The sequence below is a fragment of the Hemiscyllium ocellatum genome, chromosome X (assembly GCF_020745735.1).
Source record: "Hemiscyllium ocellatum isolate sHemOce1 chromosome X, sHemOce1.pat.X.cur, whole genome shotgun sequence".
Taxonomy (NCBI): Eukaryota; Metazoa; Chordata; class Chondrichthyes; order Orectolobiformes; family Hemiscylliidae; genus Hemiscyllium; species Hemiscyllium ocellatum.
The window spans coordinates 20,781,235-20,853,323 of NC_083453.1; the positions used below are offsets into that span (position 1 = coordinate 20,781,235).

At 43.7% G+C, this 72,089-nt stretch overlaps 1 protein-coding gene across 1 annotated transcript; it reads left to right on the top strand.

Annotated features, from left to right (window-relative positions):
- The first annotated feature begins 31,036 nt into the window (after window positions 1-31,036).
- LOC132805756 (N6-adenosine-methyltransferase TMT1A-like) lies at window positions 31,037-57,114 on the top strand. The gene is made up of 2 exons (XM_060820987.1): window positions 31,037-31,579; window positions 52,262-57,114. Exons 1-2 carry the CDS (start codon window positions 31,037-31,039, stop codon window positions 52,493-52,495), a joined length of 777 nt encoding a protein of 258 aa, XP_060676970.1. The 3' UTR covers window positions 52,496-57,114.
- The last annotated feature ends 14,975 nt before the right edge of the window (window positions 57,115-72,089 follow it).

Consider the following 72,089-nt stretch of genomic DNA (forward strand, 5'->3'; position numbering starts at 1 on the left):
ACCACAAAGCCAAAAAAGCCTTCCAATCCGGCCTCAGTTAAAACTGCCGTCAGTATCTGATAATATTGTATTTAAGGGAGAACCCCACCAACTTCAAGGGTGTGCCTTTACCAGCTGCTGAGATAATTAAAATTAGAGATGGTCGGAATCGGGGGGGTGGGGGGGGGGGGGGGGTACACCAGTGGCAACATTTCTGACTGCTTTTAACTGCCTACCCACCTTGTTTACCACCAGGTGAAAACTGCTTCTGCAGTTTTTATATATCCTCATGGAAACACTGATGCGTTTAGGTATTTTAAAATAAATGTTCATATGTGCACTATGGAGAGGGCTATAAATATTGATAGAAAATATTAGGTATGAACAACTGCACATCTTCATGACCTACATAACTCTTCTCTTCAGTGTAAGAATAATGGAGCTTATTCCATTCTCCTCTTTTAAATGAATCTGAGAGGCAAGTATAAGCCTGCAGTTTAGATCAAAAAGATTTAATTTTCTCCAGTTACCTATTGGTTAACCTTTGTATAAAATTTATTTTATTTTGAAAGGTTAATCACCACAGTAAAAGTCCTTTTTTGCACTGTTAAATAACACACTAACAGAGGAAGCAGATCTATCTAAACATAAATGAAAAACATGGTGCCTTTTTTCCTCTGAAACTGGCAAACCATGACTAAAAACAAATTCTCAAATATCCTAAATTTCAGAATTTGCAGATTCCCAAAATTTCACAGACAGGTCATAAGAAGAAGATTAGACATCTGCCCATTTTTCATTGGAAGATCCTTTAATTAATTGTAGGGATGACAACACAACAGCGCAAAGCTCTTTTGTGTAAGTTCAGTTTTGGCTGAGCAATAATTCAATTCTAATGAAACATGGGTCTCAAAATATAAAATTACCTTGAGCTTTCAAATGCTGACTGGCCATTTTTATATACGATTTCAATGATCCAACTTCCTCTTTGTTTCATCGATTGGAAGCTTACCAAGTCCAGATTAAGATATTTTGACGATTTACTTTCTACAAAATAGCGAACTTGTGTGCATTTCTTTTTTCAAACTTTGTTTTCTGCTCCTGAGGAGTCCATCACATGCTTAGGTGCAGTTTAACAGCACCAACAGTTCTCCTCTCCTCTCCTCTGTTGCAGTGGCTATTCTTCATGTGGAAGTCTAGAAAGTGGATGTTGGAGATGTCATATATTAGCCTCTGAAACATTGCTATGCATAACATTTGATGTGGACAACTGAATTGGAATTAAATACGGTTTGACTTGATTCCCTGCTCTATCCTTGGGACGTAGAGATCAATTGTAATAACACGACAACCACCCCTGCATATCTTTATATTGTGATCTCTCGTTATTTTGAAATACAAGTGGATACGTGCATTGCTGGAATGAATTTGTTGCTGTTGACTGAATAGCATTTTCAGGCCATCCAGGACTTGGTTTTGCAACGTTGCGGCACTCCAGTGACCAGTTGCAAACCATGTGGCAAGTGTAGAACTTCATCAAACGTTTTGATAATGATGTGTTGAACCAAATCACATACCAAGATATGGGATGGTGGAGATGAACAGGGAAATTGTTATATAATAATTGAATTAATTGGCCCAAAAGCCTTTAACAACCTCACATTTAGACATTTGATATTCTCTATATTTTTAAGCGTTAGCGTTATTGTGCTTTGTCTTCTTGCATTATGCTGGACTGTACACTGGCAGTGCCGTTGTCTGGATGAAAAGTTAATGAAAATGCATACAAGTTGATCAAATCATGTCTGAGCTGTGCCAGAATATGAAGGTAAGTAAAGAATCTCTCTACATTTTCTCTTCCAAAGTGGAAGTCGCACAGTTCTTCGATCCCATCTAAAAACGCTTGTGAATTATTAATGACAGCATGTTTAAAGCGATGCCCAAGCATGAATTTTATATTATATATAACGCATACTAGAAGGCCTTCATTTGGAAGAAAAATACTCAAATGTTTCCCCAAAGCTTACTCATATTCGTTGTGAGATATATGCAAAACCACATATGTCATGACCATCCCCAAGAGACAACTGAACGATCTCCTATTAACATTCAACTACATTATCATTATGTGATCCCCCACTATCAATAACCTTGGTGTTGTCATTGGCCTGAAGCTGAACTGGACCAGCCATATAAAAAGAATCTATAAGAGCAGGTCAGAGCCTAGGAATTCTGAGATAAGTTACTCACCTCCCAACTCCTCACAGCCTGTCCACTCCCTACAAGGCATAAACCATAGTCTCCACTTGCCTGGATGGATGCACCTCCAACAACACTGAAGAAGCTTGACACCATCCAGGACAAAGCAGCTTGTCTACCACCTTCAACATTCATTCCCTCCACCACTAATGCACATCGATAGCAGAGTGCATCTTTTGCAAGACGCACTGCAGCAACTCACCAAATCTCCTTAGACAGCATCTTGTGAACCCACAACCACTTCCATCTAAAAGGGCAAGGGCAATAGATACATGGGATCACCACCCCCTACAAGTTCCCCTTCAATCGTGACTTGGAAATATATCACCATTCCTTCAGTGTCACTGGGTCAAAATCTTGGAATTCCCTCCCTCAGAGTATTGTGGGTCTAACCATAGCACATGGTCTGCAGCAGTTCAAGAAGGCAGCTCATCACCATCTTAAGGCCAACAAAGGATTGACAAATGCTGGCTCAGCCAGTGATACCTACATTGCATGATCATAAAATAAGCAACAACAAGGAATGAATTTGAAACTTTCCTTATTTTCCAAAATTAACTATGGTATGTACAATAAGTGGCTGTTTTAAGTTGCCCAATTTTAAGTCTTTTCACTTTAATAGAGATCAGTTGTGTGTATCATTTTGAGTTACATTTTAAAGTCATTTTGCACCAGTTCTGACCATCAGTCCATGTGACCTGATTGACACCATATAAGAGCAGCCCCTGCAACCCCTTGAATCTCCCTCTTGCTGCCTACCCTCCAGCTCATGAAGACTCCCTGACTCTCCTGGTTTGCTGCCACCTCTTCATCTCACCATTTCTCCAGCTCACTGTTTACCTCCTACAAGAGAAGTTGTTCTTCCTACCTCTTGCTGCTCATCACCAAAACCCACATTTACAGCAACAGTTTCGGAGAGAGACGTGGTAAGCAGGAGGAGCAGCAAAGGCCACAAACTAGAGAGTTGGTGAGAAGAACAATCTACAAAACAATTGGGGGGGGGGGGGGGTGCAAAAAACAGGAGAAGCCATGAGCTGCAAAATTAACCAAGTCAAGGCTCAGGGAATGGGAGAGTCCACAAGCCAAAAGGTTGGCAGTGAGAGGGTCAGGAAGTATGGAAAGCTGGTAGTTTGGTGAGCAGGATTGGTGGTAAGCAGGATTGGCAGTTTGCAGGAGAGCCGGCAAGTGGGAGGGAGGTAGAAAGTTACCATACTTCGCTTTATTTTTTCAATTTATTTTGTAAGTTATTTCATTTATCATGATAGGAATTTAGCAATGTAAATTATTTCAATTTGCAGGATATATTCTTCTAACATTTTTTGTCTGATGAGATGTCATACTGAACTTAACTATAGCTTTTACACTGGATTTAACGACTCAGGCATGAGAGTGTTATCATTGAACAAAGGCTGATATTTTGCATAGGAGCATTATAAATATTTTTGTTAAATTTACATGTGTTAGAGACATTCACACCACATGCTGAGAAACATTAAATTAATCAAAGAGAATGCTACATTCAGGAAAACATCTGGTTGTTATGAATTGAATTTTACAGGGTTAAATACTGATATAAAAGGTGCAAGACACCAGGGACCACGATTATTCTGCCATTAGACCTGTTCTAACCTTGGAAGTGTGAACTGTGAACAACTGTCTAGGCTCAATAATATAAGCTATGATTTCAGATCAATCTCTGAGACGTTGTGCTCCATTACCTTCAGAAGTCAAGGGGATATTTTAGAGGTTCTCCTCATTGAAATTTTTCCCCTGTGCTTACTAATCCCCACAGAAGATTAATCAAATCAGGAAGAGGCCATAATAGTAAAATTTGGACCACAGACCAGAGTTTTCTCGATTTCTATTTTCTTGTATTTCACATCATTTCCAGAGAGAACATCAACATTTTCTGATACGTCTTAAGATCAGCAGGATTAAAGGCAATGATGTGTCTGCAAAAGGAGAACATCTGATAAATTAGACCAGTCTAGCCATCACAACTGGGCAGTTCTGATATTGCAAATTTTTAAGAAACAAAACTGTTAAAAGAACACTGCTCCTTTAAGATCTGTAACTTAAGTTTTAAAAGCCTGTTACCTTGAGTTTGTTTAGAACCCATTGAATTGAGTTATTCAATTATCACTCACAAAAGAATTATCTTAGAATTTGATTATGGAAATGGAATTCCATAATTTGGAAATGGATTTGAAAATGGAATTGTGTGGATTAGATGCGCTTCAGATTGGTCTCACAACATCAAGGGCTGAAGGGCCTGTACTGCGCTGCAATGTTCTATGTGTTATTATCCCTGTACGACAGAGTGGGAGTGTAGTGATTGGAACCAGGTAGATCTTGTTGACTATGAGGTCCTTGATTGGTGTTGCTAACCTAGGCCAATCAGGAAAGCCCTGCCTGACCAATAGTCACAGGGGATTTAGAATCTCCTCAGTTCAGGGGACTAACTCTGAGCTGGCTGGCCACAGAGCTAGTGTGTACTGTTGTTGGTTTGTTTTTTGGGGGGAACCTGAACTGGCATTCCTTTTTTTATTGAGGACTGATTTTTAAACTGGCTGATCTTCACAGTCAATGTGTTCCAGAGGTAATTCAGTTCATTCGGGAACTGCTGTTTCACTGGCTGGTTACAGCCTGTGTGTTACTGTTTTCTTCCACTTTGAGAAAAGGACTGTCCTGATTTTTTAGCAGGCCTTAGCCCTTGCACTCTGGTTTTCTTTCTTTTTTGCATGTGTTTTATTTTTTAGTTTGGACTGAGATAATGCACCTTTCCAGATGGACTGTTTCTGTGTGGGTAGGTCTGACCCTCTGAGTGGACTAGGCCTCTGTAAAGACTGAACACTGTGTGTGTGTGTTGGGAGGTGAGCATTTGCTGCCTGTTGGTGTGGACTCTCCCTGTTAGAGTGGATCATTCCCTGTAAGTTAACCGTATCTTTTATAATGAACTGTATTCTTGTGAGTGGGCCTAGTTGTCTGTGGATTGACCAGGCCTCTATGGAGACTGAACACTTGTGTGTGCGCTGTGTGGTGTGCATTTGCTGCTTTCAGGAGTGGACTCTGCTTTTACTTGTGGATTCTGTTTATGGTAATGGTCTCTGGTTCAGAAGGGACTCTGTTGGTAATTGACATTGTTTTGTCACTTGTTGGCTTTATCACCTGCAGTGTCTTGTGTCTCTGGGTCTGGCAGGCCTTACTGTGAGCTGGGAGGCTCATAGGTCGTCCTGAGAGCCGAGGATGGGTAGGCTGTTCTGAGTGCTGCTGTCCTGAGAAGGTGTAATTGGGATGGGCTGTTCTAGAGGTGGTCGGAAGGTGTGTCGGAGTGGCTGAGAGCCAGAAGGTGTGTAAATGTGGGCCAAGATCCAGAAAGCTTGTGGGCTGCTCTGAGCACTTTTCTCCCAGGGAGGGGACGGGCTGTTCTAGATGTGGCCTGGACATGTGTCAGGGCAGTCCACAAGCCAGATGGTGCATCAGGGTGGGTGAGAATCAGATAGTATGTAGGGGCAGATGGAGCTGGAAGGCGGGTAGGCCATCCTTAGCATTGTCACCCCGGGGAGGTACCAGGATGGGTTGTCTTAGAGGTGGCCGGAAGGTGAGTCAGGGTGGGGATTGAGAGCCGGAAGGGATGTGAGGTGGGCTGCCTTAGAGTGGTTGGAAGGTGGGTGGGACAGGTGGCTTGCTGGGTTGCAGAATGGGATTGGGTGGTCTGTATTCTATGCACTGTTTCTCATTTTATTGGATTGTCTTGTATGTATTTGTTACTTTTGTGGTGACTGAAAGTGGGATTTGAGGTTTGTCCTCATTCACCTGAAAACTGGTTGAACGGTGGGGTTTAGAGGTCTGTCTTTGCCACCCCTTTCCCCTCCAAATTGCTGTTTCTTGTATGTGGCTGTTCATGTTAACTGTTTGTTTGTAATTTGTACTAGTTAATAAAATATTCACAGGGGATTTAGAATCGCCTCAGTTCAGGGGACTGACTGAGCTGGCAAGCACACATGGCCAATGTACTGTGCACAAATAAATAAAGGTGATATGGAGATGGACTATTGGCCTCTGTGCAGTTATTTCAGGACCTACCAAAAGTGAGAGAATTCAAAGCTTGTGGGAGGGCAAGTTGTTTAATCATAGAGACAAAAAAAACTGCAGATACTGGAATCCAAAGTAGTCAGGCAGGAGGATGGGGGAACACAGCAAGGCAGGCATAATCAGGAGGGATAGGCAGGAGGCTGGGGGAACACAGCAAGGCAGGCAGCATCAGGAGGGACAGGCAGGAGGCTGGGGGAACACAGCAAGGCAGGCAGCATCAGGAGGGACAGGCAGGAGGCTGGGGGAACACAGCAAGGCAGGCAGCATCAGGAGGGACAGGCAGGAGGCTGGGGGAACACAGCAAGGCAGGCAGCATCAGGAGGGACAGGCAGGAGGCTGGGGGAACACAGCAAGGCAGGCAGCATCAGGAGGGACAGGCAGGAGGCTGGGGGAACACAGCAAGGCAGGCAGCATCAGGAGGGACAGGCAGGAGGCTGGGGGAACACAGCAAGGCAGGCAGCATCAGGAGGGACAGGCAGGAGGATGGGGGAACACAGCAAGGCAAGGCAGCATCAGGAGGGACAGGCAGGAGGATGGGGGAACACAGCAAGGCAAGGCAGGCAGCATCAGGAGGGACAGGCAGGAGGCTGGGGGAACACAGCAAGGCAGGCACCACAGGAGGGACAGGCAGGAGGCTGGGGGAACACAGCAAGGCAGGCAGCATCAGGAGGGACAGGCAGGAGGCTGGGGGAACACAGCACGCCAGACAGCATCAGGAGGGACAGGCAGGAGGCCTGGGGAACACAGCAAGGCAGGCAGCATCAGGAGGGACAGGCAGGAGGCTGGGGGAACACAGCAAGGCAGGCAGCATCAGGAGGGACAGGCAGGAGGCTGGGGGAACACAGCAAGGCAGGCAGCATCAGGAGGGACAGGCAGGAGGCTGGGGGAACACAGCAAGCTAGGCAGAATAGGAGGGACAGGCAGGAGGCTGGGGGAACACAGCAAGGCAGGCAGCATCAGGAGGGACAGGCAGGAGGCTGGGGGAACACAGCAAGGCAGGCAGCATCAGGAGGTGGAGAAGTTGATGTTTTGGCTGTAACCTTTCTTCAGGACTGGGGTTGGGTGTAGGGGGAGGCGTGGTGAAGTGGGGATAGGTGAAGACAGGCAGAGGGTATGAACTGGTTGGTCATTGGGAGTAATGAATCTGGTGGGTGGCAGGGAGGGGGAGGAGCTGGGAAATTGGAGACCTCAATATTGAGTCCTCTGGGCTGTAGGCTGCTCAGGCAGAAGATGAAGTAGTGTTCCTCCAATTTGTGGTTTGAGTTGAATTGAATTTATTGTCACGTGTACCGAGACAGTGAAAAGTTTTGTCTTGTGAGCAATCCAGGCAGGTCACAGAGTTAAGTAGCATCGATAAGTAAATAATAGGGAAACAGCGGCAAAAACAAAAACACAGGTACAGGTGAATGTTAAGAGTTTGTGAGTCCATTCAGTATTCTAACGACAGGAGGGTAGAAACTGTTTCGACTTCGGCTGGTGCATGTGTTCAGGCCTCTGTACCTTCTCCCCGATGGTAGAGGTTGTAGAAAAACATTGCCAGGGTGGGATGGATCTTTGAGAATGCTGGCGGCCTTTCCTTGACAGCGGGCCTGGTAGATGGATTCTATCGATGGGAGGTTGGCCTTTGTGATTGTCTGGGCCGAGTTCACCACTCTCTGTAACCGTCTCCGATCTTGAATGGTACAGTTGCCGTACCAGGGAGTGATACATCCAGACAGAACGCTCTCGATGGCACACCTATAAAAGTTGGCAAGGGTATTCACCATCATGCCAAATTTCCTCAGCTGCCTGAGGAAAGAGGGATGTTGTTGGGCCTTTGTAACCAGTGCGTCCACATGAGGAGTCCAAGAAAGCTTGTTGTGGATGACCACTCCCAGGAGCTTGACACTCCCCATTGGTTCCAACTCTGTGGTGTTAATGTGTAGGGGGGCATGAGTAACATCCTGCCGAACGTCAATAATGAGGTCCTGGGTTTTGCCGGCATTGAGAGCTGGGTTGTTCTTAGTGCACCATTTTTCCAGGTCTTCCACCTCCCGTCTGTCGTCTGTTTCATCGCCATCTGAGATTCGACCGACTATGGTGGTGTCATCAGCGAACTTGTAAATGGCATTAGTCTGGTCTTTGGTGATGCAGTCATAGGTAGACAGTGAGTACAGTAGGGGGCTGAGTACGCACCCCTGGGGGGCTCCAGTGTTGAGTGTTAGTGAGGATGAAATATTGTCCCCAATCTTCTCTGATTGTGGCCTGTGGGTCAGGAAACTGAGGATCCAGTTGCAGAGAGTGGAGCTGTTGTGGTTATGGAGGAGACCAAGGATGGTCATGTCGGAATGGGACTGGTAAGGGGAATTAAAATGGACGGTGGCTGGGAGGTCCAGTCGGCCCCTGTGGGCCCGGCTGAGATACTTGGTGAACCATTCCCTAAGTTTACGGTTCTTCTCCTCGATTGTAGAGAAAACCACATCGGGAGCACCTGATGCAGTAAACTAGGTTGGAAGAGAGACAGGTGAACCTTTATCTTCACCTGTCCCCACCTCACCACCCTGCCTCCACCACCCCCTTTATCTGCAGCTCCCCCTACACCCAACCCCAGTCCTGAAGAAGGGTTACACCTGAAACATCGATTTCTCCACCTCCTGATGCTGCCTGGTTTGCTGTGTTCTTTCAGCCTCTTGCCTGTCTACTTTGCTTGTGATAAAGACAGGCTGCAATTGTCATTCTGTGCAGTACGCCTAGGAAGAATTCAGACATCAAAGATGGTTCTTGGCCAGAAGGAGCAAAAGGAGGAAGGCATACAGAAATCACCTGCTCTTCTATAAAAGAGTTCAGTCAATTTGCAAGTGAAATATCTGCAGAGGTAGTGATGAGCAAGAAACCTCTCACCCTCAAATCCTGCTGATTGCTGAGTCCACTACTACAGGCAAACATTGGCTATTGAATTACATAATTCATCATAGATGCTGAATCTGACTTCAAGTTTCAACCACTTTGCTTTAGAAAAATAAACTAGAGGAACTAACAGGTCTGCAACGATCTTAAACTTATCAAACCTACTTTTTTAATCTTTGCACTTGTATTTTAACATACTTACCACTTTTACTTTAATAACTGCAGCAGTAATTTTGCACTTTTAATCTTATGTTAAAATTGATTGTATGCTTTCGTTTATTGGTCAGAGTATTGAGTACAGGAGTTGGGAGGTCATGTTGCGACTGTACAGGACATTGGTTAGGCCACTGTTGGAATATTGCATGCAATTCTGGTCTCCTTCCTATCGGAAAGATGTTGTGAAATTTGAAAGGGTTCAGAAAAGATTTACAAGAATGTTGCCAGGGTTGGAGGATTTGAGCTATAGGGAGAGGCTGAACAGGCTGGGGCTGTTTTCCCTGGAGCGTCGGAGGCTGAGGAGTGATCTTATAGAAGTTTACAAAATTATGAGGGGCATGGATAGGATAAATAGACAAAGTCTTTTCCCTGGGGTTAGGTAGTTCAGAACTAGAGGGCATAGATTTAGGGTGAGAGGGGAAAGATATAAAAGAGACCTAAGGGGCAACTTTTTCACGCAGAGGGTGGTATGTGTATGGAATGAGCTGCCAGAGGATGTAGTGGAGGCTGGTACAATTGCAACATTTAAGAGGCATTTGGATGGGTATATGAATAGAAAGGGTTTGGAGGGATATGGGCCGAGTGCTGGCAGGTGGGACTAGATTGGGTTGGGATATCTGGTCGGCATGGACGGGTTGGACTGAAGGGTTTGTTTCCATGTTGTACATCTCTATGACTCTATGACTGTAAAAGGTTCACTCTGAGGACACACCTGACATGGTAGTAAAACTAGCAAAGTTAGATAACTGGGCACACAGTTTGCTCTATAGTTTTACAAATATATATTCGAACCTCTCAAATAGAGCACACAATTATATTCTACAGATCAGATGGGCTTATGGGTTGAGAAGTGGCAGATGGTGTTTATTTTAGATAAATGCGAGGTGCTGCATTTTGGGAAAGCAAATCTTAGCAGGACTTATACACTTAATGGTAAGGTCCGAGGGAGTGTTGCTGAACAAAGAGACCTTGGAGTGCAGGTTCATAGCTCCTTGAAAGTGAAGTTGCAGGTAGATAGGATAGTGAAGAAGGCGTTTGGTGCACTTTCCTCTATTGGTCAGAGTATTGAGTACAGGCGTTGGGAGGTCATGTTGCGCTGTATAGGACATTGGTTAGGCCACTTTTGGAATATTGCTTGCAATTCTGGTCTGCTTCCTATTGGAAGGATGTTGTGAAACTTGAAAGGGTTCAAATATGATTTACAAAGATATTGCCAGGATTGGAGGGTTTGAGCTTTTGGGAGAGGTTGAATAGGCTGGGGCTATTTTCCCTGGAGCGTCGGAGGCTGAGGGTGTCCTTAGAACATAGAACATAGAACATAGAAGGATACAGCGCAGTACAGGCCCTTCGGCCCTCGATGTTGCGCCGACCGAATCCTACCTAACCTATACTAGCCCAATAACTTCCAAATGCCTATCCAATGCCCGCTTAAATGACCATAAAGAAGGAGAGTTCACCACTGATACGGGCAGGGCATTCCATGAACTCACAACCCGCTGTGTGAAGAATCTACCCCTAACATCTGTCCTATACCTACCACCCCTTAATTTAAAGCTATGTCCCCTAGTAACACCTGACTCCATTAGCGGTAAAAGGTTCTTAGTATCTACCCTATCTAAACCCCTAATCATCTTATACACTTCTATCAGATCTCCCCTAAACCTTCTCTTCTCCAATGAGAACAGCCCCAAGTGCCTCAGCCTTTCCTCATAAGATTTTCCTACCATTCCAGGCAACATCCTGGTAAACCTCCTCTGCACTCGTTCTAAAGCTTCCACATCCTTCCTATAGTATGGCGACCAAAACTGCACACAATACTCCAGATGAGGCCGCACCAGAGTCTTATACAACTGCAACATGACCTCAGGACTCCGGAACTCAATTCCTCTGCCAATAAAGCCCAGTACACCATATGCCTTCCTCACAGCACTATTTACCTGGGTGGCAACTTTCAGAGATCTGTGTACATGGACACCAAGATCCCTCTGCTCATCCACACTACCAAGTAGCCTACCATTAGCCCAGTAATCCATCATCTTGTTATTCCTACCAAAGTGAACGACTTCGCACTTAGCTACATTGAATTCCATTTGCCACATTTCCGCCCAGCTCTGCAACTTATCTATATCCCGCTGTAACCTACCACTTCCTTCCTCACTATCCACAACTCCACCGACTTTTGTGTCATCCGCAAACTTGCTTACCCAGCTTTCAAGTCCTTCCTCTAGATCATTTATAAAGATAACAAAAAGCAATGGTCCCAAAACAGATCCTTGTGGTACACCGCTAGTAACTGCGCTCCAAGATGAACATAATCCAACCACCACCACTTGACTTTCAATGACATTACCATCAGTGAATCCCCTACCATCAACATCCTTGGGTTCACTATTGATCAGAAACTCGACTGGACTCTCCACATAAAACACAGTGGCTACAAAAGCAGGTCAAAGGCTAGGAATACAGTGGTGGATAACTCATGTCCTGACTCCCCAAGGCCTGTTGTTGTGATTCTGCTCGCCGAGCTGGAAGTTTTTGCTGCAAACGTTTCGTTCCCTGGCTAGGGAACATCATCAGTGCTGTTGGAGCCTCGTGTGAAGCGCTGCTTTGATGTTTCTTCCGGTATTTATAGTGGTTTGTTCTTGCCGCTTCCGGGTGTCAGTTTCAGCTGCAGTGATTTGTATGTGGGGTCCAGGTCGATGTGTCTGTTGATGGATGTTCTTGCCGTTTCCGGGTGTCAGTTTCAGCTGTAGTGGTTTGTATATGGTGTCCAGGTCAATGTGTCTGTTGATGGAGTTTGGGGATGAATGCCATGCTTCTAGGAATTCTCTGGCTGTTCTCTGTCTGGCTTGTCCTATGATAGTGGTGTTTTCCCAGTCAAATTCATGTTGCTGGTTGTCTGAGTGTATGGCTACTAGAGATAGCTGGTCGTGTCGTTTTGTGGCTAGCTGATGTTCATGGATGCGGATTGTTAGCTGTCTTCCTGTTTGTCCTATATAGTGTTTTGTGCAGTCCTTGCATGGTATTTTGTAAACTACGTTAGTTTGGCTCATGCTGGGTATTGGGTCCTTTGTTCTAGTGAGTTGTTGTCTGAGCGTGGATGTTGGCTTGTGTGCTGTTATGAGTCCTAAGGGTCGCAGTAGTCTGGCTGTCAGTTCTGAGACGCTCCTGATGTATGGTAGAGTGGCTAGTCCTTTTGGTTGTGGCATGTCCTCGTTCCTCGGTCTATCTCTTAGGCATCTGGTGATAAAGTTGCGTGGGTATCCGTTTTTGGCGAATACCTTGTATAGATGTTCCTCTTCCTCTTTTTGCAGTTCTGGTGTACTGCAGTGTGTTGTGGCCCTTTTGAATAGTGTCCTGATGCAGCTTCGTTTGTGTGTGTTGGGGTGGTTACTTTCATAGTTTAAGACTTGGTCTGTGTGTGTTGGTTTCCTGTGTACCCTTGTGGTGAATTCTCCGTTGGGTGTTCTCTCTACTAACACGTCTCGGAATGGGAGTTGGCTATCCTTTTCCTCTTCTCGTGTGAATTGGATTCCTGTGAGTGTGGCGTTGATGATTCGGTGTGTTTTTTCTATATCTGTGTTTTTGATGATTAGAAAGGTGTCATCAACATATCTGATCCAGAGTTTGGGTTGGAACGACACGACCAGCTATCTCTAGTAGCCATACACTCAGACAACCAGCAACATGAATTTGACTGGGAAAACACCACTATCATAGGACAAGCCAGACAGAGAACAGCCAGAGAATTCCTAGAAGCATGGCATTCATCCCCAAACTCCATCAACAGACACATTGACCTGGACACCATATACAAACCACTACAGCTGAAACTGACACCCGGAAACGGCAAGAACATCCATCAACAGACACATCGACCTGGACCCCACATACAAATCACTGCAGCTGAAACTGACACCCGGAAGCGGCAAGAACAAACCACTATAAATACCGGAAGAAACATCAAAGCAGCGCTTCACACAAGGCTCCAACAGCACTGATGATGTTCCCTAGCCAGGGAACGAAACGTTTGCAGCAAAAACTTCCAGCTCGGCGAGCAGAACCACAACAACGGATACCCGAGCGACAAATCTTCAATCAGATTTTATCCCCAAAGCCTGTCCACCATTTACAAGGCACAAGTTAGGAGTGTGATGGAAGACTCTTCACTTGCCTGGATAGGTTCAGCTCCAACAACACTCAAAAAGCTTGACACCATTTAGGACAAAACAGCCTGTTTGACTCACACGCCCTCTACAACAGCCTTTTCACCTCTGTGATATATATCATACTTAGATTCATGGGATATGAATTAAGCCTAGCTGTTAGAATTTGAAGTGAAGTGTATTCAAAATGCAGTAATCTCACCCAGGAAGGCCATAGATGCCTGCTGACTGCAGTCGGGGGATCCCTGCTGAAATTTGAGCTGATGGATATTATTAGAGAGTGTAGAGGGAGAGATCCCATACCTTAATGTGAAACACATCATGAGTGCTTGATGCTGACACTTTGGATATCTGAAATGCAAAGTGTCCCATTCAGCAGCGATGTGCACAAAATACTTTATTGGAATACTAATGAAGTTAGTTTTCCTGAGTTGCTGTGATGCTTTGAGGTCCGTTAATAGAAAACAGTTGCTGCATTCAGTGAGATCATGGATGGCCATGTACCAGAGTTTCAAAAACTGTGAAATGAAGGACAGCATCATTGATTTAGGTTTGATGCATTCGTTTTTCTGTTACACTCCTTCCAGGAGTGGGCATTAGACTGGAGTGCGTGGTCAGTATTGGTTTAAGGCCAACAGCACCCCAAGAGTCAAGATGGCAACAGAATACAGCGCTTCAGGTGGAACTTGCCTACTCGTCCATTTCCTTTTTTCTCTTTCTTCACTTGTTTCTTTTTCTTCCTTCTTCTCTCTTCAGTGGCCCAGCGTGGTGATCTCTCAGTCCAGCTTAGCGGTCTTTCAACAGTACGTGTGGTCACTCAGCCCAGCGTGGCCTCAGTGTGGTCTTTTAGTCTCAAGGTGATTCCTGAAAGCATGGTCCAACCATGGCTAAGCACTTAAGAAAGATGTTTGAACTTTCAGATTTATTTGTTTATTTTCTACTTGAACCTAAAAGTCTACAACGTGTAACGTTGAACTTTTTTAATATTTTACATTCGACTATAATTACTGCAATGTTTAACTTTTAACTTTGTTCTTTCTTTCTACCTTGTTCTTAAGATTCTGTACCTAGGTACTTATAGGCAAAAGTGAGGACTGCACATGCTGGAAACCAGAGTTTAGATTACAATAATGCTGGAAAAGCGCAGCAGGTCAGGCAGATTCCAAGGAACAGGAAAACTCCTCGGATGCTGCCTGACCTGCTGTGCTTTTCCAGCACCACTCTGATCTAAACCTAGGTACTTATACGTAGGATGGTGCCATGTGTGGTGATATTATACACTTTTCACTGTAGTCCTTTACTTCTGTATTTGAGTACGTGACAATAAAATCAAAAATCAAATCAAATGAATTCAAATCAAAACATTGCAAATAAACTGGATAACAACTGCAGTCTGTAAAACAATATTGGCTTATCATTCAAAGTTCATTTGTCGGATCCATTTCAAAATTTGCACAATGTTACAAGTTGTTCCTCATTAAAGGAACAATTCAAACATCAACCCCTGTTGTTTAGGTACTTAGTTGTGCTGTGCTATTAGCTACATTTTAATCACAATCAGAAGGTGGTGGGGTCAAGCCACATTCTAAGACTTGAGTAAGCATTCTAAGCTGACGCATGAGTGGAGCAATTGCACTGCTTCATTGTAGCAAGTGCTGACCTACACTGAACTTTGGGGATGGTAAGGACCGTAGATGCTGGAATGTAGAGTTGATAAAATGTGGAGCTGGAAAAAGCACACCAGGGCAAGCAGCATCAGAGGAGCAGGAGAGTCGATGTTTTAGGCAGGACCCTTCATCACTATCTAGAGTGAACGTTAAATTCAGATTACCAAGCTGACCAAACATTAAATTACCAAACTGTAAAGAATAAATGATGTAATGACACCATAAACCATAAGAGTGAAATTCTAGTGGATGACAATGTTATTTTGAAATGGAGGATAGTGTTGCAGTTTTGTACTCTGAAAGCTGCCTTTTATGTTTTGGTGAGATTTCTGATGTTAATTGTTGTGAGTATTAGGAGGTGAAAAGGTTCTCAGTCATCCAGGTTCAATATCAAATACATTCAAATCAGGTATTGTGCTGTGACTGCCACTATTCAGCTGTAACGTTGTAGGGGGAGACGACAAGGACCCCCACAATAAATGAACAATAAGAGGAACATAGATGCAATTAAGACCAACAGAAAGCAGGGAGATCACTGGTGTGCATCACAGGAGCTGGGGTGCATCATCACCCTGGATAATGATATTTTAATTTGATTTTGATAAGTTTCATTCCAGTTCTCTAAGTTTCCAAAAAGAAAGATTAGCTTAAACAGTGAGTGCTGTTTGTTCTTTGGCCCCTGAAAAGGAAATAAACTTTAAAAACTATTCATGTTTCTTATTGAGGCCTTGATAAGGCTAGTGATCTTCTCTGGCAGACTATCTATTAAATATGCATTTTGAGACAGTTGTTACAATCACCTCATGGTTGGTAAAAGGCTACTGGAGATCTAGCACCCAACGTAATCGGGGATTGATGGCAGTGAGTGAATTGGGGATTGATTGAAGGATCCAATGCATTACTCAGATCTATGTTTTATGAGAAACATGCAATCTTGAGGTTTGGATGCATTTGCTGAAGTAGGATTAAGTAAGAGAAAGCCATTATGCTGGCACTCTATCATTGCCACTTAGCCCAAACAATTCACAACAATGTCAAACTGTGAGATAATGGCATTTGTCCTTGCAATATTTCCAGCTGTTACACTGATGACAATTTGATTGTAAAAGGATTTCATAGGTACGGAGTCTGGTGACTGAAATATTAAAAAAAACTTGGTGAGAGGAAGATATAAGGGGTAGTTTTATTTTACTTATGTTTACTTCAGTCCAATCCTAAAAAAGAACACAACAATTGAATTTTGACACCGCCTAATTATCTCAATCACCAAGTATTTTACTGCTAATATGTGTAAAACAAAGAAAATGAACAATTTGTATTAACATAGCATCTTTTATAACCTCCAAACATCCCAACATGCCTTAGTCAATTAATTATTTTCTAAATATAACCACTGTTCAGAATAATAGAAGTGTATAGCACAGAAGGTGACCATTTTGCCCATAATGTTTGTGCTAGTTTTACCCAGCCTAATCCCATTTTTCAGCTTTAACTCCACAGCAATGTGGAATATGGTACTTCAAGTATGGATCCAAGTACATAGCAAAGGTCATGAGGATTTTTGCCTCTGCCACTCTTTTCAGCATTAAGTCTCAGGTCCTCACTAAGTTCTGGGTGAAAACATATCTCCTCAAAACTTTCAATGTAATGTAGAAACATGATTTCAACTTTTACCATAGGAGAGGGAAGTGAAGAGGTATGTGTGTGAGAGAGAGAAAAACAGGGAACAACAGAGTAGATGACAGAAAGTTTATTTCTTCATTCTAATTTGGTTTTTGTCAAAGGTGAAAAAGAAACCTGTATAAAGTGAACTGGATACGAGCAGCATGTGAAAATGAGAAAGTAATACTAGCTAAAGAGAAAGTAAAAAAAAGGTTGAGCAAGATAGTGAGTGAGAGTTGAGGTCCAAGAGGGAAAAGGAAATAAAGCATTTGCATTTGTATATTGTCTTCCATGGCCTTAAAACTTCAAAAGTAATTATTATTTGACTATGAAATGCTTTGAAACTTTAATCAATATTGTAACATAGGCAAATACAGCAGCCAGTTAGCACAAAGCAAAATCCCCCAAAAGTAATATAATCCCAAAGATTAATTGGAGAAATTCCCATTGTTCCAGTAGCATTAACTGAGAAAAAAACTGAGCTAGAAGCTCCACATTCAAGTCCCACTCCCGAACTTGATGGTCAAGGAAGGTGTGTGTTTGTAATGTGATAGAACAGGTTGGTTATCAACCTGCAATTCCTTCCAACGCAGACCAATTGCAGACAGTAATGGTGGGAGAGACTCCTGGTCAGCCATGCTTCATGCAGAGTGGAGTCCCTCAAACTATAGCCTCATCTGACATGGTTATTGACATGTTCCAGGAAAAGCAAGCAATGGACACTGATGCAACCTTTGCCTGCCTCCTAAGCCACTAGGTGTGAGAATGGAATGAAGTTGTTGTTTTCATATGAGGTCAGAAACTGCATCTATGTAACATTGTAAACATTTAATATGCATTGGCAGATCATATTATTTCTGATTATTGCAGTCAAAGGAAATTTAATACACTGAAGATAATGAAATGAAATGTAATGCTGTTTCACCTATATTGGTCTAGTTGGTGCTCTACTGAAGTTTTCACTTTTTGTCTTTCTAAAGGCCAAACCCAACATTGGTATCACCTAATCATAACCATACCAGTTACTTTATTTTTGCTGGTGTCCTACAACATGAGCCCCGGCCTTTCAACTTAGTACTGAGTTCTCATCTTACATCTGTAACCTTAAACTTCAACAGGACTTTCCAAACCCATCCACTGCCTAAAAAGACAAGGAGAAAGGATACACAGAATTGTGCTCACCTCAAGTTTCCCTTCTCCATTGATACCAGCCTGACTTGGAAATATATTGCCATTCCTTCACTGTCACTGGGTCAAAACCCTGGAACACACAATTTGGTGCTGGGTCCCTTGCTGTTTGTTGTGTAGATTAATGATCGAGATATGAATGTAGGAGGTATGATCAGTACGTTTATAGGTGAATAAAAAATTGGTGGTGTGGTCATAAAGTGCTTCATATACAATGAAATACTGTTCTTGAAGTACAGTGACTTGCCAAGTAGGCAAACATGCACTTTTTGCATAACATCAATTCAAGAGGAAATGAGAGAAGCCAACAGTTCATTGTTTTGGTTGTTTTGGAAGTACAGAGGATCAGAGGGAAACAAACATAAAACAGAAATTGCTGAAGAAACTCAGCAGGTCTGGCAGCATCTGTGGAGAGAAAACAGAGTTAATATTTTGAGTCTATTGGCCCTTCTACAGAACTGTATCAGAGGGACCTTGGTGTCATGGTGTTACTAGTTTACATTTCCAGATTTATTCATTGAATTTAAGGTCCACAAGTTGCTGTGGTGGGATTTGATCTTAATCCCCAAAACATGAACCTGGGCTTCGAGATTGCTATTCTAGTTATGTTAATGCTGCACCACCAGCTCCCCCAAAGACTTAATAATCATGTACCAGTGAGTAATTATTAGGTTGCAACTGGGGTGAAAAATAATTCTCTGACCATTATCAGTTGGCTTATTTGATCCTACTTGAGTCAGTAATTTGTAGCTTATACTTTGTAGCTCCAGTCCATGATTTAAGTAGATACTGTAGGCTGACACTCCAGAGAGTTCTGAGAAAGGAACATTGGACCTGGAACAAGTCTGCAACAATAGTTACAATCACCGGGCTTATCACATCAATAGTTTGGCTGACAAAACAATATTATCCATTTGAGCATGATTTTCTATGAATTGCATCCCATCATTTTTGTAATATGCTTCAGCATCCCATATATTCATGTTAATTTTTTCTTAGCAATGACAATGGTCCTGGAGTGTTGGAGGCTGAGGGGTGACCTTATAGAGGTTTATAAAATCATGACGGGCATAAGGTGAATAGTCAAGGTCTTTTCCCCGGGGTGGGAGTGTCCAAAAATAAAGGGCATAGGTTTAAGGTGAGAGGATAAAGACTTAAAAAGGACCGGAGGGGTAAGTTTTTCACACAGAGGGGAGTGCATGTATGGAATGAGCTGCCAGTGGAAGTTGTGGAGGCGGGTACAATCACAACATTTAAAAGGCATCTGGATGGGTATATGCACAGGAAGGATTTAGACAGATATGGGCCAAGTGCTGGCAAAAGGGATTAGAGGATTCTGGGTAATCCAAGATGGAGGACAGGGAAAATTTCTGTCTGTAACAGGCTGCTCCTTTTTTGAAGTATTTTAGGTGTTGGAGGTGATTTCCTCAAATTCCAGGAGCAGTAATTACTGTTTGATATGCTGTTGCATTGTTTTGGAACTTTGGAGAAAAAAAAGTCGAAACAGCAGCAGTTTTAAAAGGGAGAGGAACAGACAAAGGAAGCACATGGTCAGGTCAGTGCAGGAGAGAGAGAAACAAACTGACACGGCAGTGAACCTGCACAGTTACTGCCTTTGCTATATGAATTCACATATCGCTGGATATCAGAGTGTGTCTGGGAAAATTAACAAACAGTGAAATTCACAACTGATCTTGGAGGAACCTGTTTGGAAGAGGTCACAGCACAGAAACAGAAGTGAATATTTACCTTACAGTAAATCTGCAGTCATGAATAGAGTGGGTTCTTTCTTGATTATATGTTTTATTGAGATATGTCTCTTGATTAAACTTAAAATATAAGCCATAGCTATTAATTTAACCTGGAGCAGTGTTTTGTAGAGGAATAAGACTGTGCCTTTTCTGGGTCTGTAGACTGAAAGAAGCAAAAAATGGTCTTTAGTAGAGTGATATGCTCTTCTTGTCGGATGTGGGAGTTTAGGGAGAGTTTACGGGTTACTGAGAATTATATCTGCAATAAATGCCTTTGGTTGTGAATCCTATCAGATCGAATGGGTCAGTTGGAGAGGCAGTTAGAGGCAATAAGGAATTTACAAGAGCAAGGGGATGTGACGGATGGCAGATATAGGAAGTCACAGATACAGTCACATGGATGGGTTAACTCCAACAAGGTTAAGAGAGGTAGGCAGGTAGTGCAGGAGTCTTCTGTGGCTCTCCCCATTTCAACCAAGTATGCTGTTTTGGAAAATGTAGGGGGTGATGGATTCTCCAGGGAAAATAGCATGAATAGCCAAGTTTCTGGTACTGAGACTGGCTCTAATGCAATGCATCGGGTTCCAAGAGATCAATTGTGTTTGGGGAGTCTCTAATCCGAGGTACAGACAGACGTTTCTGTGGCCAGCAGTGAAAAGTCAGAATGGTGTGTTGCTTCCCTGGTGCCAGGATCAAGGATGTCTCAGAGAGGGTGCAGAATATTCTCACGGGGAGAGGGGCCAGCAAAAGGTCATTGTCTACATTGGAACCAACGACAACAGGAAGGGAAAAAGTCGAGATTCTGAAGGGAGATTAGAGAGTTAGGCACGGATTTAAAAAGGAGGTCCTCGAGAGTAGTAATATCTGGATTACTCCTGGTGCTACGAGCTAGTGAGGGCAGGAATAGGAGGATAGAGCAGATGAATGCATGGCTGAGGAGCTGGTGTTTGGAAGAAGGATTCACATTTTTGGATCATTGGAATCTCTTTTGGGGTAGAAGTGACCTGAATAAGAGGAATAGATTGCACCTAAATTGGAAGGGGACTAATGTACTGGTAAGGAGATTTGCTAGAGCTGCTTGGGAGGATTTAAACTAGTATGGTCGGGGGTGGGACCCAGGGAGATAGTGGGGAAAGAGATCGATCTGAGACGGGTACAGCTGAGAACAGAAGCAAGTCAAACAATCAGGGCAGGCAGGGACAAGGTAGGACTAATAAATTAAATTGCATTTATTTCAATGCAAGGGGCCTAACAGGGAAGGCAGATGAACTCAGGGCATGGTTAGGAACATGGGACTGGGATACTATAGCAAGTACAGAAACGTGGCTTAGGGATGGGCAGGACTGGCAGCTTAATGTTCCAGGATACAAATGCTACAGGAAGGATAGAAAAGGAGGCAAGAGAGGAGGGGGAGTGGTGTTTTTGATAAGGGATAGCATTACAGCTGTGCTGAGGGAGGATATTCCCGGAAATACATCCAGGGACGTTATTTGGGTGGAACTGAGAAATAAGAAAGGGATGATCATCTTATTGAGATTGTATTATAGACCCCCCAATAGTCAGAGGGAAATTGAGAAACAAATTTGTCAGGTGATTTCCGTTATCTGTAAGAATAATAGGGTAGTTATGGTAGGGGATTTTAACTTTCCAAACATAGACTGGGACTGCCATAGTGTTAAAGGTTTAGATGGAGAGGAATTTAAGTGTGCACAAGAAAAGTTTCTGATTCATTACGTGGATGTACCTACCAGAGAAGGTGCAAAACTTGACCTACTCTTGGGAAATAAGGCAGGGCAGGTGACTGAGGTGTCAGTGGGGGAGCACTTTGGGGCCAGCGACCATAATTCTATTCGTTTTAAAATAGTGATGGAAAAGGATAGACCAGATCTAAAAGTTGAAGTTCGAAATTGGAGAAAGGCCAATTTTGATGGTATTAGGCAAGAACTTTCAAAAGCTGATTGGGGACAAATGTTCGCAGGTAAAGGGAGGGCTGGAAAAATGGGAAGCCTTCAGAAATGAGATAACAAGAATCCAGAGAAAGTATATTCCTGTTTAGGGTGAAAGGGAAGGCTGGTAGGTATAGGGAATGCTGGATGACTAAAGAAATTCAGGGTTTGGTTAAGAAAAAGAAGAAAGCGTATGTCAGGTATAGACAGGATAGATCGAGTGAATCCTTAGAAGAGTATAAAGAAAGTAAGAGTATATTTAAGAGGGAAATCAGGAGGGCAAAAAGGGGACATGACATAGCTTTGGCAAATACTATTAAGGAGAATCCAAAGGGGTTTTACAAATATATTAAGGACAAAAGGGTATCTAGGGAGAGAATAGGGCCCCTCAAAGATCATCAAGGCAGCCTTTGTGTGGAGCCACAGAAATGGGGGAGATGCTCAACGAGTATTTTGCATCAGTATTTACTGTGGAAAAGGATATGGAAGATATAGACTGTAGGAAAATAGATGGTGACATCTTGAAAAATGTCCATATTACAGAGGAGGAAGTGCTGGTTGTCTTGAAACACATAAAGGTGGATAAATCGCCAGGATCTGATCAGGTGTACCCTCGAACTCTGTGGGAAGCTAGAGAAGTGATTGCTGGGCCTCTTGCTGAGATATTTGTATCATCGATAGTCACAGGTGAGGTGCCGGAAGACTGGAGGTTGGCTAATGTGGTGCCACTGATTAAGAAGGGTGGTAAGGACAAGCCAGGGCACTATAGACCAGTGAGCCTGACCTCGGTGGTGGGCAAGTTGTTGGAGGGAATCCTGAGGGACAGGATGTACATGTATTTGGAAAGGCAAAGACTGATTAGGGATAGTGTGTGGGAAGTCATGTCTCACAAACTTGATTGAGTTTTTTGAAGAAGGAACAAAGAGGATTGATGAGGACAGAGCAGTGGATGTGATCTATATGGACTTCAGTAAGGCATTCGACAAGGGGTTCCCCATGGAAGACTGATTAGCAAGCTTAGATCTCATGGAATACAGGGAGAACTAGCCATTCGGATACAGAACTGGCTCAAAAGTAGAAGACAGAGGGTGGTGGTGGAGGGTTGTTTTTCAGACTCGAGGCCTGTGACCAGTGGAGTGCCACAAGGATCGGTGCTGGGCTCTCTACTTTTTGTCATTTACATAAATGATTTTGATGTGAGCATAAGAGGTATAGTTAGTAAGTTTGCAGATGACACCAAAATTGGAGGTGTAGTGGACCGTGAAGAAGGTTACCTTAGATTACAATGGGATCTTGATCAGATGGACCAATGGGCTGAGAAGTGGCAGATGGAGTTCAATTTAGATAAATGCGAGGTGCTGCATTTTGGGAAAGCAAATCTTAGCAGGACTTATACACTTAATGGTTAGGTCCTAGGGAGTGTTGCTGAACAAAGGGACCTTGGAGTGCAGGTTCATAGCTCCTTGAAAGTGGAGTCGCAGGTAGATAGGATAGTGAAGAAGGCGTTTGGAATGCTTTCCTTTATTTGTCAGAGTATTGAGTACAGGAGTTGGGAGGTCATATTGTGGCTGTTCAGGACATTGGTTGGGCCACTGTTGGAATATATGTGCAAATCTTATCTCCTTCCTATCGGAAAGATTTTCTGAAACTTGAAAGGGTTCAGAAAAGATTTACAAGGATGTTGCTATGGTTGGAGGATTTGAGCTACAGGGAGAGGTTGAATAGGCTAGAGCTGTTTTCCCTGGAACATCAGGGGCTGAGGGGTGACCTTATAGAGTCTTTTCAAATCATAAGGGGCATGGATAGGATAAATAGACAAAGTCTTTTCCCTGGCATGGGGGAGTCCAGAACTAGAGGGCATAGGTTTAGAATGAGACGGGAAAGATATGAAAGAGACCTAAGGGGCAACTTTTTCATGCAGAGGGTGGTACGTGTATGAAATGAGCTGTCAGAGGAAGTGGTAGAGGCTGGTACAATTGCAGCATTTAAAAGGCATTTGGATGGGTATATGAATAGGAAGGGTTTGGAGGGATATGGGTCGGGTCCTGGCAGGTGGGACTAGATTGGGTTGGGATATCTAGTTGGCATGGACGGGTTGTACCAAAGGGTCTGTTTCTGTGCTGTACATCTCTATGACTCTAACACCTGATCGGCATGGACGAGTTGGACTGAAGGGTCTGTTCCTATGCTGTACATCTTTCTGACTCAATGACTGAGGAAGTGCTGCATTGTTGGGGATGTCATTGTTGGGATGAAACTTTGGAAGAAGGAATAAATACACAGACAAACACACCAATGCAAACTGGTAGTTTCTCTCACTGCCTTTTGAATTGTTGTTTTGCAAAAGGGCAGCACAGTGGCTAGCACTGGAACCTGGGTTCAGTTGCAGCCTCAGGTGATTGCCTGTGTGGAGTTTGCACATTCTCCCAATGTCTGCATGGGTTTCTTCCGGGTGCTCCAATTTCCTCCCACAGTCCACAGATGCGCAGGCTAGATGGATTGGCCATGCTAGATTGCCTATAGTATACGGGATGTGCAGACTAGGTGGATTAGCCATGGGAAATGCAGGGATAGGGCAGAGGGGTGGATCTGGGTGAGATGCTCTTCGGATGGTAGGTTTGGACTCATGGGCCAAATGGCCTGCTTCCACACTATCGGGACTCTATGATTTCCTCAAGCTTATGTGATACATATTTGCCTATTTGACAACAGTCACTGTGCGTCACATTATTCATTGCACTTGAAGCAGCTTTATGACATTTCTGAAAGATGTGACAGGAGGCTTTACAAATGGTTTGCTTTACTTTGATTACATTTTTCAAAATGTTCACTCAATTGATAAAAATTGGTGTGTTTTTATCGCAAGAAATATATATGGTTCGTGCATGTGAACATATCTGTCACCATTTGGTGAAGATTGAAATGCACAGTGATATCATAAGTCAAAAAGGTGAAACTCAACTGGTTGACATTGTGATCTGAACTCAATCAAGTTTCTTCGATCAATATTCGCAAAAGTACATTATCTGCTCATTTATCTCTTTGCTATATGTGGATATTACCAGCAACATGGCTCCTACATCTACCTAAGAGTCCAAGACAAAACAGGGATGTCCTCAAAGTATTTCATGGCTTGTGACTGACCAAAATACAGAAAGCTATTCCAGAAATCATTGAAAACATTAAGTGATTTGGTCAGGAAGTCAAGGTGTTAGAAAGAATGCACAAAGTTTCATCGGGGTGCTCCAGCTACCTACTACAGTCCAAAGATGTGCTGATTAGGTGGATTGGCCAGGCTAAATTGCCCCTTATTGTCCAGGGATGAGGAGGTTGGGTGGATTAGACATGGAAATGCAGGGTTACTAGGGTAGGGTTGGGGTTGCAGGGGGGGGGGTTGCGGGGCGGGGTCTGCACAGTGTGAGTCTGGGTGGGATGCTCTTCGGAAAGTCAGTGTGGACCTGTTGGGCCGAATGGCCTGTTTTCACACTGTAGGGATTCTATGATTGAAGTCTGGTAAAATTCCCAACCATAATATTGGAGTTTTGCTTATTATCTTTTCAACATGGGAGATACACATCCCTTAACATGATGTTCTCAATTAAACAATGAATAGTACTGATTCAAAGATGATACACTGTACTTTTCAAGCAAGCTGATACATTTCACAGAATTTTGCAAGATTAAGCAAGAATGTTTGACTGCCAACTGACCAAATTCAATAAATGGAGGTTGCTGCCTACTAGTCTTTGGTAAACATAAAAACATCCCTTCCATATACTATAACTACAAGCCATTAGTGAAAAACCGGGATATTATGTATTTTTTACAGGTTTGAATTGCAATGTCATATTCACGATTCCTGATGAAGGCCTTATGCCCGAAACATCGATTCTCCTGCTCCTTGGATACTGCCTGACCTACTGTGCTTTTCCAGTACCACAATCTCTCATCTTATATTCATGTCATTTAATTTTGTTTATCAAAATCTATCCTGCAGTTAATTCATCAGAGAAAGCAGACTATTCTAAAGTTCCTAATCAAAAATACCTGAACTATGCAGAATCCAGGAGCAAGAGATGGCTTCATTTTGTGTCCTACATTGCTATAGCCTTTTGCACCATTGCAGTTGGCAATGATCACATGTTTGTGTATTCACTATTTGTGCTGATTTCAACTTTTAGGTTGTTACAACTGGTCTCAATAGAATCATAGAATCTCTACAGTGTGGTAGCAGGCCATTCGGCCATCAAGTCCACATCGACATCCCACCCAGACCTCCCCCAACCCTATCACTGTAACCGTACTTACCATGGCTAATCCTACACATTCCTGGAAATTTAGCATGGCCAGTCCATCTTTGGACTGTGGGAGGAAACCAGGGCACCTGGAGGAAACCCACACAGATGTGGGGAGAATGTGCAAACTCTATACAGTCACTCAAGGTGGAATCAAACCTGGTCCCTGGCACTATGCGGCAACAGCGCTAATCACTGAGCCACCATGCCCCTCCCCCTCCCCCCCACCCCCCGAACTGTGAAGGGCACTGCAAACATTGAAGATTTTCCTATGGTATGTCACAGTTGAAGAAAAGGAAATCTAGGGGTCTGATAGTACTGAAGGGAATTGGGATCTCCTCCAGCACTATGGGAAAGGATGACTCTTAAATGTACTAAATAAGGAGGTGTGGGAAAGAAAGAGGTCTTATAGGATAACAACACTGTGGAGCACCCTACTTTGAGAACACTAAGAAACTACCAAAGTGAAAGATTCCAACACCACCCCCCCCCCCCCCAATTTTTGAGAACTTCTGGAGATTTACGAAGTTGGAGATGTTCCAGCTATGATTGAATGGGTAAAGGGCAGTCACACACAACTGAATAACAGAGGCAAAGCATTAGAGGCATGATTCAATATGAAAGGCTGCAGAGAGATCAGTAATGGATTACACTTTGTAACTTTGATCGAGACTGTTTTAGTGCTCTGGAATTCCTTGTCTAATGCTCTGTGCCTCTGTCACTTCCTTTAAAACGCTTCTTAAATCTTACCTCCTTGACCAAGTTTACTGGTCATGTAGAATGATATAGCATCTGGAGGTGATTATTTGGCCCTTTATGTTTGGATTTGAATATTAATCTGGATCTTAGACCAAAATCCAGTCACCTTATCATTATTTCAACATTTGTTATTCAGATTTGGACTTCGGACATACTGGTACTGGAGCATGTCCAGCGGAGATTCACACGGATGATCCCTGGAATGGTAGATAAAAACAATGGCTGCAGATGCTGGAAACCAGATTCTGGATTAGTGGTGCTGGAAGGGCACAGCAGTTCTTGCAGCATCCAACAAGCAGCGAAATCGACGTTTCGGGCAAAAGCCCTTCATCAGGAATAAAGGCAGTGAGCTGGAAGCATGGAGAGATAAGCTAGAGGAGGGTGGGGTGGGGAGAGAGTAGCATAGAGTACAATGGGTGAGTGGGGGAGGAGAGGAAGGTGATAGGTCAGGAAGGAGAGGGTGGAGTGGAAAAGAAGATAGGCAGGTTGGACCAGACCGGACAAGTCATGGTGACAGTGCTGAGCTCGAAGTTTGAAACTAGGATGAGGTGGGGGAAGGGGAAATGAGGAAGCTGTTGAAGTCCACATGATGCTCTGGGATTGAAGTGTTCCGAGGTGGAAGATGAGGCGTTCTTTCTCCAGGCGTCTGGTGGTGAGGGAGCGGCGGTGAAGGAGGCCCAGGACATCCATGTCCTCGGCAGAGTGGGAGGGGGAGTTGAAATGTTGGGCCACGGGGCGGTGTGGTTGATTGGTGCGGGTATCTCGGAGATGTTCCCTAAAGCGCTCTGCTAGGAGGCGCCCAGTCTCCCCAATGTAGAGGAGCCCGCATCGAGAGCAACGGATACAATAAATGATATTGGTGGATGTGCAGGTAAAACTTTGATGGATGTGGAAGGCTCCTTTAGGGCCTTGGATAGAGGTGAGGGAGGAGGTATGGGCACAGGTTTTACAGTTCCTGCGATGGCAGGGGAAAGTGCCAGGGTGGGAGGGTGGGTCGTAGGGGGGCATGGACCTGATCAGATAGTCACGGAGGGAACGGTCTTTGCGGAAGGCGGAAAGGGGTGGGGAGGGAAATATATCCCTGGTGGTGGGGTCTTTTTGGAGGTGACGGAAATGTCGGCGGATGATTCGGTTTATGCGAAGGTTGGTAGGCTGGAAGGTGAGCACCAGGGGCGTTCTGTCCTTGTTACGGTTGGAGGGATGTGGTCTGAGGGCAGAGGTGCGGGATGTGGACGAGATGCGTTGGAGGGCATCTTTAACCACGTGGGAAGGGAAATTGCGGTCTCTAAAGAAGGAGGCCATCTGGTGTGTTCTGTGGTGGAACTGGTCCTCCTGGGAGCAGATACAGCGGAGGCGGAGGAATTGGGAATACCTGGTCAGGTCCATGCCCCCCTACAACCCACCCTCCCACCCTGGCACTTTCCCCTGCCACCGCAGGAACTGTAAAACCTGTGCCCATACCTCCTCCCTCACCTCTATCCAAGGCCCTAAAGGAGCCTTCCACATCCATCAAAGTTTTACCTACACATCCACTAATATCATTTATTGTATCCGTTGCTCCCGATGCGGTCTCCTCTACATTGGGGAGACTGGGCGCCTCCTAGCAGAGCGCTTTAGGGAACATCTCCGAGATACCCGCACCAATCAACCACACCGCCCCGTGGCCCAACATTTCAACTCCCCCTCCCACTCTGCCGAGGACATGGAGGTCCTGGGCCTCCTTCACCGCCGCTCCCTCACCACCAGACGCCTGGAGGAAGAACGCCTCATCTTCCGCCTCGGAACACTTCAACCCCAGGGCATCAATGTGGACTTCAACAGCTTCCTCATTTCCCCTTCCCCCACCTCATCCTAGTTTCAAACTTCCAGCTCAGCACTGTCCCCATGACTTGTTCTACCTGCCTATCTTCTTTTCCACTCTACCCTCTCCTCCCTGACCTATCACCTTCCTCTCCTCCCCCACTCACCCATTGTACTCTATGCTACTCTCTCCCCACCCCACCCCACCCCCCTCTAGCTTATCTCTCCACGCTTCCAGCTCACTGCCTTTATTCCTGATGAAGGGCTTTTGCCCGAAACGATTTCGCTGCTCGTTGGATGCTGCCTGAACTGCTGTGCTCTTCCAGCACCACTGACCCTGGAATGATAGGTCTAACATAGGAGGAACGGCTAAGGAAACTGGGATTGTATTCATTGCAGTTTAGAAGATTAAGGGGAGATTTAGATTAGATTAGATTTTTAGATTACTCACAGTGTGGAAACAGGCCCTTCGGCCCAACAAGTCCACACCGACCCGCCAAAGCGCAACCCACCCATACCCCTACATTTACCCCTTACCTAACACGACGGGCAATTTAGCATGGCCAATTCACCTGACCCGCACATCTTTGGACTGTGGGAGGAAACCGGAGCACCCGGAGGAAACCCACACAGACACGGGGAGAACGTGCAAACTCCACACAGTCAGTCGCCTGAGTCGGGAATTGAACCCAGGTCTCAGGAGCTGTGAGACAGCAGTGCTAACCACTGTGCCACCATGCCACCCATATAAGTTTAATAGAAACTTACAAGATAATACATGGCTTGGAAAGGGTGGACACTAAGAAATTGTTTCCGTTAGGCGAGGAGACTGGGACCTGTGGACACAGCCTTAGAATTAGAGGGGGTCAATTCAGAACAGAAATGCGGAGACATTTCTTCAGCCAGAGGGTGGTGGGCCTGTGGAATTCATTGCCACTGAGTGCAGTGGAGGCCGGGACGCTAAATGTCTTCAAGGCAGAGATTGATAAATTCTTGATGTCACAAGGAATTAAGGGCTACGGGGAGAATGTGGGTAAGTGGAGTTGAAATGCCCATCAGCCATGATTGAATGGCGGAGTGGACTTGATGAGCCGAATGGCCTTACATCCACTCCTATGTCTAATGGTCTTATGACTCTCCTTATCCAGCAAGTGAAATAAAGTAAGGAAGAGAATGCACAGTCGGAAAGACTATTGCCTAGGGTCTTCCTATCAAAGTCTAGTAAGGGTCTGTTCAATTGTCTTGGTACCCCAAATTGAACATCAACAGTCACCTGCACAAGTAGAAAATGAGTGGGTTTTTTTGCAACTGAAGAGAAGCTCTGAGACATGTCAAAATTCCAATATTTTGGTTTTTTTTCCTCTCTGCAAAGATTGCACAGAACTGATTTAGAATATTTGCATGTGCTTACAGACGATTTTTATTAATAAAGTATATTTTGGATATTAAAAATGTGCTTTAAAAATTGCACAAGCTGCAAAACGCTATGCACATTTTCCATGTTAAAGTTCAAGCATCTGGTTTCCTTTCTAGGCAAATGCAAGTGTTTTCTTCAGGATGCATTGCCTTTGCTTGCTCTTCAAGAAATTCATTCACAGGTAGAAACTATGCCGGGGTCACACAGGTGATTGTTCTTACATAGCAAATTTGCAAAGAAGCCACATATACTATGTCTATAATGTATTATACACATATAAATACTTTGTGATTCCAGCGAAATAGTAATAATTCATTAATATCCTTTAGGGAAGGAAAGTGCCATCCTTACCTGGTCTGGCCAACATGTGACTCCAAACTTATAACAATGTGGTTCTTAACTGCCCTTTGGGCAATTTGGGATAGGCAATAAATACTGGACCAGCCAGTGATGCCCTCATCGCATAGAATCCATATAGTGTAGAAACAAGCCATTCAGCCCAATAAGTCCACACCAACTTATCCTTCATAATCGTATATTTCCCATGGCTAATCCACCCTGACCTGCACATCTTTGGCCTGTGGGAGGAAACCGGAGCAAACCCACAGTGGGAGAATGTGCAAACTCCACACAGCCAGTCATCCAAGGCTGGAATCGAACCTGGGACCCTGGCGCTGTGAGGAAGCAGTGCTAACCACTGTGCCACTGTGACACCAAACAGTACAAAAACCAATGTAAAAACTAAACAGATTTATATTATCGGTCGTTTAGTTTGACTTTTTAAAAGTATTTATCAAGGATCCGTAATTTTTTTGAAAGACAAATTCAGCCCTTTCGGTGCAGGGCAATTATTAACCCCCGTTTGGCACGAGAGGGGTAAGCGGGGGGCAGTTCCCTCTAATCAATTCAAAGCACCTGGAAGGGCTGTACAGATTTGCTCTCCGCCCAGTATGACGTTGCATAGAGAGAAGCTTGTCGGCAATTCCGTTTCCTTAAAGATGCTGTTTGTTCGCTGTGTGCTGTGCTCCCTTGTGGAGATCATGGTTCTTCCAGTCACCATTTTACAATACATCGGCTTCTGGGACCCTCTGTACAAGAGGTTTTTCCCATACCTTATGTGCAGATTGGCCGCCGCTATCAACGACAAGATGGCTAAAGTGAAGAAAGAACTTTTCGGCCGGTTGCCGGACTTCGCCAGCTCCTCGGGGCTGACAGTCTTGGAAGTGGGCTGTGGCACTGGTGCCAACTTTCAGTATTACCCCTGGGGTTGCAAGGTCGTCTGCACGGACCCGAATCCGAATTTCGAACATATCCTGAAGAGCAGTGGCGCCAAGAGCGCGCACATCAAGCTCGAGCGGTTCGTGGTGGCGTGCGGCGAAAATTTGAGCCAAGTGCCGAGCGACTCAGTCGACGCCGTGGTCTGCACTTTCGTGCTCTGCACCGCCCAGAACGTGGACGCGGTGCTGAAAGAGATTAAACGAGTGTTGAGACCGGTAAAAGAAACGGGATAACTCCCCTTTTTTTTTCTTCTCTCCCCTTCTCCCACCCACCCTTTCCTTCAGAAATGTTTACAAATAATTGTTAAGACTTATTGACCTTAGGCCTTTTGTCTCAGTAAGTGTGAACAGTTTTGGTCCCTTTATCAAGGGAAGGATATACTGCTATCGAAGGCATACAAGAATCTTACAAGACTTTACAGAAGTTGGAGAGGTTGTTTCTCCTTGTCCAGGACCAGAGAGCATTATCTCAGACGAAGGGCTGCATATTTAAGGCAGAGATGTGGAGGAATTTCTTTTCTCAGAGTGGAGTGAATCTGTGGAAGTATTTATTCAGGGATGTTGGGGTTGGGTAACTAAATATATTCAAAGCTGAGACAGACAGATTTTTAACAGTAAGGTAATCAAGATAATGGGAAAATGGACTAAAGTGAATTTGAGGATCATCCAATCAGCTTTGATTTCATGGAATTGTGGAGTAGATTCGATGGGATGAATGGCCTACTTCAGCCCCCACATCTTCTGGTCAAAGTGGTGGGAGGGGCAGATAGTTAGGCAAGTTTCTGAGGAGAATATTCACCACATCTCGCCAACAATTAAGTTTTTCTCAAGTATCAAGAATTTTCACAACCCACCATTAACTAAAGTCATTAAGTGATCAACTTACAGCTACTTGAACCTCAATTCACCTTCAGGCAAATTACATGCCTTCTTGACAAGTAAAAGTAGCTGAACAGGTCTAGACAATGGGCCATGGGGGAGTCATCTGCCAACTGCCTGCCCCTATTCCGTGATTACATTCTAGAGCCAGGGTGTCATTGGAGAGAGAGAGCACGTAGTGTCCATCAATGCTTTTGACGTCTTTAGAGAAATGTGGGCACTGTAGGGAATACAGCGCTTTATTTCCCCTCCAACTCCATTTTGATTTGGCACTCTCCCCTTCACTTTTTGACATAAGCATTGCCCTTATTAGGTTTTGCTTTTTATTGTTTCACTAGAACATGCATGTTTTCCTGGTGATGGAGAATATAGAATACAGTCTTCACACAATCCTGTCTTTTTTACTGTGTTACTGTACATACACGTATAGCCACGGGTGATTTGGGGAAAATATAAGCACTACTGCTGGGTCCCGTTTGGGGGCAGTGGCAGTGTGGGGGCAAAAATAACAGAAGGGGAGAAACAAAGAAAAATGGCTGTTTTCCTTGATCTGGAAACAAGGGCAACCTGCTTGCTGGTCTGGGGGGGGGAAGGGGCTGCAGATGTGGGTGGTTTGGGAGGTGGGGAATGAAGGGTAAGGAGATGGCCATGCAAAGTCCTGTCCCAAATGACCTAACGAAAAGACCTACTTTCTCACTGTTGGATCCTGTGAAGAACAGGCCTCCAGTCATCATCTCCAGGACAAGAAAGGACCTCAAAGTCAGGGCCTGTGATTTACTGAGAGGTTCTTCAGTTCACTGTTAAGTAAGCAATTAAAGCAGAACTGAGGTCTTTCAAAGGGAGTACTGAGAGTTAGATAGGAAATTGAAAAGCAGGACTCTAGGGTTGTAATCTCAGGATTATTTGCTGTGCCACATGCCAGTGAGGTTCGGGATAGAAGATCGTATAGTTACATATGTAGCTAATGATCTGGCATAGGAGGGAGGGTTTCAGGAATGTGAATCATTAGAGTGTCTTCCAGGGGAGGTGGGACCTGTACAAGAAGATGGGTTGTACCTAAACTGGAGGGACATCAATGTCCTGGCAGGGAGGTTTGCTTGTGTCACTTGGCGGGGGGTGCTGGAAAAAAAAGCAGAGCTGTAGGTCAGTAAGTAAAATGACTGGGGAGAAGTCCGAGACTAAGACCAGTAAGACTAAGAGGAGGAATGGATGAGGAGAGGATGCTGAACACAGTAGGACAGGCAGTTTGAAGTGTGTTTGTTTTAATGGCAGGAGTATGACAGGTAAAGCAGATTAATTTAGAGCTTGGATTAGTACATATAACGATGATGGTGTAGCTAGAACAAAAGACTTGGTTGAGAGATGGATAACTTAACATTCCAGGATTTAGATGTTTCAGGTGAGATAGAGGGATGTAAAAGAGCTGGGGGAGTTGGGTTACTTCAAAGAGGAATATCACAACTGCACTGAGGGAGGACACCTTGGAGGGTTCATCCAGCAAGGCCATACGACGAAAGCTCAGGAATAGAAAAGGTGTAATCACTCTGATGGGATTGTACTACAGGCCTCCCAACAGCCAGCGGATGACAGAGAAACAGATATGTAGACAGAAACAGGGTGGTTGTGGTGGGTGTTTGGGTCGACATTTTGGGTCGGAACTTACCTGCTCCTCCAATGCTGCCTGACCTGCTGTGCCTTTCCATTCCACATTTTATCAACTCTGACTTCCAGTAACTGGGGAATGTAGATTGGGAGTGGCTGTTTGAGGGTAAATCCACATCTGGCATGTGGGAATCTTTTGAAGGTCAGTTGATTAAAGTTCAGAACCAGCATGTTCCTGTGAAAATGAGGGATAAGGATAGCAAGATGCAGGAACCTTGGATGACAAGAGAAATTAAAAGCTTAGTCAAAAAGAAAAAAGGAGGCATACATAAGATTTAGGAAATTGAAGACCAAGCCCTCAAAGAATATGAAAATAGCAGGAAAGAACTCAAACCCAGAATTAGGAGGGCTGAAAGGACCATGAAATGTCTTCGGCAAACAGGATTAAGGAAAATCCCAATGCATTTTATCCATATAAAAGGAGCAAGTGGATAGCTCAAGGACAAAGGAGGGAGTTTAGACATGGAACCAGAGGAAGTAGATGAGGACCTTAACAAATACTTTGCATCGATATTCACAAAGGAGAAGAACATGGTGGATGGTGAGTCTTGGGAGGGGTATGAGGGGCACGTCAAGATTAAAAAAGATGTTGGGTGATTTAAAAGGCAGGACATGTGGAATCTATCCCAGAATGCTGAGGTGAGGGAGGCAGGTGAGGAAATTGCTAGAGCCTTGCATGAGATCGTTATATCCTCTTTAGTCATAAGAAAGGTCCCAAAGGACTGGGCAACAGCCAACTTTGTTCCATTGTTTCAGAAGGATAACGGATAATCCAGGAAATTGCAGGCTGGTCAGCCTTACCTCCGTGGTAGGAAAATTATTGGAGATGGTTCTGAGTGATAAGATTTACTCATATCTGGAAAAATATGGACTTAGTGGCAATAGGCAGCATGGTTTTGTGTAGGGAAGGTTGTGTCTCACAAACTTGACTGAGTTTTTTGAGGAAGTGACAAAGATGATTGAGGGTAGAGCAGTTGATGTTGTCTTCAGCAAGGCTTTCTGACAAGGTCCCTCATGGCAGGCTGACACAAAAGGTGAAGTCACATGAGATCTGTGGTGAGCTGGTAAGATGGATTCAAAACTGGCTTATTCGAGAAGACAGTCAGTGGCAATGAAAAGTTTTTCTGACTGAGATCTGTGACCAGTGGTGTTCCGCAGGGATCAGTATGGGGAACCCTCTTGTGACATTGTATATGTGTGTGCGTATGTTTTGGTAGAGAACGTAGGTGGGCTGGTAAATAAGTTTGTGGATGACACAATGACTAGGGGAGCTGTGGATAGTGAGGAGGATTGCCAGAGGATACAGCGGGATACAAATAAGGTGGAATGGGTGAAGAAATGGCAGATGGAATTTAATCCAAACAAATGCGAGGTGATGCCTTTTGTAAGATCTAATGCAGAAGGGAAATATAAAATAAGTAACAGAATCTTTAGTAGCATCAACACACAGAGGGATCTAGGCATACGTGTCTACAGTTCGCTGAAAGTGGCAACAGAAGTGGGTAAGATTGTCAAGAAGGCACCAAGCATGCCTGCCTTCATCGGTCAGGGCATTGAGTGTAATAATTTGGCAAGTTATGTTGTAGCTACATAGATCTTTAGTTAGGCCACATTTGAAACGTTGTGTACAGTTCTGGTTGCCACACTACCAGAAGGATGTAGAGGCTTTGGAGACGGAATGGAAACAGTCTACCAGGATATTGCCTGGTTTGGACAGTACTAGCTGTGCAGAGAGATTGGACAAACTTGGTTTGTTTTCACTTGAATGTTGGAGGATGAGGGCAACCTGATAGAAGTTGGTGCCTATGTGGTCTGCATAGGCACCAGTGACATAGGTAGGAGGAAATATGGGGATCTAAGGCAGAAATTCAGGGAGCTAGGTTGGAAGCTGAGAGCTAGAACAAATAGAGTTGTTATTTCTGGTTTGTTGCCTGTGCCCTGTACTAGTGAAGCGAGGACAGGCAGAGAGCGGAGCTGAACACGCGGCTACAGGGATGGTGCAGGAGGGAGGGTTTTGGATTCTTGGATAATTGGGGCTCTTTCTGGAGAAGGTGGGACCTCTACAAACAAGATAGTCTTCACCTGAACCAGAGGGGCACCAATACCTTTAGGGGAAATGTGCTAATGCTCTTTGGAGGTGGTTTAAACTAATGCAGCAGGGGGTGAGAACCAGAATGGTAGTTCCAGTGTACAGAAGGTTGGGGGTAGTGAGGTCAGGGATAGGTTTACAAGATTGCGAGAGGGCACTGGCAACCAGGACATTGGTTTGAAATGTGTGTACTGAAATGCCAGGAGCATCCAGAATAAGGTGGGTGAACATGGGTTGGTACCTGAGATTTTAATGTTGTGGCCATTTCAGAGACATGGCTAGAGGAGGGACAGGAATGTGTTGCAGAATCCGGGATTTAGATGTTTCAGCAAGAACAGCAATGATGGTTTAAAAAAAAGGGGGGTGGCATTGTTGATCAAGGGTAGTATTACAGCAACTGAGAAACGTTTGAGGACATATCCGCTGAGGTTAGAAACAGGAAAGGAGAGGTCACCCTGTTAGGAGTTTTCTATGGGCCTCCAAATTGTTCCAGGGATGTAGAGGAAAGGATGGCAAAGATGATTCTCGATAGGAGCTGAGAGTAACAGGGTAGATGTTATGGGGACTTCAACTTTCCCCAAGATTGACTGGGAATACTATAGTTCAAGTAGTTTAGATGGGTCAGTTTTTGTTCAAGGTGTGCAGGATGGTTTTCTGACACCGTATGTAGACAGGCCAACAATGGGCAATCCCATATTGGATTTGGTACTGGGGAATGAACCCAGCCAGGTGTTAGATTTGGAGGTAGGTGAGCACTTTGGCGATTAGTGAACATAATTCGGTTACGTTTACAATAGCAATGGGCAGGGATAGTATATACTGCAGGGAAAGAGATATAACTAGGAGAAAGGCAATTATGATGCAATTAGGTAAGATTTAGGATGCATAGAATGAAAGGAAACTGCAGGGGATGGACACACTTGAAATGTGGAGCTTATTCAAGGAACAGATACTGTGGATCCTTGATAGGTACAATTACAACATTTAAGAGGCATTTGGATGGGTATATGAATAGGAGGAATTTGGAGGGATATGGCCTGGGTGTTGGCAGGTGGGACTAGATTGGGTTGGGATATCTGTTCGGCATGGTCGGGTTGGACCGAAAGGTCTGTTTCCATGCTGTACATCTCTATGACTCTATATATTTATCAGGCGGGGAGGAGGAGCCATGGTTTACTAAAGAAGTTGAAGCTCTTGTCAAGAGGAAGAAGAAGGCTTATGTGAGAATGAGGAGTGAAGGCTCAGATAGGGAGCTTGAGTGTTATAAGTTAGCCCTCTCTTTAGATCTTTTCTAGCTAAGAAGAGCCAGGAGGGGACATGAGAAGGTGTTGGCGGATAGGATCAAGAAAAACCCTTAGGCCTTCTATAGGTATAACAGGAATAAAAGAATGAACAGAGTAAGATTAGGGCCAATCAAAGATAGTTGTGGAAAGTTGTGTGTGGAATCTAAGGATATAGGGAAAGCACTTAATGAATACTTTTTGTCAATATTCACATTGGAAAAGGGCAATGTTAGTGAGAATACGGAGATATAGGCTACTAGATTCGATGGGATTGAGGTTGACAAAGAGGAGGTTTTAGCAATTTTAGAAGATCTGAAAATAGATAAAAACCCCTGGGCTAGATTCCCTTCTCTGGGGATCCAGGAAGGAGATTGCAGAGCTTTTGGCTTCGATCTTTGTGTCATCATTGTCAACGGGAGTAGTGCCAGAAGACTGGAGGATAGCAAATGTTTAAGAAATTCTGTGAACATGACCTTAACCTCCACAACCACCTGATGAAGGAGCGAACTCCGAAAGCTAGTGCTTCCAAATAAACCTGGTGTTGTGTGATTTTTTAACTATGTCCACCCCAGTCCAGCACCGGCACTTCCAAATCTTAGGGGATATAAGTTTAAAGGAGATACGAGAGGCAGTTTTTTTTTTAATGTAGGGGGTGGTAAGTGCCGGCTGTGTGCTGCCAGAGGAGATAGCGGAGGCAGATGCAGTAGCAGCAATTAAGAAGCATTTTGACAGATATATGAATAGGCAGGGAATAGGGGGATACGGACCGCATAGAGGCAGAAGGTTTTGACTTTAGAAAGGCATCATGTGTCAGCGTAGTCTTGGTGGGCTGAAGAGCCAAATCCTGTGCTGTACTATTCTTTGTTCTCAATCCAACAACCTTTCTCATTTGGGGTAGACAGCCTGTTGCCATTGAAAACACCCACACCCACACTTAGGCGTTAAAGAATGAAATCTTGTCCTTTAAGCGTGTAAAGGCATGTTCATATTGAAGAAAACTGAGGCTTAACAATCTCACAGATTTCACCCTTTTTTTGAGTTGCATTATGTAATAGTTAGGCTTTGGAATGTTAAAGAATTGCAGCATTACCTTGGCAGATTAATACAGTGCATTAAATGGTATAATTCTATATCCTTTGAAATTGGCACATTGTCTGATTTACAATGAGTTATAACAGCAGAAGAAATTCATTAATGCTTAAAAATGCTAGATCGAGTGCTTCTTCCTATCCAACTTCAATTGTTACGTTCTGTTTTTAAAAAATACAAAAATGTTACATACACGTTGGTGATTGATAGATTCTTGATGTCTCGAGGAATTAAGGGCTATGGGGAGAATGCGGGTAAATGGAGTTGAAATGCCCATCAGCCATGATTGAATGGCAGAGTGGACTCGATGGGCCGAATGGCCTTACTTCCACTCCTATGTCTTATGGTGAGGGAAGTTTCAGAGTGAAAATAGTTTTCAAACACCAAGTACTAAATTAATGCATCCTTTCAATCATTAAATAAACATTGACTGATGTTATTTCAGATTTTAGTTGATTTTGCTGGGAACTTGAACCTGACTTTGTTTCAGGCTGCTGTTTCGCAACTTAAAAACCTTAATGAACGTACATCACCACAACAAAGCCTTGTGTCCGCACTCACTGATGCATGCAATTTTTGATGTATTTCCAACACGCTGGTTCTGGTAAGTAACTAAAGTTTTTCACAAAAGATGTCCTCTCCCCGCACATTTCCAACTCTTCCCTTCAATCAAAGTTACTTCCAACTCCACGACCTGAACAGTAAATCAAAGACCCATTACTCAGGCTCTTTATGTGACACACTGTAAACTTGTAACTACCATAATAAGGAAACAAGGGGAGGCATTTGGAATATATAAAGTCCCTACAGACATTAAAAATATTTTTAACTACCGTCAGGTATGGACTGAGTAACTTTGAATAGATTGTACCCATTATCATTTCTTAAAAAAGGAAGCCTGAGTTCCCACCTGAAGCTAATTTCTGATCTCACTGATTTTTTACTTAGGAGCAATTAAAGTTTGTGGTTATAAAGGGAAATGAATCATTGTTTTATCACACTTTGAGATGTCCATTGCACCACCCAATGGCAACAGAGATCTTCAAGCCTTCGTACAAATTGTTGTGCATTTTCAACCATTGCACTTATGTGCTCCTTTTAATATGGTAACATTTCCCAATGCACTTTGCAAGAGTGTTATCAATCAATATGTGACAACCAGACACTTGAGGACAGGTGGCTAAAAGCTTGTTCCAAGGACTATTGGTCGAAGATATTTACCAGGCTATTGCTGGGTGTGGAGGGTTTGAGTTATAAGGAGAGGCTAGTTAGGCTGGGATTTTTTCACTGGTGTCTAGGAGATCGAGAGGTGACCTTATAGAGGTTTATAAAATCATGAGGGGTACGGAAAAGGTAAGTGGCAGATGTCATTTACCTAGGGTGGGGGATTTAAAGACTAGATAGCATATTTTTAAGGTGAGGAGGAAAGATTTAATAAAGACATGAAGGGCAATTTTTTACACCGAGAGTGGTTCGTGTGTGGAATGAATTTCCAAAGGAAGCGATAGATGCGGGTACAGTTACAACCTTTAAAAAAAATATTTGAATAAGTACATGAATAGGAAAGGTTTGGAGGAATATGGGCCAGGCGTAGGCAGGTGGGACTAGTTTACTTTGGGATTATGCTCAGCAGACTGGTTGGACCGAAGGGTCTGTTTCTGTGCTGTGTGACTGTATAATTAGGTTATAAAGAAGGAGAAATGGATGGAGGGAATTCCAGAGCTCTAGGCTGCTGATAGCATAACTGTCAGTGGTGGAGTGTTAAATTGCATATCTGTGCAATACTTCACATATTATTTGCTACATTTTTATGCGACATTGGTCAGACTAGGGGTGCACGGTGGCTCAGTGGTTAGCACTGCAACCTCACAGCAGCAGAAACCTGGGTTTGATTCCAGCCTCAGGTGCCTGTCTGTGTGGAATTTGCACATTCTCCCTGTGTCTGTGTGGGTTTCCTCTGGGTGCTTCGGTTTCGTCCCACAATCCAAAGGTGTGCAGGTTAGGTGGATTGGCCATGCTAACATTGCCCATGGAGTAAGTTATTAGTCAGGTGTAAATATAAGGTAGGGGAAGGGGTCTGGGTGGATTGGTTACCGGAGGGTCAGTGTAGACGTGTTGGACCGAAAGGCCTCTTTCCACACTGTAGAGATTCTAGATCTGGAGTACTAGATGCAATTTTGATCTCTGTATTTAAGAAGGGATACATTAGAAATAATGACTCAATTCCTGGGATGAAGGGCTTATTTTATGAGGAAAGGTTAGATAGATTGGGGATCTGGAGTTTAGAAGAATAAGTTGAGATGTTTTTGAGACGTAAGATTCTGGGGAACTTGAAAATGTGACTGCTGAGAGGATGTCTCCTCTTGTGGGAGAGACTGAAAGTGGAGTCGCAAGTAGATAGGATAGTGAAGAAGGTGTTTGGTATGCTTTCCTTTATTGTCAGAGTATTGAGTACAGAAGTCGGGGGGTCATGTTTCGGCTGTACAGGACATTTGTTAGGCCACTGTTGGAAAATTGCGTGCAATTCTGGTCTCCTTCCTATCGGAAAGATGTTGTGAAACTTGAAAGGGTTCAGAAAAGATTTAAAGGATGTTGCCAGGGTTGGAGGATTTGAGCTATAGGGAGAGGCTGAACAGGCTGGGGCTGTTTTCCCTGGAGCATCGGAGGCTGAGGGGTGACCTTACAGAGGTTTACAAAATTATGAGGGGCATAGATAGAATGAATAGACAAAGTCTTTTCCCTGGGGTGGGGGAGTCCAGAACTAGAGGGCATAGTTTAGGGTGAGAGGAGAAAGATATAAAAGAGACCTAAGGAGCAACTTTTTCACGCAGAGGGTGGTACGTGTATGGAATGAGCTGCCAGAGGATGTGGTGGAGGCTGGTACAATTGCAACATTTAAGAGGCATTTGGATGGGTATATGAATAGGAAGGGTTTGGAGGGATATGGGCCGGGTGCTGGCAGGTGGGACTAGATTGCGTTGGGATATCTGGTCGGCATGGATGGGTTGGACTGAAGGGTCTGTTTCCATGCTGTACATCTCTATGACTCTATGACTAGAATTAGGAGCCACCATTTAAAAACTGAGTAGGCTCCAATTTTTGACAGATGAAAATTTGTTATTCTGAGTGTTGTTGTCCATACAGTTCTCTTTCCCAAAGAGAAAGGAAGACTGAATAATAGAATTTTTTAGGCTGAGTTAGATTTTTGATTGGCAGTGGAGTCATTTTATTAAATGGCAGAGCAGGCTTATGGGTCCAAATGGCCTTCTGCTCCTAATTTGTATGTACATTCAGTAAGTACATATTTTGAATTCCTAAAGTATAGTGTGATCTTGCGTCAGTTGTAATGAAGCTTTCTGATATTCTTACAATTGCAGAGGTTAGCGATTGACAGATATTGCTGGAACTTACTCCTTGTAATTATGCCTCTCCATAGAAATTGAAGCCTTCTCAAGTTCAACTTCTCTTTAAGAACAGTGGCACTAAGTGTAATTATTGTCTCCAATAAGTTTCAAAGATAAGGTAAAACAGCAACTTCAGCTTTTCTTGATTGTTATCCTTTTAAAAAAATAGTTGTGTATATTTAGCAGCTTATTTACATTTTGTTTGACAAACTAATCTTCACAAAATTTCATAGGTGAACATGTAAAATCCATACAGCTCAGCGAAGCTAAAAACATTTGGTGAAAAATACCTGCTTTCCACATACAATAAACTTTGTTTTAACTAGCACTCTTCATAAAATGGCAAAAGTTATGTACAGGGCGACCCCCGTATCCACAGAATAGTTTTCTGCAGTTTCAGTTACCCACGGTTTACTGCGGACTGAACATATTATAGGGAACCTTCCAGAACCAGGGACCAGGGGCTGCTGGGAAGGTAAATTTCCTATTTAAATGAATTGATTTGCTCTGATCCAATGGAGGAGGAGGCTCCACAAATATCCCCATCCTCAAAGATAGAAGACCGCAGCACGTTAGTGCAAAAAATAAAGCTGAAGCTTTCGCAGCAATCTTCAGCCAGAAGTGCTGAAAGGATGGTCTATCTCGGCTGCTTCCAGTGGTCCCAGCATTTCAGATACCAGTCTTCAGCCAATTCAATTCACTCCATGTGATATCAAGAAACGGTTGAAGACTCAAAATACTCCAGAGGCTGTCAGCCCTGACAACATTCCAGCAGGTGTACTGAAGACTTGTGCTCCAGAACTTGCCGCTCCCCTAGCCAAGCTGTTCCAGTACAGTTATAACACTGGCATCTACCTGACAATGGGGAAAATTGCCCAGGTGTGTCCTGTACATAAAAAGCAGGACCAACCCAACCTGATCAATTACCACCGCATCAGTCTCCTCTCGATCATCAGTAATGTGATGGAAGGTGCCACCCACTGTGCTATCAAGCAGCACCTGCTCAGCAATAACCTGCTCAGTGATGCCCAGTTTGGGTTCCACCGGGGTCACTCAGCTCCTGACCTCATTACAGCCTTGGTTCAAACATGGACAAAAGAGCTGAATTCCAGAGGGGAGGGGAGAGTGACAGTCCTGCGTTCGACCGAGTGTGGCATCAAGGAGCCCGAGCAAAACTGGCATTAATGGGTATCAGGGAGCAAACTCTGTGGTGGTTGGAGTCATGTCTGACATGTCGGAAGATGATTGTGGTTGTTAAAGGTCAGTCATTTTAGCTCCAGGTCATCTCTGCAGGAGTTCCTCAGGGTAGTATCCTCGGCCCAGCCATCTTCAGCCGCTTCATCAATGACCTTCCCTCAATCATAAGGTCAGAAGTGGGGATGTTCACCGATCATTGCACAATGTTTACAGATACTGAAGCAGTCCATGTTCAAATGCAACAAGATCTGGACAATATCCAGGCTTGGGCTGACAAGCGGCAAGTTACATTCATGCCACACAAATGCCAGGTAATGGCCATCTCCAATAGGAGGCAATCTAATCACCACCCCTTGATATTCAATGGTGTTACCATCACTGAATTCCCCACTATCAACGTCTTCAGGGTTACCATTGACCAGAAACTCAACTGGACTCATCACATAAACACAGTGGCTACAAGAGCAGGTCAGAGGCTAGGAATACTGCAGTAGGTAGCTCACCTCCTGACTCCCGACAGCCTGTCCACTATCTACCAGGCACAAGTCAGGAGTGTGATGGAATACTCCCCAGTTGCCTCGACAAGTGCAGCCCCAACAACATTCAAGAAGCTTGACACCATCCAGGACAAAAGCAGCCCGCTTGATCGGCACGACATCCACAAGCATCCACGCCCTCCACCACTGACGCTCCATAGCAGCAGTGTGCAGAAATTCACCAAGGATGCTCACAGCACCTTTCAAACTCACGACCACTTCCATCTAGATGGACAAGGGCAGCAGATACATGGGAATACGACCCCTTGCAAGTTCCCCTCCAAGCCACTGGACTTGGAAATATATCTCCGTTCCTTCAGTGTCGCTGGGTCAAAATCCTGGAATTCCCTCCCTAGGGGCATTGTGGGTCAACCCACAGCAGGTGGACTGCAGCAGTTCAAGATGGCAGCTGAAGGGCAACTAGGAAAGGGGCAATAATTTTGGCCAGCCAGTGATATCTACATCCCACAAATGAATAGAAAAAAATATGTTGATACCTCAAAGCTATGCTTGGTCAGGTTGTACTGTGGTTATGTGGACCTCTTGATTACCCAGAATACTTGATCAACCAGCACCGTCCTGGTCCTATAGGCGCCAGTTAATAAAAGGTTTGCTGTATTCATTGCAAACTATGATGTAACTGTGATATTTGTATCTTAATACACACCAGGTAGACAGGGAAAATTTGTAATCTCAGAACCTACTTGACACACTTTCTGAGGACATCATTTATAAACGTCTTTATAAATCCTTCAGTGGCTATTTAAACCCTATGCATATTTCTATAACACAGCGTTCAACTCCTGTTAGACAATAATTTTAACCTGGAGGAGAAAGTGAGGTCTGCAGATGCTGGAGATCAGAGCTGAAAATGTGTTGCTGGAAAAGCACAGCAGGTCAGGCAGCATCCAAGGAACAGGAAATTTGACGTTTCGGGCATAAGCCCTTCATCTCTTCTTTCAACCATGAGGAATGTCAGTGGAGTTCTTTCACCATATTAATAAGATTAGATTAGATTACTTACAGTGTGGCAACAGGCCCTTCAGCCCCATAAGTCCACACCGACCCGCCGAAGCGCAACCCACCCAGACCCATTCCCCTGCATTTACCCCTTTACCTAACACTACGGGCAATTTACATGGCCAATTCACCTAGCATTTTTGGACTATGGGAGGAAACCAGAGCACCCGAAGGAAACCCACGCAGACACTGGGAGAATGTGCAAACTCCACACAGTCAGTTGCCTGAGGCGGGAATTGAACCTGAGTCTCTGGTGCTGTGAGGCAGCAGTGGTGGCACAGTGGTTGTACATTTTGCCTATCAGGTTTTATTCTATAAATGCTGAGCTTACTTGCGTCCAATTTGGATCTCATGCCATGTTCATAAAATAGTAACAAATAACATTTTAAAGCAGGAGTTGGTTAAAAGTTTAAAATGATGAGGTGTGGGGAAAGGAAGCTTCAGCTTTGTTTGTGAAACCTCAGAATTTAAACTAGTTAATGTTTCTTGATCTGTTAGGGTAATAGCTTACTTAATTGAAATGGAGTAAAGTGGGAAAAGAAATCCAGCCACTTGACAGGTTTATATGGAGATCAGTTGCATAATAGTAATGCTACTAAACCAGTGTTCGGATCGGTCCCCAATTTTTCATGTTCTGAGGTAAGGAGGGATGATCTAGCTATCTTTTATACAACTCCTCCCTCAATTGATTAAAACAAAGTTAATTTTAAAAGAATTTATTTCCTCATGTATACCTTTTTCCCTATCTCAATGTCTTTGTTTTTAAAAGAACTAATTTAACCAAGCTTTCCTGAGTTAAAGGAGGCAATGAATTTATTAACCACGAAGACCAGAAAAAATAATAAAACGTGACACAAATGTAGACTGATTGTAAGTGACAGGGGAGTCCAGAAAAGTAAAGGTTAAAAAGGAATTTATCAATCACTTGGTTTGTCCATGACAGATCAATTGTGAAACAATTTGGTCATTAAGGTGGGTGATTCTGGTAGTGCTGACTTTGACAGTTGAGTAGTTGTTTGGAGGTTCTTGGTTCTGCAGTTAGTGAAAGGAATTTGTCCAGTTTCCTTCAATTGTGGCTTTTCTGACTTGAGTGTTTTCAATAATCAGGAAGAGTTTATTTCTATATGCAGATGCAGGGATGTCTAGTGGGAATTTTCAGTTACGTCCCTTCACAGCATACTTTAGTTTGGTAGAACTTGAACCACAACCTAGCACACAGACTAGGGGCTCTAGTTGTCTTTAACCCCCTTGCATATTCCTGAAAAGGAAAACACAAACTTGTCCTTTGCCGAGAACTACCTTTCTTTCAACTTGTCATGTCCATAAGCATGGAACACATCCACAGAAGATCACAGTTCAGTTTTTTTTAATGGCACCTCTCCCTTTAAAATCTTGCTATCTGATGGTTGACACTGTTTGGGTAACATTCTGTTTCCACACAAGGACTTTGGATAGCTGGTGAATTTACATTCTAAGCCACCTTTTGTCTGTCTTATATTGAAATGTATGTACTTTTTAAATATCTATGTATTTTGGAGTTATGATCAGTTTTCATGACTTTAGTAATCCAGCGACCCAGGCTGCTTTTTTTGGGGACACTGGTTCAACTCTCAGCAGCTTGTGAAATTCAAAATATATTAAGACATATGGAATTGAAAACTAGACTTAGTGATGGTGACTGTGACAACTGTCATTGAATGTCGTAAAAACTTATCCGGTTCACTAATGACCTTTAGGAAAGGAAATCTACCATCTTTATCTGGTCTGACCTACACGTGAGTCCGGACCAACAACAATGTGTTGATTCTTACCTGCACTCTCAAATGACCAAGCAAGCTACTCAGCTCAAGGACAATTAGGGATGGGCAACAAATGCCCACATCACTGGCTAGTCAATTGTCCACTGTGCCATGAAATCTGCCTTGTAGAAGTATGGAATTCCAGCAAAGGATTACCTCAGTTCTCATCTCTCCTTGCCAGACTTCTTATCGTGTTATTGTTTTGTTATTCTCTTGTAATTTCCAATCCCTGCCCACCAACTCATCAATCAGGTGAAATATCTGTTGATTGGAAGATTAATTGAAAGATTAACATTAAAGAAATCCATTTAACGCAACAAGCAAATTCCATGTAAAATACTTTGAAAAGTCGCTACAATGACAGCTGGCATGTCTGGATATGCCAAAAAGGGCATCGCAAAATGAAGTTCAGAACACCAAGTGAAGTCGCAAGGTCTGAGGCAGTAACGGCTGCTGTCAATTCCTGACTTGAGTTTAAAGCAAGAGCACATCTGATATAATAGGCCTCTGAGCTTAAAGCTCCCTTTTCACCCTTCCTCTGCTCTCTCAGTTCTCACGGAATGGGATACACCAGTGGAGTATCTGCCAGTGGGAGGTGGCGCACTGCATCTGCATTTGCTACTTGGCCTCCCTGACTGTGTTCCAACTTGTAATTGTACTCATGGAGAATGAGAGTGCACCGCTGAATTCAGCCTGAAGCTATGGGCAGCATGGCCTTGTACTCTTTGAGCAGCCCTAGCAGGGATTTGTGGTCTGTTACTGTAATAAATTTACATACTTAAAGATATTGGTGGAACTTCCTGACTCCAAATATGATCAGGAGAAAGTGAGGTCTGCAGATGCTGGAGATCAGAGCTGAAAATGTGTTGCTGGAAAAGCGCAGCAGGTCAGGCAGTATCCAAGGAGCAGCATAATTTCCTGAAGAAGGGCTTATGCCCAAAACGTCGAATCTCCTGTTCCTTGGATGCTGCCTGACCTGCTGCACTTTTCCAGCAACACATTTTCAGCTCCAAATATGATCAGCAAACTTTCATTCTCAATATGGGCATATTTACGCTATGCATTAGCCAAAATTGTGAAGGCAATCACCATTGGGCATTCCTCTCCATTGGGCCACCTGGGAGCTAATACTACCCTGATGCCATTCAGGGAGACATTGCATGTCAATACCAGATCTCACTTGGGATCATGGTGTGCCAACACACCTTAGAGGATGATAACGATTTCTTCACTTGCCTGAAAGTTTTGGCTTGTCTACGTGACCATTTCCAAGGTTGACCCTTTTCTAAGGGTTGATGCAAAGGTGCCAGGATGGAAGCCAGGTTATGTATGAACTTTCCATAATAATTCACCAGCCTAAGGGAATACGTGAAAGCTGGGGCATGTTTGATTGCCCTCATTTTATCTTCCAATGGGTGTAACCCAGTCTTATCGATTCTGTAGCACAAGTAGGTCACTTGGGGTGCCTGGAACACACATTTTTCCCTTCTAAGGTGAACCTCTGCCTGGGAGAATCTAAGGACAATGGCCAGGTTCTCTAAGTGTTCCTTATTGCTCTTCCCTGTTATTCCAGGTCATCTAGATGAATGGCAACTTGGGGTAGACCTTGTAAAATGTTCTCCATCGTCCACTAAAAAAGATTGCGCAGGCTGACGATACCCAAATGGCAGTCTCCTTTATTGGTACAAACCCTTATGGGTATTAATTGTAGCATACTTCTGGGAATCCTCATCTAACTCCAATTGAAAGTATGCATAGCTCATGTCCAGCCTCGTGAAGGACAATCCTCCTGCCATCTTTGCATATAAACCCTCTGTGTGAGGATTGGGTATTTATCCAGGTGTGAAAAACGGTTTACTGTTTGTATAAAATCCTCACAAAGGGGACCTGACCTCTCGGGCTTCACAATCAGTCCGCCCGGTGCTGCCCATTCCACAACCTGGACTGGTTTGATGATTCCTTCCCTTTCCAGCCTCCTGATTTCTGCTTCTACTTTTGCCCATAAGGCAAATGGCACTGGGTGGGTCTCACAGAACCATTAAATTGCTCGTGGTCAACATGCAAGGTGGCCTTGGCTTCTTTAATTGTGTCTAGACCGTCCTGAAAAACTTTCAGTTATTTAATTAGGACTTCATCCAGGCAGCCATTTTCTAATTGAAAAATGTGGAGCCAATCAAGGTGAATCTTTCTCAACCAATTTTGTCCCAGTAGGCTTGGGTCTGAACCTTTTACTACAATCAGTGGTAACTGTACCAGCTGCTTCTCAGAAGGGAGCAGAACCGAAGTTGTACCCTTAATCTGTAAAAGTTCACCAGTATAGTTTGTCAGCCTGGCCAAGTACTTGCACAAACCTAAAGGTTGGAGTACAGAATGAATTTTGTTAAGGACTGGTTCTGTGATCACTGAAATGGCCATGCCTGTATTGGCCTTCATTACAACCAGGCGACCATTTAACTCGACATTTATTTTTGGTTCTGATTTGGATCTTGCTATGCAATTTAACTGCTCCAAACCAGATATAGGTAGACTTTCCAGGGTATGCACTCTCCTGGATACTGGCCTATGAGTTCTCTTACTCCATTTAGATCCAGTGAGTCTCTTCTGCTGTCTTGAGTCCATATACCGGCAGCAACTACAATGACTTGCCAGCCCAGATTCTGAAGAACATTTTTACCATTTGCCCGAGGTTTGGCTTTGTTTTGGGGTTTTGCTGTGGGCTGACTTAGAGTCCCTCTGTTCAGGATATGCCCTGAGTGAGGCTATACAATTGCCTTCACTCGAATGGTGTTCCCCAAGCTCAGTCAGCGTGACGAGGGTGTCCACTGCCATCAGAATGCCCTGTAACTCATATGCTCCACTTGCTGCATTTTCCAATAACAAAGCCAGTTGTAGTGTAGTTGTGGACTAGGCCAGACCACTCAAAACATTCTTGAGCAGGCAATCCAGACCGCAATTTGTTTTGGTAAGTGTACAGTGAAAATTACCCAGAGTAAGCTAGCTAGGTTGACGACTATGTTTTAAAACAGACATTTTTTTTCACAAAATTACACAATGAAACACAAAGAACAGAATAAAGAACCCCTACAGAACTCAGTCCATCCTAACGAGACTTAATTACGCTGTTCTGAATATACGTAGCAGTCCTAATAAGCAAATCCCCTTAAACACAGTTTAAAAAAAGATGCTTACAGGTTGAAGTTAGAAGGGCAGAAGGAGAGAGAGGGTTTCCACTCAGCTCACTGTTGAACTCCTAACTAGTTGTGGACTGAATTGCTCAGCTAGAGAGCTGACCACTCCCCTTTGTTTATACAGGTCATTTCTAAAACATGACCGCTTTGGCCTGAAGTCTCATCTGTTTACATATAAACAAAAAGGCCTCTCAATACCCTTTAATCTCTGTACCAAACCAGTCTAATTGGCACCCTGAGCGTTTACGACCTCTCAGAAAAAAAAACAAGGAACTAGTATCCTTGAGAAAAAGAACCAGCTTTGTGACCATGTCTGTTTGAAGTCCAGTTGGGTTTAGCTCGTAGGCACTTTTGCATGGTGACATAATTAATCCTACATACCAAATGGTCTCTTAGCATCTCATTAAGAGTTAAACCAAAATTCACATGCCTCTGCCTGTCGTCTTAACCGAATCAAAAACCCTGATTTTGATTCCCCGGTTCTCAAATTGCCGAATAAAACTGATATCTCAGAATTAGAAGAGGTTTGGTGTCATAATATTTCTTAGCTAAACTATCAACTCTTGAAAGGTTTTTGTATCTCGTGCCTCTGGGAAAGTTAGGATCCTAATAACTGAAAAAGCTGCAGGTCCAAAAGCTGACTGGGCAAACTGGGCACAGTCTTCAACAGCACAATCAAATGAGCTAAGCGTCTCAAAAAATGGCATCATGCCAGAAATGTTTACCCCAACTCAAAGACAGCTGGTGTGAATTTACGTTCTTCAGGAGTGTGTTTTTCTCTTGTTGCCATTGAAATAGCTCCACAGAGGCTGGTATTCTGTCACTATGTCACCCTTTATGTACATGCGGAGTGTCCTTGACATCATTCTACCTCCCTCAGAACCAGCTCTCCAAGTGAACAGCATGTCTGACACTCCTGTTCTTATGTGTCAGCCAGGGCTCCCTGGTCGGGGTTGTTGATCTGGTCCAGTCAGGGAACTCATATTTTATGAAGTCCATCTGGCTGACCATATTACAATCACTACAGTCATGGGATCTTTATTTTCACCCAATGAGCGAACAAGCAGACAGGGCCACTTTTTAAAAATATAATCTGAAGACATCAAACCTGAAAAGTGTTAACCTAAATGAAACTTGCATCCACAAGAGTAAGATTAATACCTGTTGAACAATAGATTAAAATTGGTAACAACGTTCTTTATTTAAAATGTGTTAACTTAATTCCACTCGTAGGCTTCTGTGAAGTGCACATTTGCTGGATCTACTACTTTCATAATTATCACTAGTCAGCAAATTCATCACCACTCTCAAGGGGTGCATTCAATGTAAATATAAATTTTAGAGAGGGCAAAAAAAAACGACCAGCCAGTTATGCAGCAAATTCCAGAACAGTATGGTGAGATCAATATCTCAAACAAGATTCCAGTCATAAAAGTCTCCTGTATCTCCTGCAATGCATTTCTTCCCCACATCCCCCTTGGAGATCCACAGCTGTCTCTGTTGTGTATCTGGGACTGACTTTAGCCAGCACTAATACTATATATACTTAATTATTTAAGGAGGTACTTTGCTAAAGACATCCATTGCTATCTTTTGAGAACGCAGTGTAAAACAACAATTGTTTTCAAATGACATGCTGTTAAACTGCAAATTTAGCTAACTTTCAAAATTATCAGTGACCGGCTTTAAATGTGAGGAAAATTTCTCAAGGTATGTCAGTTTGCATCAGTGAAAAGAATGTTTCAGAACAATGCAAATTTAAAAGGCCTTTGAGGGAGATTGCAGGGGGCAGTACATTTAGATGAACCAGCAGCTTGTCAGCAAGCATATCTGCTTCTCAATTATCCTTTGCCAATTTATTGAACCCAACTTATCTTTGACTAACCTGAGCACTGATTTCACGAATGGCTTGCATCGTTAGATGCACACAACGATGCTAAAACAGCATTAATAATACATTGAATATTCCATGCTATATTGCTTTTTTCTTTGCAAAATAACATCCTCTGGCTTACTCTGAGAGGCATCAATCTGTAATAATGAACATCACACTGCAGCCATTACTCCATTGCTGTGCAGGAAACATTCCAAATGCTGGGTGCTTTGTCAGCTGCAGCCTGAAACAGATTATGTAACCTGCAAGTTGCTCCACGAAACAATTAAATTGAATATTTGTTCACTTAACAGTTTACTTTTGGAGTCTTAAAAGATGCACAGCTCTAATGTAGCAGAAAGACAAATTGTACATTTGTTAATGAAACACTTCTTACAGAACAGTAATATCCACATTATTGAGCAAGGCCACAGGGAGTCCACTAATTAAAATCAGAGTCCATCTTTCACTTAAGCCTTATTTTGTGGAAGGTTTGAAAAATATATTTATTTGTGAGGTATGGGCTAGGTCAGTACTTATTTCCCATCCCTAATTGCCCCTTAAACGGTGGTAGTGAGCTGCCTTCTTGAACTGCTGCAGTCCATGTGCTGTAAACTGACCCATAATGCCATTAGGGAGAGAATTCCAGGATTTTGACCCAATAACACTGAAAGAACAGAAATGTATTTCCACGTCAGGATGGTGAGTGGCTTTGAAGGGAATTTGCAAGTGATTGTGTTCCTACATATCTGCTGCCCTTGTTCTTCTGGGTGGGGTTGGTCTGTGGCCTTAGTCCCTGTATGTGGCCAATTTGATTGACTCTGCTTCCTGTTCAGCCCACTTTCTTCAGATACTTGACAAAATGTTTTGTTTCTACAGGGCGGGGCACTTTTCTTCATTGAGCATGTGGCTGCTGACAAAGAAACATGGCTGCACTTCATTCAACATGTGATCCAGCCAGCGTGGCGTTACTTTGGGGATGGATGCTATCTGACCAGGAACACTTCAGTAAACCTCGAGAAAGCCAATTTCTCAGAATTAAATCTGAAGCACATCATTGCACCTGTGATGAGTTTGGTCAAATACCATATTCTTGGATATGCAGTCAAATGAGAAGCTGGATCATGGGAACACCAAGCCTTGTATCTGCTTGTCTGCTGTGAATCGTTGATTCAAATTAGAAGTATCAGTGCAATAATCCTTTGTCAATTAATTTTAATCACCAGTCATTAAGATGAGTGCTTTTAAATGTGCCTTTTTAATCCACTATATCACACAGTGCTTTTATCTGCAATGGTAATCAAGCAAAATTCCAAATTATACATCCATGTCCAGGATCAGTTTTCATATTTTATTATTTCAATCAAAACTTTTCTCTGTATCCTCCCAACCCACTCTGAACTAGAATGTCAAAACATTTTTTAAAAAAGAAGTCAATTCTCTAATCTCAAATGAGGTGCTGCTTACCAAACGTTACATTGTAATTTGAATATATTAAATCGGACTTATTTATGATATGATATTATTTTTAATGTAAATTACTTTGAATCCTTTATTACTTTCACCATGAATTGCTATTCTGATTTTATAAATATGAATATTTAACTGCAGTAAAGAATTCCACAGATTCACTATCCTCTGAGAGAAGAAATTCCTCCTCATTTCTGATTTAAATGTTCTTTCATGAATCACAGGAGTCAGGGAGGATACCAGAGAATTGGAAAATGGGTAATGCAACACCCCGTTTAAGAAGGGAGGGAGGCAGAAGGCAGGAAACTATTGGCCAGTTAGCCTGACCTCAGTTGTTGTTAAGGTTTTAGAGTCTATTATTAAGGATGAGTTTGTGGAGTATTTGGAAGTGCATGGTAGATTAGGGCGGAGTCAGCACCGCTTCAGCAAGGGGAAGTCATGTTTGACAAATCCATTAGAATCCTTTGAGGAGGTAATGACCAATTAGACAATGAGCCAGTGGACATGATCTATTTGGATTACCAGAAGGTCTTTGACAAGGTGCTGAATAGGAAGCTGCTAAATAAGAGAAGAGCCCATGGTGTTAGGGGCAAGATACTGGCATGGATAGAGGACTGACAGAAGGTTGAGAGTAGGGATAAACGAGTCTTTCAGGATGGCTAGTGGAGTTTGACAGGAGTCAGTATTGGTACCACAACTATTCACGTTTTACATTAATGATCTGGACAAAGGAACTGAGGGCATTCTTGCTAAGTTTGCAGATGATACAAAGATAGGTGGAGGGGCAGGTAGGGTTGAGGAAGCAGAAAGGCTGCAGAAGGACTTGGATATGCTAGCAGAGTGGGCAAAGAAGTGGCAGATAGATTACAATGTGGCAAAGTAAGAAATTATACATTTTTCTGCGAAGATTACAGGTGTTGACCATTTTCCAAACTGGAAAAGGCTTCGGAAATCTGAAACACAGAGGTACTTGGGAGTCCTAGTTCAGAATTCTCTTCACGTTGACATGCAGGTATAATTGGTAGTTTGGAAGGCAAATGCAATGTCAGCATTAATTTCAAGAGCGGAGATGCTGATGCTGTATAAGGCTCTGGTCAGACCACGTTTGGAATTTGTGAACAGTTTTGGTCTCCATATCTAAGGAAAAATGTGCTGGTGTTGGAGGGGATCCAGAGGAGGTTTTTCAAGAATGATTTGGGATGAAGGGCTTATCATACGAGGAATGTTTAAAGACTCTGGGTCATTACCTGATTGAGTTTAGTAGGATGACAAGGGGGATCTGATTGAAACTTACAGAATACTGAGAGGCCTGGATAGAGTGTACGTGAAGAAAATGTTTTCACTGGTAGGAGAGACTAAAACCTAAGGTCACAGCCTCAGGTTGAAGGGATGGCCCTTCAGAACTGGAATGAAGAAGAATTTCTTCAGCCAGAGGGGAGTGAATCTGTGGAACTCATTTCTGCAGATGGCTGTAGAGGTCAAGTCATCGAGTGTAATTAAGGCAGAGATAGATAGGTTCTTGATTAGTAAGGGCATCAAGGGTTATGGGGAAAGGCAGGAAAATGGGATTGAGAAACATATCAACCATGATTGAATAGCAGAGCAGACTCGATGGGAGGAATGGCCTAATTCTACTCCTCTATTTTATGGTCATAGAGATGTACAGCATGGAAGCAGATCTTTTGGTCCAACGCATCCATGCATGACTCCCTTATTCTGAGATAATGCCCTCTGGTCCGAGACATTCCCATAAGAGAAAACTTACCTACCTTGTTAAATCCTCTAAGAATCTTGTATGTTTCAACAAAGTTGCTTCTCATTCTTCAGAACTCCAATAAGTTCAGGCCCAATCTATTCAGCCTCTACCTGCTATCAGAGTTGAAGAGTGTGGTGCTGGAAAAGCACAGCCGGTCAGGTAACATCTGAGGAGCAGGAGAGTCGACGTTTCAGGATTGTGCCGAAGTTTGTGGGCCCAGGGGGCTGAGAGATAAATGGTAGAGGGGATGGGGCTGCAGGGAAGTTAACTGAGACAGGATGCTAACTTGTGGAACGTTTCAGAGAACATCTCTGGGACACCCGCACTAGCCAACCCCACCGCCCTACAGCTGACCATTTTAACTCCCCCTTCCACTCTGCTAAGGATATGCAGGTCCTGGGCCTCCTCCATCGCCACACCCTAACCACCCAACACCTGGAGGAAGAATGCCTCATTTTTCACCTTGGGACTCTCCAACCATATGGAATCAAAGTGGATTTCACCAGTTTCCCCATTTCCTCTATCCCCATCTTATCCCAGTCTCAACTTTCCAACTTGTCACCGCTGCCTTGAATGGTCATACCTATCCATCTTCCTTCCCACCTAACTGCTCCACCCTCCTCTCCAACCTATCACTTTCACCCTCACCTTCAGCTACCTTTCCCCCCAGCCCCCTCCCATTTATCTCTCAGCCCCCTTGGTCCACAAGCCACATTCCTGATGAAGGGCTTTTGCCCGAAACGTCAATTCTCCTGCTCCTCGGATGCTGCCTGACCAGCTGTGCTTTTCCAGCAACACACTCTTGACTTTGATTGCCAGCATCTGCACTCTGTACTTTTTCCATACCTGCTATCAACTTAGTGAACCTTTTTTGGACTGTCTGCAATGTCAGTAAACTTTTCCTTCGATAAGACTCCATTCCCTTTGAAATAAAGGACAACAATCCATTCGCCTTCCCTATTATCCACTGAAGTTGGATGCTTGTTTTTCGTGATCTTGTAAGGACTCCAAAATCCCTCTGTTATGTAGTTTTCTGCAATGTTTCTCCATTTCAGTAATATTCAGCTCCTCTATTCTTCCTGCCAAAGAAATTAGGAAAGAGAAGACAGTGGTGTTGTGGTAAAGTCAGTGGATTAGTAATCCAGGGTTCTGGGTAAATGCTCTGGGGTTGTGAATCCAAATTCTCACCATGGCAATTAACAAATCCGGAATGAAGCGAGATTCATGGTCACTATTACTGAGACTATGGAAATCTATCAGGTTCACTATTGCCCTGCAGGAAGGGAAATCCAAGCTGAAAATGTGTTGCTGGAAAAGCGCAGCAGGTCAGGCAGCATCCAAGGAACAGGAGATTCGACGTTTCGGGCATAAGCCCTTCTTCAGGAAGGGAAATCTGCCAACCTTTCTTCGTCTGGCCCACGTGTGACTTCAGACCCATAACAATATGATTGACATTGAACTGCCCCTGAAATAGCCCAGAAAGCCACAGAGGGAGATTTAAGGATGGGCAACAAATGCAAGCTTGCCAGTGTTGCCCACATTCCATGAAAGAATAACAAAGGCTCTTTAGCCTTGCACAAAACCTTATTTAATGAATCAGCCCCATCTTTACAACATAGGAAAGATCTACTTAATCAAAATTTAATTTGTTTTGTCCTAATCAAAGCCACAAATGACATCCTATTTCACTGCAATTGTGGGGCATTTCCCTCCTTGACCTGCCTCCAGCCTTTGACAACAGTCTTCCACCACCTTTAATCAGCTGGAACTGTCAGTTCTGTCAAGTCAGTCTTAGCCAGACCATCTTGAGTAACGGCTTCACTCCATCTCCATACAGTGTTACTTTTGGAGTCCCCTAAGAGAAGGATTTCTATGTGGCTTCCATTTCTCATGTGCATGCTGCCACATGGGACTATCATCTGAAGACATGGCATTGGAGTCTGTGTGTACATTGAGGGCACCCAGTTTAATCATCTCCTTACAGAGAGTTTAAATTCTTCGTATTGTGTTTTAATTGCGTTTCTCTTAGAAGAGTGGAAATATCAGTTTAACTTCCCATGATATGTCAAATGTAAAAGTCAGTTTCACTCACTAGATGGAGGCTAACAGATATGTATTTGGCTACAAGCTTTCTGAGTCCCTGTTTTATGAGATTAACTCCCCCAAGGAAATTAGATAAAATATAAGCAATAACTTTTGTTAAAATTGCAGTTATAGCAGTAAATTAGACAAATTAGTGTAGAAATAAGCAGTTTTTCAAGTAACCAGAGTGAAGAAAATGTTAAAGTGGGGTTAAAATAAAATTTAGAAAAGCTTTGAAAGCCCGTAACATCAAACTTGAGAACTTGAACGTCTGAATTCTGCAGTGTGTAGTGCTGTTAGTGTGACCCTGGGCATCTGTCTGATTGTTAACCATTGTTATCATGTGGTGTGCAGTTTTTGATAATAGTTAGGATCACATAACTGCTACATTCCTTTAAGAGACAATAAATGCATTTGAAAGCTGTTATCTTGTGAAATAAATGTATTAATAACATCTATTTCCCAACATCTCCCTTGACTTTGCAGCCGTGGATTTGTCAGATTGCTTAGCTAACACCTCAGACCTGGATGAGCTGCAGTTTCACAAATTCAATAGCATTGACCAGAAACTCAACTGGACTAGCCATGTAAATAGGAGAAAGTGAGGACTGCAGATGCAAGAGATCAGAGTTGAAAAATGTGGCGCTGGAAAAGCACAGCAGGTCAGGCAGCATTTGAAGAGCAGGAGAGTCGACATTTTGGGTATAAGCCTTTCATCAGGAATGTGGCAGGGTAAGGGCGCTGAGAGATAAAAAGGAGCGTGGGAGTGGGGCTAGGGGGACAGTAACTGGGAAGGTGTTAGATAGATGGAGATGGGGAGTGATGGTGATACAAGAGCAGGTCAGAGGCTAGGAGTACTGTGGCAAATAACTCCCTTCCTGACTCCCCAAAGCCTGTCCACCATCTACAAGGCACAGATCAGGAGTGTGATGGAATACTCCCCACTCAAGGGCCTACACTCCTCTGCGCTGGACTTGCTTGAGGTCCGAGGGGCCTACTTGAAGTCTGCGCTGGGCCCACTCTGGACTTTCTCGAGGTCCAGGTTGGGCCCACTTGAGGTCTGCACTGGGCTTACTCTCATCCACACTGGGCTTGCTCGAGATCCATGAGGTCCTCCGCCAATGACACCTGAGTTGAAGAGGTATGTAAGGACAATAGAAGATAGAAACAAAAAAGGAAAAGCAGTCAGAGCGACGAGCTCCAGCTCAGGAGCCGTACTCCACTTCTGTTTTGCATCTCTCCAGGATGCACTACAGAAATTCATCAAAGATCCTCAGACAGCATCTTCCAAACCCACACCACTTCTATCTGGAAGGACAAGGGCAGCAGAGACATGGGAACACTACCTGCTGCATGTTCCCCTCCAAGGCACTCACCATCCTGACTTGGAAATATATCACCATTCCTTCAGTGTCCCTCTATAAAGGCATTGTGGGTCTACATACAATATGTATTCAAAAGGCAGCTCACCACCCCCTTCTCAAGGGGCAACAAGGGATGAGCAATAAATAGTGACCAGTCAGTGATGCCCATGTCCCATGAATTGTTTCAAAAAAGAGGGAAGCTCTGCAAAGGTGGTGGGAGGGTGTGATGGGAAGGAGGGCTCCACACAGAAGGCCCTACCCAGCACGGGGTTTTCAGAGAGTACTTCTCATTGCTCCACTTAATCCTGGAGCAATGACTGTAGTAACTGAGCTTCAATAAGGAGGTGGTTAAGTAAGCATGCCACCTCCTTCAAGAGCTCACAGCTGGGCAAGAATGGCACTGCCAGTTACTGATAAGGTTACAGGCTCATTAAACCTTGTGGAATTGATGATTCTATGCAGAAATGGGTCATGTAACGTAAGCCACTGCTAATATACTAGCCAGTGATGCATTCATGGAGTGATGGCACGTGAAGGGATTGCCCATGCTGCTGAGTACCATTGGCAGCTCAAACATGGCTCTGCCAGTTTCTTCTTGACAACAGACAGTGGTACCACAAGATTTACCAATCTACCACTGAACAGTTTGTGTATCACAGTGCAGGAACATTCATGTTGGTCATTGCCTACTATCCTAGCAGCAACCACAATTTTTTCATCATGTGGTAGTCCATGGGCACCAAGAGGAACTTGAGGGCAATCGTTCAAAACCAAAGGATAACTCTTCTACACCTGATGACATCCCTCCATCAATTCCCCCAGATCCCCAAACCACTCAAATTGGAAACCTGTTCTGAACTAACTCCTTTCTCCAAGAGAAACCGTTCTTATATCTAACCTTAGGACTTCTGTGAACTGCCCCCAAAAGCTTTTGAATCTGTGGATTTTTACAAAGCAAAAAAAAATTGATTCCTCTAAATGAAAGCAATCTAATGCCTTTCAATGTTTGTTATTTTTGATCACAAAGCTTTCATAAGCTTTTGTCAATCAGAGTGTTGAGTACAGGAGTTGGGAGGTCATGTTACGGCTGTACAGGACATTGGTTAGGCCACTGTTGGAATATTGCGTGCAATTCTGATCTCCCTGCTATAGGAAGGATGTTGTGAAACTTGAAAGAGTTCAGAAAAGATTTACAAGGATGTTGCCAGGGTTGGAGGATTTGAGCTAATAGGGAGAGGCTGAACAGGCTGGGGCTGTTTTCCCTGGAGTGTCAGAGGCTGAGGGGTGACCTTATAGAGGTTTATAAAATCATGAGGTGCAAGGGTAGGGGAAATGGACAAGGTCTTTTCCTTGGGGTGGGCAAGTCCAGAACTAGAGGACATAGGTTTAGAGTGAGAAAGGAAAGATTTAAAAGGGACCTAAGGGGTAACTATTTCACACAGAGAGTGGTGCATGCATTGAATGAGTTGCCAGAGGAAGTGGTGGAGGCTGGTACAATTACAACATTTAAGAGGCATCTGGATAGGTATATGAATATGAAGGGTTTAGAGGGATATGGGCCAAGTGCTGGCAAATGGGACTAGATTAATTTAGGATATCTGGTCAGGATGGACGAGTTGGACTGAAGGGACTGTTTCTGTACTGTACATCTCTATGACTCAATGACAAACAAACTCATGTTATCATTCTGGGAGAGCCCCAGTCACCTCTCTGACACATACTAGTTTAAAAATAATGGTTCCAGGAAGACTGGCAAGTTAATTATTATCCCTTCATACACACAAACAAAAATGAAAACCCACATTCCACTAATTCAGTGTGTAGTGATAAACGGCTCCATTTCGAGAGTAGTGATAAACGGCTCCATTTCGGAATGGCAGGCAGTGACCAGTGGAGTACCGCAGGGATCAGTGCTGGGACTGCAGCTTTTTACAATATATATCAATAATATAGAAGATGGTATTAGTAATAACATTAGCAAATTTGCTGATGATACAAAGCTGGGTGGCAGGGTGAAATGTGAGGAGGATGTTAGGAGATTACAGGGTGACCTGGACAAGTTAGGTGAGTGGTCAGATGCATGGCAGATGCAGTTTAATGTGGATAAATGTATGGTTATCTACTTTGGTGACAAGAAGAGGAAGGCAGATTACTACCTAAATGGAATCAATTTAGGTAAAGGGGCAGTACAAAGAGATATGGGTGTTCTTGTACACCAGTCAAAGGTAAGCATGCAGGTACAGCAGGTAGTGAAGAAGGCTAATAGCATGCTGGCCTTCATAACAAGAGGGATTGAGTATAGAAGCAAAGAGGTTCTTCTGCAGCTGTACAGGGTCCTGGTGAGACCACACCTGGAGTATTGTGTGCAGTTCTGGTCTCCAAATTTGAGGAAAGACATTCTGGCTATTGAGGGAGTGCAGCATAGGTTCACGAGGTCAATTCCTGGAATGGCGGGACTACCTTACGCTGAAAGACTGGAGCGACTGGGCTTGTATACCCTTGGGTTTAGAAGACAGAGGGGATCTGATTGAGACATATAAGATTATAAATGGATTGGACACTCTGGAGGCAGGAAACATGTTTCCGCTGATGGGTGAGTGCCGAACCAGAGGACACAACTTAAAAATACAGGGTAGACCATTTAGGACAGAGATGAGGAGAAACTTCTTCACCCAGAGAGTGGTGGCTGTGTGGAAAGCTCTGCCCCAGAGGGCAGTGGAGGCCCAGTCTCTGGACTCATTTAAGAAAGAGTTGGATAGAGCTCTCAAGGATAGTGGGATCAAGGGTTATGGAGATAAGGCAGGAACAGGATACTGATTGAGGATGATCAGCCATGATCACATTGAATGGTGGTGCAGGCTCGAAGGGCAGAATAGTCTACTCCTGCACCTATTGTCAATATATTGTCTAAAATCCAAACACTAAAATTAGTCTAAAATAGATATAAATCACAAAGCTTACATCACACTGACTTAGGAAGCACCACATTGACATGGGTTGGGAGCAGCCCGGTGAATGAGCATTGTTCGCACTGTTGGAATGGCAAGTTTGGGAGCATGCATGCTGTCATTCTGCTCCATGGTGTTATTGCCTCCTCTCCTGGGATGACATTTTAGTAATTCTTGGAATCTACCAGCAGGCAGAGTGCCACAAGAGCCTGCACTTCCTGTTTAGCTTTGATGTACCAGGCACAATTTCAAAAGTTGCAGATGATATGAAATTTGGAAGCAATGTAACCAGTGAGGAGAGCAGAGTCGACCTTAAAACGAACATTAACATGTTGATTGAGTGGGCAGACCAGTGGCAAGTGAAGTTCAATGTGGCGAAGCATGAAGTGATTCATTTTGTTTGGAAGAACGCAGAGAGAATTGTTCAAATAAAGGGTACAATTCTGAAGGGGAAGCAGGAGCAGAAGGATCTGAGTTTTACGTGCAGAAATTATGAAAGGTTACAGGACAGCTTGAGGGAGCAGTGAACAAAGCATATAGTATCCTGAGCTTTATCAATAGGATATAGAGTACAAAAGCAAGGGAGTTATGTAGTAAATACAGATTGGCCTCAGCTGGAGTATTGTGTCCAGTTCTGGGCTTGCCACTGTAGGAAGGATGTGAAAGTATGAGAAGAAAGTGCAGAAAAGATTCATGAGAATGGGCCCGGGGTGAGGAACTTCACTGACATGGATAGATTGGAGAACTTCGGACTGTTCACCTTGGAGAAGAGAAAGTCTGAGAGGAGATTTGATCGAGGTATTCAAAATCATGAGGGGTCTGGACACAGAGAGAAACTGTTCCCATTGATGGAAGGTTTGAGAATTAGAGGGTAGTGATGTACGGCAATTGACAAAGTATGGAGTGGCTACATGAGGGAAAACGATTTTGTGCAGCAAGTGGTTGGGACCTGGAGTGCACTGCCTGAAACTGTGATAGAGGCAGGTTCAACTGAGGCAATCAACAAGAGAATTATTTGGAAAAGAAAAATCCACAGGCCTCCAAAGAAAAGGTTTTGTGAGTGACGCTAGGTGAAGATCTGAGCCCCGTGGGCGGGGTCTCTCGGTTCCACAATAGGTCAATAAACACTCACAATCGGTCAGACTGTTAAGACTTCACTATTTAATTCCATATGGACAGGTACACAATGTCTGGAAATACTGAAGTTATGTAATTGCATATCCCTCAGAGGAACTGCACACACTGGCCTAATACAGAGGCATTGTTATACTTTTCTTAAAGCAGATCATAAGGCATGATCACATAGTAAATTCAGACAATTACCAATCAATACATGATATCACTTCATTGATAGTTGCTTGATCCAATGATATTAACTGGTAAACAACTTAGGTCATCACGGTTAGGTCTTTTTTATCTTGTGTTATCTTGTATTATCTGCAGCTGTGAAGAGTGTGGCTAGCATTCATCATTTTATCGGTCTACTTCTGCATTCTAGTGTTTGGTTATTTATGTAGCTTGAGAGACTAGCTGCAACTAGTCATGTAGGCACAGGGAACTATTTTGGCTTGGAAAGGGTGGACACTAGGAAATTGTTTCCGTTAGGCGAGGAGACTAGGACCCGTGGACACAGCCTTAGAATTAGAGGGGGTCAATTCAGAACAGAAATGCGGAGACATTTCTTCAGCCAGAGGGTGGTGGGCCTGTGGAATTCATTGCCACGGAGTGCAGTGGAGGCCGGGACGCTAAATGTCTTCAAGGCAGAGATTGATAGATTCTTGATGTCACGAGGAATTAAGAACTACAGGGAGAATGTGGGTAAGTGGAGTTGAAATGCCCATCAGCTATGATTGAATGGCGGAGTGGACTTGATGGGCCGAATGGCCTTACATCCACTCCTATGTCTTATGGTCTTATTTTGTCTCGAGCTGCAACAGTCGTATATGCATAGATCATGAGCCTCCATGTTCTAACTCAGCCTGTATTCAGGTTTCAGACTCTCATCTTCCCACTTTGGTCATTCCATGACCACACCATAGGGCGGGAGGGCAAAGATCAGATTAGTCTAATTGGATGGACGCCACAGCCTGTCATGCTTCCTCTTCTTTCAGGGAGGAAGAAGGGGTGGGCAACTGCCTCTCCTCATCCTCAGACGGGGCAGCATCAGGACTGAGGAGGAGCACTTTCTGAGGGGAACCCATGTTGCTAATAGAATTCATTAGCTTAGCAATTATAATTTAACAATACCAATACCAACAAAATGACAAAGTAAAATAATACCAATATATATTGCCAGATTGATCAACCAGTCATACCATGAGCCAAAACCCCAATCTCCCCAATCAGTGCCTTCCGTCAAGGAACACCTGGATCTCGTCCTGTATCTTAGTAATATTGCCAGTGCAATTGGGAGTGCCCATAGGGCAATTGTCTCGGACAATAGCACAGACCCCAGCTTTCCAGGCTAGTGTATAGTATAAGGCATACCAATTCTGCATAGTGTAAAGGTGCCGATCTGATAATCCCAGTTTAATCTGTTCTAGAGTTTCATTGGTCTTATATCCTAGAATGGTCAGACCGCAGATGAGGTAATTGCAGTTCATTTGATTTATTTCCCCCACCGATCCACCCAAACTCAGGGTACTCAGGACTCCCCAGCCTATCAAGTGTCCTGTATTGTCACCCAGTCCCTTGGGATCCTTCCAGTTGGAGCAAAAGTCGGCTGAGACCGACCGCTGCATCCTCCCCAGATGAAGGTTCCACTGACTTGTCAGGACAAGGTACTGTTGTGGAAACAAGGGCTCCAGTAGCAACCTTATGGGGAACGTTTTTGCTATCAAGAACAAGAAACTGGTAGCTTTACCTTGGCTGAAAAAATAATAGTCTGCTTAGGTGTATGTGAGGGAGGGTTTGTTAAAATAGGTTACTGAAATGTTACAGCAGGGGTTTTGGTCAGGCCTACAGGACTAAAGGGCTGACATTTTGCTAGAGGGGTTGTTTGAGCACCATAAAAAAAATGGGTAAGGTGACTGTTGAGTGCTCGCACTGTATGGTAGACAATGGTCCTCAGAATTCTGTTCCCATTTGGGTCTCCCTTTGCTCTATTGCACGCGGGCTTGGTGACAGTATCAGGTTTGGAAAAGAGAAAAGACCTATAAAAGCGCAAGGGAAGGGTTCAGTTCCGGGTCCGTACATGGCTTGTTGTCCCCCAGCCAGTGGAATGTAAGCTGTTTGTATGCACAGGCAGGAGGTATAAGGGCCCTTTGTCTTACATGAGTGGGCAGGACAAGTCTCAAATAGGCAGGTGATGTTATGTGGAACATGAACAATTGCACACCCATAGCCGGTTCCATTAAAGTAATTCTCATACGACCCTGCAGTAGAGTTAAAAGACGTCAGCAAACAGGTGGCAGGAGGGCTAATACGGTATTGGTAAGTGATATCTCTCTGCGGAGGGTCAGCAGTAGGAAGTCTGATGAATAGATTGGGATTGGAGGACTGGGGACACGTCAAAGAAGTCATCTACCAATACAGAAGAGTAACATACTCCTGCCTCTGGGGTGAAGAGTGTTCTGTGGGCCTGTGTAAATAAGGTGTTTGTGGACTGAGGAGTTTCCCCTATCAGGCTTCTCTTTTCTCAAGTAGGTCCGTCCTGCAAAAAGGGATGGTGTTCCCGGGCCTCTGTAAAACATTTACCATAATAACGGGGATTGATCATTTTTATACTCACTAGGCGTATGTCTGCAGGGAAAATCAAAAAGACAGGTTCGGTAACAACATAGTAGTTGCCACTGATTTCTACTCTCCAGATGGACCATACAGTCTTTCTGATGTAAGAGTCCATTGCAATAATCAATCTTTGTCACATTCCACACGTCATAGGCTTCTGGTCCAGTGCACTGGAATGACATCTCCTCAGCATAGGTGGTGGATAGTCTCGGATCATTCTGGATCGCATCGGTGCTGAGTGGTTTTCCCCATCAGGATGTTGTACGTGATCAAACAGGTCAGTAAGTAGGCGATCCCCCACGTCTCTCCACTTAGTTCAAGTATCTGTAATAAGAATAGCATTAAAACAACAGCAAGATTCAACAACCCAAATGGACAGGATCTTGGTTTCCTCGGATTCCAGTATTGTCTACTCCTCTTCCCCCTTTTTGATTGGTACGGCCAATCAATTTACAATGGTACAGGTGGCCCCAAGCGGAGCGACCAACGACTTTGACCGCCGTAGGGGTGGTAAGTAAAACCTGGAAGGGAGACCCTTGTGAGTCCAATTCTTGACGAGCACAAATGAACCAGGCTCCACCCATGACGAGGCTGAAAGGGAGGGAACATCGTCATAGGCCTCGTGCACCTGGGAGTGAAAGGCACGCATAACGTTAGTTAGAGCAAGAGCATAACCAATCATCTCTTTGGTTACATGGTGGAAGTGGACTGAGGAGGCAGCCGAATCGTTCCAAGGAGTACAGAGCAGGCGACCATAGAGAATCTCAGCTGGAGACAGTCATGTGTTGCCCACAGGTGTGGATCACATCTGGAATAAGGCCACAGGGAGCACCGTAACCCGGGAGAGGACATTATCAGCCATTACTTTGGCATGTTTAGTCTTAAGAGTCTGGTTAAGACGTCCAACAAGGCCGGCAGCCTGAGGACAATAAGCCCAATGCAGACACCGACGAATAGAAAGCTGGGAACAGAGTTCTTCATTCATATTACCCACAAAGTGCGGCCCATTGTGCAAGCTAACACACGCAGGTATACCAAAGAGAGGAATAATTTCCTGAAGCAAAGTCTTCACCACAGTCTCAGCAGTAGCGTTAGTAGTAGGGGAGGCTTCAATCTACTTAGAAAAGGCATTTATAACATTGGCATTTACTCAACTCAATGTGGTCCAGTTGGAGTATCTCAAAAGGGCTGCCTGGTGAAGGGTATGTTCCCCTGATCACAGGGAACACGCTTGCTGGGGTTATGCTCCAGATAGATCGAGCAACGGTCACTAACCCTCTGAGCCAACAAACCGCAGGCGACGATGCCAGCAGGTGCTCAGGAGTAAGTCATTAACCGCTCTGGCACCACAATGAGTTGTGCAATGAACATACTCACTAACCTAGAGAACAAGACCATCAGACATACAAGTTTGACCCGTGGAGTAGTCCCGAGTTGAGCGTCAGGGCCATACAAACAGCCCAACTCAGACCATAACAGCTTCTCAGTATCAGGGGCATTCCCCCTGAAGTTTAACAACATGTTTGATGGTTGGCATTAATTCATTTGAAGGAGACTGGTTTTTATTCGAGGCTGCCTCATCATTCTGGGCACAGCCATAAGATCCGCTTTCAAGGCTGCTTTGGCGGCCGCATCTGCCAAATGGTTGCCAATGTCAACTAAACCTTTGCCATTGCTATGGGCAGTACATTTGATGAATTTATCAGCTGTAAAGTTTGTTAATGAGAACCTCTTGATCTGTCTTCCTTTTCCCTTTTTATTTTGGAACATTCTGTTTTGCTCCTCCTAAAGCCTTCCAACTTATCTATGCTCTCTGTATTGCAAGAATACTATTCCAAACTCCAGTGTTGAGTGACCCAGAATTTCTTCAAATCAAACACTGGAAATTTTAAGTCATCAATCACTGTCAGGCTGCAGTTTTTATCTTGGTAGTTGTTGAAGTCCCAGCTTCACATCCTTTCTATCAGAGGTTGTTCACTTGCACCTCTGCCTCTTTCTCAGTCATTTGTCACTGAAGCTGCTGTACATTACACCTTTGTCACTTGCAAACTTGACTGTTTTGATACTTTCCCAGGTATGGTGTTACCTCAGCAGAGAGTCCTAGTTGATTATCAAACAGTATCCCCACTGTGCTACATTGTCTTTTGACTTAAATGGTATTTGATGGGACCTTCAATGTAGATTCATTTCCCCCTTGGAAGTATCGATGTCCAATTATTAAGATCCATGTATTCAAAGTCTCCCTCATTAATCTAAGGCCAACTTATTGAACTGTGTAGTTCTTTAGTATTGTCATTACATTTACTCTACATAGAAATCTCTCAGATTATAACCTTTCCTCATGTGCACATTTCTTTTCAAGAACTTCAACCGGTTTAAGAATACACCCTCCAATCAATTTGATGCCCAATTTTGTAGCATTTTCATACCAAGAGGCTAGTAAAGAATTATCTTTAATTTCCTAACAATATTGATGCCAAAGTCCAATTAATTCTTTACTTTTTGAGTCCATATTTTTTTCGCCAAATTTGCTGTTGGGCTGACTTCACCATGTCTAAATTCTTCCGTCCTCCCAATGGCCATTGTTCATCGCCCAATTCTTTGTTTGGGTCACCAGACAACTGTCTAAAATTTTGGGCTTTTTCTGGATATTTATCCCATACTGCCTGCAAAGAACAACAGTCGAATCTATATAATTTCCCATTATTTCTTATTTTCAAAACAATTTAAATCAGATGAATATTTCAACAGATACAGCAACGCAATATTAAAAGACTTTTTAAAAGTGAATTTAAATCTTTAAAATGCAATTTTCAAATCAAATTTAAATGTCTAAACCACAATTTCTTTAATCAAGACAATTATTTTATATATGAAGCTCCAGAAAACAAGACACAAACATTCAAACACCAACAAATAAATATGCATACAAACCAGACAACAATGCGTTACATTTTCTACAGGCTGAAAGGAAACAGACTCTGTGTTCTCTCTCTCACATATGCACACATACACTCTCTACCTCCTTCCTCTTTTACCATTCAATTCAGGACAAGTTTTTAATGTCGTTTTACTAGTCTGCGACACAGGAAAATATACAACTGGAATTGATTTTAACTCAACAAGATTTTCTTCCCAAATTTCTATTGATTTACTTTTTCTTCAATTACATACGTATATCCTTGGGACCTAAACCTTATATTCCTATTCGTCCAAGTAACTCAGTTCCTACAAGTTTTTCTCTCAGCAATCTGCCTTTAATGAACAAAATTCACAACTTCTCAGTCATTTCTTTTATGACTAATTGATTATAGAGTCAGTGTCCCATCGGTATTCCATTTTGGAACCTAAACCACCGACCAGTGTCCCATCAGACTTCTGTTTTGGAACCCAGACCACGTTTTGTATAGTCTCAATTTATCATCGAGTCAGTGTCCTGTCAGCATTCCATTTCGCAACCTGAACCACCTTTTGTGTCTCAGTTTAGACACCACGTATAATTCTAAAGTTATAATCTTTGAGCCTTGTCTATTTTCTAGATTAGATTAGACTTACAGTGTGGAAACAGGCCCTTCGGCCCAACAAGTCCACACCGACCCGCCGAAGCGAAACCCACCCATACCCCTACCTTTACGCCTTACCTAACACTACGGGCAATTTAGCATGGCCAATTCACCTGACCCGCACATCTTTGGACTGTGGGAGGAAACCGGAGCACCCGGAGGAAACCCACGCAGACACGGGGAGAACGTGCAAACTCCACACAGCCAGTCACCTGAGTCGGGAATTGAACCCGGGTCTCAGGTGCTGTGAGGCAGCAGTGCTAACCACTGTGCCACCGTGCCGCCCAAACATTTCTAAACATTTCTCTCGAATAAGTCTCTGACTTGTGTATAATTCTTAAAACCACTATTCTACGTCAAAGCTTTTGCATATGTAAAATTCTTTGTCTAGTTGGATCAAGACCAACGTCAGCAAAGGGTCGAGACCATCCCGAAATAAGTGAGAGGAAAACCAAACGGAGAAAATACTCACATCTGGGTGGCCAATTCCTCAACACTTAATCATGGAGGACTCAAGGTTCTTACGCCGCTGTCAATGGGCTGTCCGCACTAAGTGGAGTCACATTACCAAATGAAGATCTGAGCCCCCCTGGGGGGTGGGATTCTCTCAGTACCGCGATCGGTCAATAAACACTCACAATCGGTCAGACTGTTGAGACTTCACTATTTAATTCCATATGGCTGGGCACAGAACGTCTGGAAATACTGAAGTTATGTAATTGCATATCCCTCAGAGGAACTGCACACACTGGCCTAATACAGAGGCATTGTTATACATTTCTTAAAGCAGACCATAAGGCATGATCACATAGTAAGTTCAGACAATTACCAATCAATACATGATATCACTTCATTGATAGTTGCTTGAGCCAATGACATTAACTGGTAAACAACTTAGGTCATAACGGTTAGGTTGTTTTTTACCTTGTGATACAAAGACCTGTGGCTGTGCAGAGGGTGGTTAGCATTGGGTGGCACGGTGGCTCAGTGGTTAGCACTGCTGCCTCACAGCATCAGGGTGCCAAGTTTGATTCCAGCCTTGGGTGACTGTCTGTGTGGAGTTTGCATGTTGTCTGCGTGGGTTTCCCACAGGTGCTCTGGTTTCCTCCCACAGTCCAACGATGGTCAGGTAAATTAGCCATGCTAAATTGCCCATAGTGTAAGGTGCATTAGTCAGAGGGTCTGGGTGGGTTACTTTTCGGAGGATAGGTACAGACTTGTTGGGCCGAAGGGCCTTTTTCCACACTGCGGAGAATCTAACCTAATTTTATCGGTCTACTTCTGCATTCTAGTGGTTGGTTATTTATGTAGCTTTAGAGACTAGCTGCAGTTAGCCACATAGGAGCAGGGAACCATTTTGTCTCAAGCTGCAATAGTCACATAGGCATAGGTCATGAGTCTCCATGTTCTAACTCTGCCTGTATTCAGGTTTCAGACTCTCATAGGTACCTTGCTTTGGAAGGCCAGCTCAGACACAACCAGCTAACTGGCCTCTTTCTGTAATTCTCTGTTGCCAGGTCCTTGGGGCCAGAACCCTTACATTGATCTCTCTGGCTACTTGCTACTATACACTCCAGAGCTGAGTAGGTTAGTTCTTTGATGGCCTCATGGTCCCCTGCAGAAAAAAATGGTCTTTCTCTCCCAGTTTCTCCTCCATGATCAAGGTCTCGACTGCTTCTTCCATGAGTGTAGTTTCCTTGATCTGCCCTGGTGCTGCATTTGTTTGGTGCCCATGGCAGGATGGGAATTGAACGGTAATTTGCTTCAGGATTAGGCTATTCAGCCCATTGAACCTGCTCCACCATTCAATAAGATCATGACTTCTACCTTTGCACCATTTTTCCACACTATCTCCATTTTTCTTGATATCTTTAATGTGTAGAAATCTATCAGTCTCTGTCTTGCACATATTCAATGAGCCTTCACAGCTGTCTGGAGTAGAGAATTCCGAAGTTTTTCCATACTCTGAGTGAAGAAACCCCTCCGTATCTTAGTACTAAATAGTCTCACTCGAGAACCCCTGCCCCAATCAAGCAGAAACATCCTTCCTGCATCAGCTCTATCAAGCCTCATTGAGATCACCTCTCATTCGCCTAAACTCTCGAGAATACAGACCAACTTTCCTCAATTCCTTTCTGTCTTCCTTTTAAGAGGGGCAGACAATTTCTCCAGGCTGGAGGCTTGCGAGAGCACACACTCACCTTTTATATGATTTAGCAACCCCTCTTTTGCCCGTAGAGTCAACTATCAGTGTTGGCCACACTCAAAAGCACACTACCATCAGGTAATTGTTAACCCAAGCTCCAAGTTACCTGGGGCAAAAGTGAGGACTGCAGGTGCTGGAAACCAGAGTCTAGATTAGAGTGGTGCTGGAAAAGCACAGCAGGTCAGGCAGCATCCGAGGAGCAGGAGAATCGATGTTTCGGGCAAAAGCCCTTCATCAGGAATGTCCTGAGGGCATTGTAACAGAGTATATATGTTGACCATCCTACACATCGATGCAGGTAGCCAGTGATCCCTACTAGAAAGTCTATAAATCAATCAGGAATAGAATCCTTGCTTATTCCTTGCTTCCTCACCCATCTCCCCTTGTCCAGAACCATTGAGGGTTTCCCTCCTGCATTGCAAGGCATCCAAAATGCTGTTTCTCTGTCACTTGGTTAGATTATCTGGTGATAACTGCTGGAATAGAATAGACAATAGGTGCAGGAGTAGGCCATTCTGCCCTTCGAGCCTGCATCACCATTCAATATGGTCATGGCTGATCATCCTTAATCAGTATCCTGTTCCTGCCTTATCTCCATAACCCTTGATTCCACTACCCTTGAGAGCTCTATCCAACTCTTTCTTAAATGAATCCAGAGACTGGGCCTCCACTGCCCTCTGGGCAGAGCATTCCACACACCCACCACTCTCTGGGTGAAGAAGTTTCTCCTCATCTCTGTCCTAAATGGTCTACCCCGTATTTTTCAACTGTGTCCTCTGGTTTGGAAAATCGATTTGGAAACCACAACACAGCGACAGCCAGGAATCGAACCCAGGTCAACTGCTTGGAAGGCAGCTATGCTCACCACTATACCACCATCCCTCTGAAAGCAACCAATTTGCAGAATCACTATTAGATCACCTTGATTCCTGGAATAAGCATTTAATTCATGAATAAATCAACCATTCCACTGCCAACAAAAAGTAATTACATATCTAAATAAAAATCTTGCTTTCTTCCAAAGATTCCTATCACATTTCAGGAAGAAATCTCAGCAGTTCAACAAATCTCATTGGCTCCAATAAAACTAATTGAAACATGGCAGGGGGGAGGAGGGAGGGGGTGGTGGTGGTGGGTATCACTACTCATAGGAGATATAATTCAGAAACAATCCAACAAATAGTGAAAAAAATGAAAAACAGGAATTTATTTCCCGAAAAAATGAATGAAAGAACTTTTGGCAACTCACCAAAATAGCAACAAAAGAAACAGCTGAGCAAATACTGAAAATTATTCCCTGATAAAATAGGATCGTGTACATGAAACAATGAGAATCGGAATGATGAATAGTGTGGTCTCCCATATTAAAAAGAACAATAAAAATATTTAAATAGATAAAATAAAAATGTTTTTAGAAACGTATTGTTTTTCAGACTGGAGGCCACAAGGATCAGTGCTGGGCCCTCTACTTTTCATCATTTATATAAATGATTTGGATGCGAGCATAAGAGGTATAATTAGTAAGTTTGCAGATGGCACCAAAATTGGAGGTGTAGTGGACAATGAAGAAGGTTACCTTAGATTACACC

What these genes read in the sequence shown, in the direction of transcription:
- LOC132805756 (XM_060820987.1), top strand. Translation starts at nt 31,037, where the DNA reads ATGACGTTGCATAGAGAGAAGCTTGTCGGCAATTCCGTTTCCTTAAAG. An exon ending in TTAAACGAGTGTTGAGACCG is followed by an intron (nt 31,580 to 52,261) that starts GTAAAAGAAACG and finishes TTGTTTCTACAG; the next exon opens with GGCGGGGCACTTTTCTTCAT.